The 72,089-nt window shown below is 36.8% G+C and overlaps 1 protein-coding gene and 2 pseudogenes across 1 annotated transcript; 2 read left to right on the top strand and 1 right to left on the bottom strand.

Annotated features, from left to right (window-relative positions):
- The window catches only part of LOC149200962 (receptor-like protein kinase THESEUS 1), a 13,710-nt pseudogene extending 3,572 nt beyond the window's left edge, over nucleotides 1-10,138 (top strand).
- A 1,160-nt stretch (nucleotides 10,139-11,298) lies between these two features.
- Nucleotides 11,299-25,600, top strand: LOC149200963 (receptor-like protein kinase THESEUS 1 pseudogene; annotated as a pseudogene).
- Nucleotides 25,601-46,648: 21,048 nt separating this feature from the next.
- On the bottom strand, nucleotides 46,649-51,790 carry LOC149200964 (uncharacterized). The gene is made up of 5 exons (XM_089401140.1): nucleotides 51,576-51,790; nucleotides 51,272-51,479; nucleotides 48,243-49,231; nucleotides 47,759-48,150; nucleotides 46,649-47,630 (listed from the first exon to the last, which is right to left on the bottom strand). Exons 1-5 carry the CDS (start codon nucleotides 51,723-51,725, stop codon nucleotides 46,649-46,651), a joined length of 2,721 nt encoding a protein of 906 aa, XP_089257266.1. The 5' UTR covers nucleotides 51,726-51,790.
- Nucleotides 51,791-72,089: the final 20,299 nt, after the last annotated feature.

Here is a 72,089-nt window from a genome sequence, read left to right on the forward strand (position 1 = left end):
ATGAATGTCTCCTCGACACAAATTCTTCCTACAGTGCCACACTTCAAAACTCCAGATCAATGTAGCTGGTGTTTCAGTTTTGCATCATGACTTTTAAACTTACCATTTCTCTCCTCGGGTCTATGATTGTCCAGTTTTGTGCCTGAGAAAAATACCTTGCCATCTATGTCTCCCACTCTGCATGTTGTTTGTTGATTAATTTCTGAGTTAGGATTGTCCAATATCTTCAGATATTGTAATGGAAGCTAGCAAAAGCTATTCACAACAAACATATCAACTTTTCCAAGGAGTGTCACATGATTTTCTTTTCCAGTTGGTAAGTATTGTCCAATTATGGTAAGAGACCCTATTTTTTGTCTTTGCTAGTGGGCTTCAGTACAACAACTTTGAGGAAAAAATAACCTAATAGTCACTTTATGCTTGGAAGGTTTCAGAGATGAAGGCAAATTACTTCCCCCCAAAGGAAGATGTCATTTTAATGAATGAAGCACCCACAGATTTTTATGTGTTAGTGTCTGGTGTTGTGGTAGGTATCTTTCTGAATGTTACAGAGTCCAAAATTTCAGAACTTTTAGGTGGTTCACTTTATTTCTTTTGCCGAATGTGTCTTCAAACAAAGAACTGCAACAAAGAGTTGTAAATGTTGATGTGGCGCTAGAATAACATTGAAATTTTGTTTCATTTTGCAGGACATACTAGCAGACAAAGACAAGGGTAAAACAGAGCAGGCAAGCTAATTTTTTTTAAAGGAAAGTGATTATTCATGCTCTTAGTATCTTCTTGTTAGGAGATTCATTACATAATAAGCATGAATATTAGAATGTTTGCATTTCATTTACAAATAAATTTGGAACAACCATTTGTTTCACTATATGTTTTAGTCACATTGGAAAATTTGAAGTACAGAAATGACATGTCTCATTCCAAATGACTTGTTTGTTTTACCCCAGGCATTAGTAGCACATACATTACTTTGAAATCACAAAACTAAGTCAGTTGGTTTCTTTACTGTAAACTTGTCTCCTTCTACATTCCAGACTCTTGGGCAGTCCCAGCATTACAATTCATAATGCTCATAATCAATGTTGCATTCAAAAATAAATGATAAGTCAAAGAGTGTTTCAATTTTATTACGAAGTAGATTTTATGCACATGTTTATTTTCATTAGGATTTATTGAATGAACCATCAAGTTCCAGTGATTTCTACAGGAGCCCTAGGCTGCATCCAGATATTTTTATGGGATAAGGCTGGCTGATCTAAACCTATTGGAGAATTCAATAGTTCAAACTATATTTGATTTTCTTAGGCCAAAGGATTTGACAAATCCCGTCCATCCATAAGGTTGCAATATCCTACACCCCCACAATTCTGCATTTGGAGGATCTACAGAGGTATGAATATCTAAACTAGTTAAAACTAATTTATAAATCCGAGATCCTTGATTGCTTATATATAAGTATGTGCATGGTTATCCAACTTGAGTTTCCAGCTAACAATCTTAACTAGACTCGTAGAGTAGCATGAGGTTTTGTATCAACAGTTTGTTAATGCCTGCACCTTGAGTGTCGCATTGCAATTCATGATCTTAGAAAAAATGAGCAAATTCTACTACATTGCAATTCATGATCTTAGGGAAAATGGGAAAATTCCGCTACACGTATTTAACGAGTATGTATAGAGAAGAGATTCTAGATTTCATGTTAGAGAATAGAGTCCAGAACAGGTGGACTCATATGGATGCATCGGTCTTCTTGGTACTCTTAACATGAATTTTATATGATCACACAAATATCTCAATATAATTGAGCATAGAGTTTTATTTTCCTAATTTATTATAGAAAACTATAACAAAGGGAATGGAGATACTTATCTATGCTCATACGTATTGTGAAAAAATGCAATTAAATTACTTACAATATACATGAAGAATGGTGAGCATTCTCTTTAGCCAATTGAAAGAATTGCAACATATTTTAAAACCATTTTGTAGTCAAGAGGTTATAAAAAATACCCACAGTAAAACAAAACTGAACCACCTATTTCCTCAATCCAATTTCAACATGGTATCAAAGTTATTTATGTGATTGTGATTCTTAGGAATTTGCAACGTAGGGAGAAAGGTATAGAAATCAGAGGAATTCAAATTATTTTTTAGATTTGGGAGTTTGTGCAGACAACCTCAGGTGTGAGGACAGATTGGATGGAGAAAGGAATAGCAATCAGTCTATCAAAAGAAATTCAAACTATTTTTTAGATTAGGGAGTTTGTGCAGCTAGCCTCAGGTGTGAAGACAGATTGGATGGTGCCTCAAATTTATTATGGTGAAAGGTGAGGGTTACATTTGTACTAGAAGAGAATAATCTCAAGGATATTGTGACTCTGGTTATAGATCTATAGCAGTTGACAACTCATGACGAAAGGGAAGTGAAGGCTAAGTGGATGATTATGGATGATGCTATATTGGATCATTGGATCCATTGTATATCCAAGAAAAAGATGGTGAATGAGATATTTGATGGTGTTATCACAAAATCGTGTACTAAGGGCTGCTACTTAGCAAGATCTCATGCAACTATTTCAAACCAGGCTTTAGACTAAGGCTTAGCCTCCTTAGTCAGAGAGGGCTCTCTCACAGATTTTTGATATGCATTAATAACAATAAAAGATGGCTAACTCTTCAAACAGTACACGAAAATAAGCTGGTTGGAACAACAAAGTAACACTTCTACCATTGGGCTCATGGAGTCAAACACCTCTGCAGTAAACTATTAACTACTCAATCATGGAAGCCAAGGCATATAATGTTTAAATACTCAGAACATTTCTCAAAAAGAACCTCAACTCATAAACATACACAGGAAGTCTGAGCACTAGGTGAATTCAGAGTGATTGCATGTCTATTGAGCTGTAAAACAGAAAGGATAAAGACAACACCACATATATTCTGAGCCTTTGAACACAAGATGAATCTTGGGAAGAAAAAGTAATCTTTCTATTACTGTCAAAAGTCTTTTACATAAGCCAATATAAAAACTCTGTTTTTTTTTATAAATCTCCAACCCCATTTACATCAGAGTTTCTCCTATATATAGGAAAACAAAACTAAAACTACCTTGAGTCTCCTCCTCCAGCATGAGGGGAGCTCGATGGTCTATCATTAACTAACTTTATCTATTTTTAAACAAACTTATTAAATACATAAGGTATTGTGTTGTAATTACAAAGAGTCCTAATCACACTAAAATTCTAACTTCATCTCCTCGTATGCCTGATTCCTTTCTTGATCTTTGACAGCTGTCTTTTGTTGGTTAGGCTCAAGATGATTGAGCTACAGATGCAAGGAACACTGACTTTGGATTCCTGTAAGCGCTGATGGATCATTTATCATCAGGATCAAAGCACCTATTTTTAAGGTCCCTGTCTCCTACCATCCTCCGAAAATGTAGCAGCATGTTCCCAACTCTTTAATCACTCAAAGTATGGAACGCTGCTACCAAACACCATGTCTCCAGATGAGCTGTAGGCTGTATTGATGTACAGGTGTCTCTCTTCTAACATTCCCGGTCAAACTGTTTATTCTGCATCGAAAACATCACCTACAGCAGTTTCGTAGCGCGCTACGAAACTGCTGTGTGATTTAAAAAAAACACAGTCTTCCTCTAAACTCCTCACAAAATTGAATAGCTGCTGTTTGGGAAGAGTCAACTCCTTGATGTTGATCAGATACACCCAAGAGCATTTGCAGGCTCTCTCTATTGTACAGTGTTGAAACAGTGCCATCATTTAGACAGGATTCATCTAGAATGCATTGGAAATAGTCTATAACATCCTTTGTCCACAACTCCACAAGTTTGCCTGCGCCTTGTCTTGGCCTCCAAGGGAACTCACAACCCTCCTGAGATTCATATGCTGAAGAATTTTGACCTTCAAGACATAAGTTCGGCCCTCTTCTTAACTGATTCAAACCTTGCTTCTAATGGTGACAAATGGCTTGAGATCAAACTGCCTTTCAGTGCACAAATTATGGTAAATTTGGCTATAAGTGAGTTGCTTTAGGAAAAACCCAACTTGGCCTCTCCAAACTTGGCATAATTACTCTAAATAATTCAGCCTATACCAACTGAAATCAATCGACCTCTGTTACAGGAGTGCAACTAAACCCTCTTTAAATCTGAAACAACAAGTAACACAAGCTTTTTAATTTGCTGACAATAACCTCTGTTTGTTCCGTAGCAAATGAATCTGTAGTTGGTAAATGATTTGCTTGAGAATCTGCAGACAAGTCACAATCCTTGGACTGACCCAGAAATGTGGTAGCAATTGAAAGAAACAACACTGGCCTTGAGAATTCCTGTGTGCTCTTAGCAAGAAGTCTGAATGGAGTCCACCTCTGCAACCAGCTAAAAGGTGGGCATTTAAGCAACCCAAGTCCTTGTATACCCTTCCATACTACTGGAAATTTTGTTTCAGAAGTCCTTCGTACCACCTCTAAAGCTGCAACTTTCAATAGAAAGAAAACAAATTGACCTGTAGTTTCTCTTGTTACTTTGACTTGCTTCAAAGAAATGAAAGGCGCAACCGCATTCTGCAAAAGAGCTTTAGGAAATGATGCAACCAAAAAAAGGTTTTCTGGATGCCAAATTCTTTCCCTTAACATTTCTTAGCTCTGGACTCGTGCATGAGATTGAATTACTAGTTGAGTCATCCATGTTTTCACTTAACTCCTATTTCCAAATCAAGTTACCCTTCATTCTTTGCAACGCAAACAACAACCTAAGCTGTATAAACAATGCTTGTTCCAAACAAAACCGGCATGGATTCTCGATCTCCTTGAAAAGTTTACTCACGCAGTCCTCTTATGCGTTTATCTAGTCTTCAAAGTTCAGAACGAGCCTCCCACTCAAAAATGCCACCCTGCAATGGAATTGGACATAGAGAATGTCCCTTCTGGCTCCAATTATTTTTTGTCTTACATCATATTCCTTTCCTTACAGTCTGAAGACCATTCTTTTAGAATCATAATATTTTAAGTATATGCTTTTCACAAATACAATTGGAAATTGCCTGGCAGTTAAAATCTGTGATTTATTTATGAATCTGAAGATTTAGATGATAGGAACCCAATTCCCCCAAGAAATTTCAAATTCTGTGCTAAAGATCAGCTTGCTAGCCCGGGCACACGAACTCTCTGTACTCGTGAATATCGTCTTGCCCTTTAACCCCGAGTTAAAGACACCAAACTTTGTCTTGTCCAGCTCTCCTGGATGTATAATCAAAATTGGTTTGCTGGCATCATCTTATGAAGGCAGACGGATACGCAGAGACTGTTCTGCATTAAGGACATGAATAAAAAAACTAAGACACACACGTAGTACAGTCATGGCCATAGCCATCGCTTCTTGGCTTCTGCCAACAATATCAATCTCCTATGATTCTGAAATGAATTTAACATTTCTCATATTGCCATGCACTGTGTTACGCGAACCAGGGTGATCGATCGGAAGTCGGCAAAAATAGCCACAAGAATGAAATCTTGTCTCACAATAATGTACATCATCTTCATTAGTTGTATGAACATGCGGTCCTTTATGGCTCCTCTTGAAAGCTGGTACTGGGACACAACAATTCTTTCATATAGCTGAGTAACTGTTTCAACTGTAAAGCCAGAAATGTCATTCCACAAGTCATCAATTGCGCCCTCCGTCCCCAATATAACAGGCATTCAATCATGAAGCCACGCCAACGCCTTAGAGGAACGTGTAGTCGAAAGAGTAAATGTAAAGAATACTCCTCCTTCAGAATCTTGCCATGTGTCATAAAGAGCTGCAAAGACAAGGGGCTTTTTATCTTGAAAATGTATATAGAATAGTTGCTTCTTCGCTTCATCCTTTTTTCACTCGTAAAAACCTTCAATTGACACAAGGCAACGACAACTTGGAATAAGTCGACGAAAAGAAGCCTTCTCATAAACCGATTCTGATCGAGCATTGGTTTCAAAAAGGACCACGATTTTGAGACTTGGGTATGAAACAGAGTTTTGATGGACCTCCGTTGGTGATCATGAGAACCTGCCACAACAGCTGTGAGCGCAAAGTAAAACTACCACTGGAATGTTCCCCTTCAAAGCATATGCAGACAACGGCAAGTCTGCAAGGAATAATACAGGTCCCATGATCTCCTCAGTATGAAGTGACAATATAATCAGAAATCTCATAAGCTATAGCCCCAGCGTTTGCCAGAAACAATGAAGTGACAACAATGAGAATATGCATATTGCAAACGAACCATATCATCCTCTTCCTTCAATGGAGTACAGGCCCACATATAACAGTTTGATAAACCTCGTTTCCTGCAGTGTTTCCATCAATTCACCTTAAATATCTGTCATTTCCCAATTTCGCAGCGCAGCCAGTGCAAGGTCAGTGTTTTCGCTACGAAATCACTAAAACAGATGGCGCTGCGAAACTGCTAACGGATTTATGCGCTGCGAAAACACCCTGTCTTTAAGCTAGGCTAAAAAAAATTTTACAACAGACTTTTCAGTGATAACAGATGGCTTAGTTTTTCTACCCCAAATGGTTTATCCCTCGGAGATTAGGATTTTTTGATAGAACGCCAGGGATTAATTGAACTAGTTGTTGGAGATGTTGCTGGGCACTTGGCTAATTTCATGCCCACAGGCGTATTATTCAGTTCCTCCTGGGTAAGGCTCACTAGGGACACTATCCACCAAAGTGGACAAGCATCCAATAGGTTTCCCTGCAAAGTATTGCTTGGAAAAACAATCCCCGAGGGGTTAGTTCATGCGTATATTTTTATTATTGGTAACACATAAGTTTAGGTTTAAGGGTAGATGGCACAAATTCTATACCCAAATTCGCAAGGGGCTTTGATTGTGAATGCATCTGATATGGATTGATGATTCTCAGGAAAGAAACTCTGAAAACCATGTCAGCTAGGGAAGTCGTGTAATTGCAAACAATATAAAGTGCAGAAAATATGGTAGCTTATTTGCATGATTAAAGAAGAGTCTTGGTTCTTTTCCCCCTGTATTATGTTATTGACAAGTTTGCAACCAGTTCATACAACCATGTCAACTAAGGAAGTCGTGCAATTGCAAGCAGTATAAAGTGCAGTAAATATGGTAGCTTATTTGCCTGACTAAAGAAGATTCTTGGATCTTGCCCCCCTGTACTATATTTTTGACAAGTTTGCAACATGTTCATATTGAAGTTCGCATTTGTTGAACTACATTCTGTTAAGGATATGCTTCAAATACTATCGGATCTAAGTTATGCATTGTGTTCAAAATTTGCATCGACTGGATAGCTTGCTCCCAAGGATGGGTATTTGCTTGCTCCCATCAAATACCTTTGGATTTGAGGTAGATAAAGTGCTTATTTCTTATGATTCTAATGAGTTGTGGCACCTGTGGCAGTGTTCTTAGTAACTTGGAGGGAGGAAGGGGTTATGGTCATATCTTCCATGTTCTGTTGGACTTCAAAGGACCAAATAGTTTTGAACTTGGACTTCAAAGGAATGGGTAGTTTTGAGTGGACAACTATTATTTGTTCTTAATTCAGACATGTTACTATCTTTTCTTGATTCTGCTAAGCAATCTAGTTTGAAAGAAGATTTTGATTTGGAGAAGACACAACAATATAGTTTGAAAGAGGGTTTTCTTTTGAGAAATACACAGGTAGTTTTTTATCGCCTCCAGAATGAGAACAACATTGTTAATTAGGACAAAGAGGAAATGCTATTCATATGAAATTTTAATCATTGGTATCAAATACTTTGACTCTTCCAATACTTGGGAGATTTGAGGCACGAAACTTTCCAAGAAAAAATGCTTCCAACTCAATTATTTCAGTGCCCTGTTCTCAACACTCCAGATCAGTACTCGATTCTCAAGACCAGAGAAGAATATCCGACTCAACTATTTCTGGACATGTTGTTTTAAGCTTGTTTGTGTAAGTTAACACCAATAATTTCATTTTGCAGTTCACTATGCTGGATGCCTTTCATATCTGCTTGCTGCTAGATATCATGATCCAAGTAGGACATGGATTGGTGCTGCATTTCCATATTTTATGAAACAAAGCCTTTGGATTCTCTATATTACTGCAATCTATTTTTCCATTACGATTCTGACCATTTTTGGATATGGAGACCCGCATGCTGAAAATACGAGAGAAATGATATTTGAAATCGTCTACATGTTATATAATTTGGGTTTGACTACATACATGATAGGAAACATGACAAATTTAATTGTACATGGCACAAGCTGGAATAGATTTGTGTATAGAAAAGTTATGCCTACATATTCTTTTTTCAATTGATGGACACTGAATATTAAATATAAGATAAATATATAGGAGTAGCATATTCGTTTTTCAATTGATAGACACTGAATATTAAATATAAGATAAATATATAGGAGTAGCATTGAATATTAAATATAAGATAAATATATAGGAGTAGCATGTGAGTGTCAATTTTATAAAGAAGATTCTTTTTATTATTAATAAAATATAGATAGTTAGTTTCATTTTAAAGGGTTATAAATATGAGTTATAAATACAAGACTTAAAAGGTTGTAAATATTTAAAGTGTTGTAAATATGAGTTATTAATTGTTTTTACTGAAAACCTGATAAATAGCAATTTAACAATTTCTTTTTAATTGAGTGACTCAAATTCATGTTTCTTTAGGTTGAAGGTAAAGCCACTAAAGTGGAAAAAATTGTGATGCCAATAATTAGAGGGATTGTCATCATGGGGTGATAAGAAATTTAATATTCCAAGAAGAGGAGGTAGTAGTAGATTCTAAATAAATTAGCAATGCAACAACATAAATGTTTGCAACAAATTTAGAGAGATCCACCTTGTTGAATAATGCACACACTACAGGGATAATGGATTTCTGCACTTTATGCCTTACGACATTTTCTTTGCAACATCTGGTGCAAATGCTAGTTATTACTTATATATATATATATATATATATATATATATATATATATATATATATATATATATATATAGATATATATATATATATATATATCGCCTCCGAACGGGTTTTACCGGAAATAATTAATACATTAAAAATTAATGTTTTTTTTCTAAATAATATATATATTACAACTTTTGAATGAGTTTTGGTCGAAGTAATAAATACATTAAAATAAATAAATAAATAAAGAAGATGAAAATGACTTTTCTTATTCACGGTTATTTATAGATAGTTGCATTATATGTTGCAAAGAAAATGATGTAAGGCATAAATTTGAGGATTACAAAACGTGAAAATAGAAGTGGTGAACAAGGTATGGCAAAATTTCGGCCTGAAATTGAAATGTCGTCTAAGCTCTGCCATTGTCCTCTAGTTTCTCTTATTGGCTATTGTGAGGACAATTATGAGGTGATTTTGCTTTATGAATACATGGTCAATGGACCTCTTAGGAGCCATTTGTATGGATCATATCTTCCTCCTACGTCATGGAAGCAGAGGTTTGATATATGCATAGGGGCTACCATGGGCCTGCACTATCTTCACACAAGAGTAGAGAAGTGAATCATTCACTATGATGTAAATACAATGAACATTTTGTTGGAAGAGAATTTTGTGGCAAAGGTGGCAAACTTCGAGCTTTCAAAGACTAGACCTGCTCTAGATGAAACCCATGTGAGTACTGCAGTCAAAGGTTGCTTTGGATATATTGACCCTGAGTACTTCAAAAGGCAGTGGTTGACAGAAAAATCTGATGTCTACTCCTTTGGAGAAGTGCTAATGAAGGTGCTATGTGGAAGGTCAACCATCAATCCTTCTCTTCCTAGCGAGAAAGTCAATATAGCAGAGTGGGCAATGCATTGGCAAAGGAGAGGCATGCTTGGCCAAATTATTGATCATCATCTTGTAAATACAATCAATCCTAACTCCCTAAGAAAGCTTGGGGAGACAACTGAAAAGTGTTTGGTTGACCAGGGTATTGACAGGCCAACTATGGGTGATGTGTTGTGGAACTTAGAATATGCCCTTCAACTTCAGGAAACTGCAATGCTAGATGATCAAATGAAAGCAATACTAATCGTCTTTCAGAGATTCCCTTACAATTTTCTGAGGAATAGATTTTTTGTGATAGTACTATTAAGACGGGTAGTGATGTTGTAATTGAAGAAGGCTCAGAAGGTGCAACTGCAAGTGCAATATTTTCACAATTAGTTAATCCTCATGGAAGTTGATCACAGAAATTTTGTGTGTGGTGATTCATCCACAAACTTATGTGAGCTGGCCATTGTGATGCAAATTAATAATCACCTTCAGAAAATCTTAATGTTTCATTGGTCTTCACTCCTAAGACTAAATCTTCAATTTCTTTTTAAAAGCACTTGCTTCCTAGCTCACTGCCATCCAAGGTAAGTCCCATATGGATTAATTTTCCTAGATTTACATCGTTATTTTAAGGTTTGAAATTCTACCTTACAAATATGTACTATTCAATGGCATTTCTTGTGTACTAGAACACTTTGGCTTTTTCAATTATTAGAAGCTTCCATTGGCTTAAGATTAAGATTCTTTTATTAGAGTATACATTGTGCAAGGGGAGATATCACTAGGAACCATCTTGAACTTTTCTTGAAGATATCAACGCCTTTACTGTACTTATCTAGCCAAATGGGTATGAAGTCCTCCTCCCACAAGGACAAAGGACAGGTTGAAATAAATTTGACCATAACCAAGCCAAAATCCATACAGAAAGAAATAATGCATTAGAGAAGATAATTTGTCCATTTAAAGAAAAGAATGCCTCAATCCAAAGAAAAGAACATGTCACCTTCGATCAGTTATCTATGAAGTTAACCTTCTAATTCTATGTAACTTGGGTTTATTCTGGGTGATTAGGAGGAATGATTGGGACCCTCCCCATACAGTTTCAATTCACTAATTTTATGGTTGTCCTATTATAAACTGATTTTGTTGCTGTCACATTAAAATTATACTTCTGAACAACATAGAAGAAACTTGTTGATTATTTGTTACTGCCTTATACACTACATTGCCATAGTGGCTCTAATGTTGATTTCTCATTGTGATGTATTATTTGACAGATTCCTGCAATGATGTTTGCATAGAATATTGTTGCATCAACACCGGTGATGACTCAATTGCGATAAAGAGTGGATAGGATGAGTATGGTATTGCTTTTGGTCGTCCTAGTTTCAACATTATTATCCGCCACATAGATAGTCAACGTCATACAAGTGCGGGACTTGCATTGGGTGGTGAAATGTCTGGAGGGATCACAAATATTTATGTAGAATCTATTCTTGTAATCAACAGAGAAACAACTATCAGTGTAAAGACGTCTACATGCAGAGGAGGTTATGTGAAGGGCATATTTATATCTATCGTGACCATGAACAATGTGAAGTGTGTCATTGGTTTTACTGGGTTTTATGGTGATCATCCTGATGATCGTTATAATCCTGATGCCCTCTTTGTTGTAGGTAGGATCATCTTTAAGGACATTGTGGGTGAGAATATCACTATTGTGGGTGACTTTAATGGGATCCAGAAAAATCCCTTCTGTTGTAGGGAAAAGTATCCGACTCGGATGACCCTATCCCACTCTAAGGGTGATAGTACCTCAGCAACAACTGTAAAGAAAACTACTTAAGGTTTACTTCTTTATGAAAGCAAGAGAGAATGAAGAAATGCACTAACCGTTGCCTTGCGCTTAATGTCGAATCCAAACTCTTCTCTTTGCTTGCTTGCTCCCAGCTCCTTGCTCTTTTGCTGGCCCAGCTACAATGAGATCCTGCAAAATAACAAAGAAGGAAACTACAAGAAGCATGCAATCATAACTGATTCAAGGATTAGCATAAATCAAATATACAATTATCACAACACATCATTGAAACAAGTGCATATAGAAGAACCTCAATAGCTTTTATTAATGGAAGAAGTAAAGTTCTGAGAGTGTTACAACCATTGAAGGCCCCAATCCAGCAACACCTCCCAGCAGAAAGAATTTCTCCTCTTCACCTCCTTCAAGCAATCAACCAATAGCTCTATAGTGAAACCAACAGCATATCATTACTTTGCACAAAATTCCAGCCTCCTGAGCTCATAGGAGAGAGCTCAATATATAGATGAATTGAGAAAGGATGAGTCAGCTTGCAACTGATGTGTAGCTGCCTTGTGTCCTCTCTCTCTTCAGTTGATCTTCAGTTCTTGAGTCCACTTGGAGAACCTTGCTTCCACTTGGAGAAACAGAGCCTCTGACTCATCACAAGGCGAAATTCCTGATCCAAGTGTCATTTTTGGAAGATTCCAGAGCAATGACTCAGTGTGCCACTTGTCCCATCTCGCTCAGCGCAGGTGGCCTTTGTTCTACCTGCTTTGCAACGCAGGTACACCATGGAGGAGTTGAGTTTCAGCGCAGAAGCCTAGTGGAGCACCTGCTTTGATTTCAGGATTGCTTGTTTTTGAGTGTTTTCAGGTGGAGAACTGATCTGAGAGCTGTTGGTTTGCTGACCTTGTTCCTCTAGGGGTAGGAACATCATGTTTAGGGACTTTGGATCCCTTGGATTATTGACAATCCATGCCTGATGCTGCAAGGCACAAAATTGTCTATAACAGATGCCCCCTAAAGTATGAGGTCGTTTATCGGGTGAAATGCTTTATTAGGAGGATCCAAAGTTCATTCAATCTGCTGAGAAGTGTCCTGTAATAAGATACAATACAATACATTATTTTTCATACTTTTTCATGATCTAGCTGAGGCGGGCATTCCCATGCTCAGCTTTATAAATTCATTTTGGTACATAGAACAGACGATCGTCTGATGGTAGACTGATAATTCTCTGCTGAAATTATCATCCTTTGAGAAGGATGATCATCTGCTGCAATGATGTACATATCAAATGTCTTTATATCCTGAATATATATCGCAGCCCGGATGGATGAAACTAGATCCGGGGTCTTCAATCTCTTCCGATCTTCACTCGATGTACAAGTCGATCCATGTGAGAATTTCTTGAAGTCGAACATGGAAATACATCGCTTGATTACCGGTCAATGATGTAAACCGTTAACAAGCGTGAGAGGAATCACCGATAAGGATGATGACCCCCAAGGTACAGCAGTACAATTCACATGGTGGGAATAAAGGACTTGGTGTCGACCACCATGCAAAATCCTCTGGTCGAAGGTCATTGATGTATACCTGTCGCCGGAAGTGAGAAACTTGCCATTGAGGCATGCAAGCTTCAAAGTACTGAAGGGGTTGTTCCTAGATCAACTCCTTGGATAATGAGCTGATGTCGACAAGGAGCGATCCATCAAAGGAGGGCCTTAATGAATCCCACATCATTGACATGGAACGGAGCTAGTGATTGTGATGAGGTGAAAACAAACTGTGATGTATGATTTAGGGTGGCGGTCATGAAATGGATGAAGGACAATGTATGGCAGTGGATGGGACACGGTTGACTCTTTGCAGAACAACATCTCTTGAACATATAACGACACTGATGTGATGGATTGGTAGCATTACCCCAACTGTGGATGGTGTGGCGAGGACCATGGTGATGAGACCGGTGAATGAAACAACCCAACCCGATGTGATACGGAGGACAAAGTGTCATGTTCAAGAGCAACTTGCTACCATTAAAGCTGTGAGGTTCTCCCAATTTTTCCCCAGTCATTGCTGACCAGTACCTCTTTATTTTTGTCAAGCTTGAGGAGGATAACATATGCTTGTTCTATAACCTGCCCTTCGGAGAAGCCCATCGCTATGTTTTAACGAGCCTAGCGATAGGGAAACTCATTCTCGTCTAAAGACAAGTTTGTCGCTATTTAATGAATTTAACGAGTCTAACGACAAGGATAACTCGGTCCTTTTCATTTTTAGAGAGTCTGAAAAGGTACATAAAGTCAACTCCAAAATTCCTTTTTCGTCATCTAATCCCTTAAGTCCGAAAAAGTATAAAACAATACAGAAGGGATGAGTTTTCGGTACTTTTAACGAGCCGAACAAAACAAGCGCTCGATCTTTTTGTGCAATAATCCCTCAGGTCCAAAAAGATTAAAATCTAGAGGAGGGATAGCTCTTCCGGTTGTTTAACGAGCTGGAAGGCCAAAACTCGGCAAACTTTTCATATTTTACGAGTCAGTGAAAAGAGCTCAAAGAAGACTCGTCTTTTGAGGAACGAGTGATGAACAGGGCAGCAGCAGATTCCAGGTACAGGTTGGAATATTCCAATCACGGCAGTGTCACAAGGATGGCTTAGTGAAATCACTCTTCGCAGTTGTTCCTCAAAAATGGGTAAACAAACATATGGAGACGAACAATTGGCCAAATGAACGGATGGAGGTGAGACTGCAAGAACACGACCAATGGCTTTAATATGGCTGTCAAAGGTTACATTTACCAAGGTTATTTACCGGGATGGGTTCGTTTTTTAACGAGCTTGAACACTGCTCAACCTTATGTTTATTTTTTAACGAGCATGAACATTGCTAAAACTGCTCAATTATGGATGCCCCCAGCATAATAATGCAGACGAGGCATATGCCCCCTAAACCTTAAGGGGTAGTTCATTTTTTAACGAGCTTGAATGCGACCAAACCTTTCTCAATTATACCAGTCATAATACAAGAAACGCCTCAGGTGAGATAGCTATTTTTTAAGGAGCTTTATCTCACGAAGCTATGCTCCTATTTGGAAAGTTTTGACTTTTGCCCCACATCCTTTCTTTATGCAAGCTGGAAACAGCTAATCCTACGAGTTTAACGGGTTAGACCTATAGGTTTAAAGGGAGGACCTAAAAATTTAAAAAATAAATAGTCGTCCCGTGCTTGCACTCCAAAAGGTTCGCATGCCCCCAGGTATAAAGTATAATTTCGAGGCGCTGCCTCTTACTTATTATCCGAAAAATGGTTTTATTTGCTGCCGCAAACTAAACTCTCTTTTCGGCGATGTCTAACATTAGGTTACTAAAGATGGCGATCACTTGTTGCAGCAATAGAATCTCTTTCTTTGGAGGCTGCCCCTACTTATCCTTCAAAACATATGTTTTAATGGGTGAGGCTTGTCTTCAAAGATGGTTACTACTTGCTACCGCAAATGGTCCCCTTCCTCGGTATCCTGATTATCTAGACAAGGGGAGTGAGAAGCTGATTATCTCACTCACATAACTTTGACAAAAGAATCTTATTCTAGAACAACCCTCTCTTCCTTCTTTCGGACGGGGTACGGACTAGTCATATTCTTCTGCGGAAATCAACTTTATACCCAAGGTTTCCTCTGCCCAAGGCAGGCCAGGGTGCATGCCCCCTGGGTCCCAGTTCTTTCTTCTGAATCACTCGCATTCATCGGGAAGTAGAACCGGGGGTGGAGGCATTCCTTGAGTGAATAAACCGTTAAGGGATGGTATTTGACTATTTGCGATGCGTGATCCTGGAAATGAAAGTTGGTCTACGAGCTTGACCATTCTTCCTTCGTGCGAAAAACACATAACTCTGAAGAGTGAGGACATTATTGCCTCCATGCAATATATATAGTCTCGTCCAAGGAGTAAGTTATAAACCAAGGGTCCCTGGACGACCATGACGTTCATATGAACTGTCTTCCCCTTCAATGTAATGGGAACATTGGGGAGAATCCCTAACGGGCGACTGGTTCCTTTATCAAAACCTGATAGATTTCTCATCTCAGGTAAGAGCGCTGGGGAACCCAGTGCTTTCCAAGCAATAGAGGAAAGGATACTCATAGATGCCCCTTCATCAATGATAGTTCCAGCCATCACCATTCTGTAGATTTGGATGATGATTCTGAATGGGATACTGGCTGGTAACCGGGGTCTGCCCAGTTGATTCCAATCAAAGGATACAACCAGGTTGCTTGGCGGTGGGACCGAATACACGGCCGGATACGACCCTGATGATGTTCCTTCCTGCGACAAAGGAATGGGCGCATTGCCCTGATGCTCATCAGAGTCTGTGTTGATGAAAAGAATCTGGATGGTGTCATCCTTATTCTCTTCAGTGAGGGTGTCATTTGAAGATGAATCTTCAACGACGGTGTCATTTGAGGATGAAACCTCTGAAGGAAGAACCGGGTCAACTGTCGTTTCGACCTTTAGACTTTCGTCTGGTCTGGATTCAGCAGGTTCATTCTCAATGATGGACACTTCAGCTGACCACTTGAGCGGGCCAGCTGGATTTTCAACTATCGAGGGATTAGGCACGAGTTTTTGGTATCCAGGAGGAAGTCGTAACGGTGATACCGGACGATCTTCCAAAACTCTCTTCGCCTCATCTAAGAATGGACATCGGTGGATGGCGTGATCGCCTTCACACAACATACAGGGTGATCTTGGTCTCCCTTTTCGTCCTTCACTCTCGCTAGTTGATGGACTGCAATGAACATGACTACCAGAGGTTGATGCTACCGGATTGTGCAACCTGGGGGACCAGTCCCTTAGTATCCGGGGAATACAAGGACAATCACGATGGAAGTGGGTCCCTTTGCAAATGACACATGGCGATTTAGGCCCGGTCGGTGCAGTGTGTGGATTTTTGTCAGATGTCTTTTGCTTGCCCCCAGTCGCCTTCGCCATAGGCCCCTTCTGCTTCTTTTCTCTCTTCTTCTTTTCCTTCTTCTCCATGGGAGGCTGACTTTTGCCGGCTCTACCCTGTGAAGATGAAGGATCAGAGGAAGAATTGTAAGAGGTGGAAGGCTGGTGGGTAGCTCTAGACTGGTCTGACTGTTGATTCGACTGCTCAGGATTAGTGGCGATTTGAACTACATTAGTTGAAAAGAGCCATACAGGTAGGCCAATTGTCAATCCTGGAAGTGACAATGTGGCCATATGAGGCGCACCAACATCTCCCCAAGAGGAGAAGGGATTGGGATTTCCGCCAAGGTGATTTCCTTGGTTGGTGGGCTCCATACTTTTCAACTGAAAGATCAACGTGGGAATAACAGGTGATTATGTTCCGATTAAAATAAATTTTATTAACGACGCTTTAGACATAACTTTGCTTTTTCATGTTTTAAGAGTCGAGAAAAAGCTAAAGATGACTCTAGTCTCCTTCGATGTTTTAACGAGCCCGAAGTGACAAATGCTCGGATGGACTTTTTCAGTTATAGAGTTTGAAAAAGGCCAAAAGAAACTGCTCTGGAGTTCTAGGTAGAGGGTGTGCCAAACCTTTCGCAAAACCACGGAATACGTTTTACGGTACGTGTGGTCAATCTTCGTGAATGCTGTGTTCACTGCATTGCGATCAGTAGGGCGGCCGACACGGCTTCCTATGGATAAAGGCTTTGTTCCTATAGGGGTCTCCCAATATATACGCGACGGTACGTGGGAGCACAAGTCCGTATTAGTGCCACCGACTCTCAGGAGGAATCACCCACCTTCGTAGAGATCGACAGTCACTACGTTTAACGACGCCGGAACACGTCTCTACCTAGACCTCTATGTGTTTGCGTTATGTTTCAAAGCGTTGTTATGTAAATTGAATTTATTTTAATGTTGATCTTGCTTAGCAGTTTAACTTTAAGGATCACCACGAGATGTATATGACAAATTCCTGATGCAGTCTAAGATGAGAAGCAAACTTTTCAATCTTTCAACTTTGAAAATCTTAACTACTGAGGGAGAAGAAAGGAAAATCTTTTCACACAGATCATAGAGCACACACTAATGCAAAATTTCCTAAATCGTCATGCAAGCAGTCAAATGCAAAATGCACAATGCATGTATTTTCTTTTCCCTTTCTTAATGTTGATGTGTTACAAAAAGAAAGTTGTTATATAACTTTGATTTCGATTTAAAGCGAAAGTAAACAAGCTAGTCCAAAATCAAAAGACACCTTAAGATTTACTTGTTTAATCACTGGAAATACATGAAATCAAACCATAATGACGAAAGTAAAAAGACTAATCAGCTATGGACAGCAAACAAGCTAACTCTTTAGACCAGCAAAATGCCTAACACAGGTTCAGATCTAAGAGGCCAAAGCAAGACTAGTTCACTTTCGTTATGGGAAATTGTAAATGATGGAAGAAATACAAAAGAACAAGTACAATTTCGTTATATAACAGAGGCGGAATGATGGCAAGTAAGGTTGGTTTCAGAATAGGTGCAAGACTGGTAACTGGCTGCAAAATCTATAGTGAAAACAGGCAAGAAAAAGGGAGGAAACCCCAAATGCACAAGGCAAAATTGGGCCAACGCAGGTGCTGCACAGCCAGTCTGGCTCTCAGCGCAGGTAGCCCCTTCGGGACCTGCGTTGCAAAGCAGGTAGCCTGTGTACTACCTGCTTTGGAAAACGAAAGTTGCGTTTTCACAGTTTCCGGGTCACAATTTTCTCAAAAATTCACAGTTTTTGCTCAAATCAGAAGCTATCAGTCAAGCACACACTAAGGGATGACAAGGAGGATGAAAAGCTATCACTAAGAGCTTACAAGGATCCTTGTAGATCAGCTCTTCAAATCATGAACATGCTCAGGAATGAGCTAGAGTAGCTGCCCTCTACTTCGCTTTTGATATAGTCAAAAGCTTTTCGATTTGGTACTCTTTTGTTCAGGAAATGAATAGCAAAATACTACAAACAATCAAACAGATATGATCCCCAGCGGAGTTTCCAGTTTGTTGTAGGGAAAAGTATCCGACTCGGATGACCCTATCCCTCGGATGACCCTATCCCTCTCTAAGGGTGATAGTACCTCAGCAACAACTGTAAAGAAAACTACTTAAGGTTTACTTCTTTATGAAAGCAAGAGAGAATGAAAAAATGCACTAACCGTTGCCTTGCGCTTAATGTCGAATCCAAACTCTTCTCTTTGCTTGCTTGCTCCCAGCTCCTTGCTCTTTTGATGGCCCAGCTACAATGAGATCCTGCAAAATAACAAAGAAGGAAACTACAAGAAGCATGCAACCATAACTGATTCAAGGATTAGCATAAACCAAACATGCAATCATCACAATATATTATTGAAACAAGAGCACATAGAAGAACCTCAATAGCTTTTATTAATGAAGAAGTAAAGGTTCTGAGAGTATTACAACCATTGAAGGCTCCAACCCAGCAACACCTCCCAGTAGAAAGAATTGCTCTTCTTCACCTCTCTCAAACAATCACCCAATAACTCAATAGTGAAACCAACAGCATATCATTACTTTGCACAAAATTCCCCCCTCTTGAGCTCATAGGAGAGAGCTCAATATATAGATGAATTGAGAAAGGATGAGTCAGCTTGCAACTGATGTGTAGTTGCCTTGTGTCCTCTCTCTCTTCAGTTGATCTTCAGTTCTTGAGTCCACTTGGAGAACCTTGCTTCCACTTGGAGAAACAGAGCCTCTGACTCATCACAAGGCGAAATTCCTGATCCAAGTGTCATTTTTGGAAGATTCCGGAGCAATGACTCAGTGTGCCACTTGTCCCATCTCGCTCAGCGCAGGTGGCCTTTGTTCTACCTGCTTTGCAACGCAGGTACACCATGGAGGAGTTGAGTTTCAGCGCAGAAGCCTAGTGGAGCACCTGCTTTGATTTCAGGATTGCTTGTTTTTGAGTGTTTTCAGGTGGAGAACTGATCTGAGAGCTGTTGGTTTGCTGACCTTGTTCCTCTAGGGGTAGGAACATCATGTTTAGGGACTTTGGATCCCTTGGATTATTGACAATTCATGCCTGATGCTGCAAGGCACAAAATTGTCTATAACACCTTCAATGATATTTGTATGTTAAACATTTTCTTCAATATCACCTTAGAAGCTGCATGGATTTGTTCAAATGTGAAAGGCTTTTCAGAGTTAGTTTATCCTCAGGCTTGTGTAGATCTTCAGCATCGTATCTCCAACGAGTCCTCATTTTGTTCAGTTTCACTTGTGAACAATTCATTCAAAGACCTCTAGGATGAAGCCAATTGTTCAAATTACCTGTTATTGAGTTCAACCTTGGCTATTGCTAGGTTAATGCAAGTTACCATTTTTCAAGCATTTTTTGGAGATTACAGTCTCACAATCCTCGAGATATTGGTTCATGTGAAATTCTTGGTAATGTTAAATGGCTACCTTACTATTCATTGCTTTCCACATTTATTTTTATCCCTGTAGTATTCACCCCCTAAGGCCTGATCCAAATTTTGCAAGATGGTTGGTCCAAACTTTCCCCATTTCTTTTTATCCCTGCAGTATTTCTCCCTCTATGGCCTAATCCAAATTTTATGAGATGGTTGATCCAAACTTTCAACATTTCTTTTTATCCTTGGAATATTCACCTTCGATGGGCTGATCCAAATTTTGCGAGATGGATGGTCCAGTCGAAAGTTGCAACAGAAATACCCCTTACATGCAGTACAAGGACTACTACTGATTGATTTGTAAACCTCAGGGTCTTTCGCTCATTCATTTGTTTATTGCCTATAAGACAGAGTGACAATCTATAATCCAGTTCTAGACATTATTGTTTAGGCATCCCCTTTGCCAACCAAATGTACTCTGCCTTCTATCTATAGGGCCAAAACATGTACAACTCCAGGGAAAATTTTAAGAACCCCCCCTAAATTTATAAATATAATAAATGGGCGAATCTCCATGGTATATAGGAAAAATGGAAGGCGATTTTATCAATAATATAATATGTATATATAATTTTATCAATAATATAATATGTATATATAATTTTTTGGCGAATCTCTCACCAGGCATGGCGAATATTTTACTCAATTATAAAATCTTGTAAGATCTTGGCGAGTCTTTCACTAAATAATAAAACTTTGTAAAGTCCTAGTGAATCTTAGCATAGGCTACATGAAGGTTTAATTCCCCCATTTAAATAGGCTACATTCCAGGTGAATACCATGGGTCAATACCATGTGCCATTTTGGTGAATACCATGGGTCAATACCATGTGCCATTTTTATTTTTATTAATTCTAATATTAGGGTTAATAATGGTTTTTTGCATGGTATTAATAACAATCTAGTCCATGGTATTTGTCCCATAGTATTTTGGCCATAGGTTTCACCTAAATATAAACCATTTTTTTAGTGTTCGTAAATATAAGGTGACTTATGGAGTAAATATAAAAAAATGTTTTATTTGTTTACCATACCTCTCGTTTATTTATATTTTTATTAATTTACCATACCTCTTTTACAAATATGGTATTTGGCCCATAGGATTCACTTAAATAAAACCTTTTTCTTGAGCCTTCATAAATAGAACGAGGGTTATGGACTAAATATAAAAAGAGGTTTTATTTATTTACGACACGTCTAGTTTATTTATATTTTTATTTATTTACCATACCTTTTGAGTAAGTATAAAAATATGTTTTATTTATTTACCATACCTCCACTTTACTTATATTTTTATTTGTTTACACCCTTACATGTATATAAGGTGACTTATGGAGTAAATATAAAAAATGTTTTATTTATTTACCATACCTCTCATTTATTTATATTTTTATTAATTTACCATACCTCTTTTATAAATATGGTATTTGGCCCATAGGATTCACTTAAATAAAACCTATTCTTGAAAATGGGCGAATGGATTCACTTAAATAAAACCTATTCTTGAAAATGGGCGAATGGAAGGTTGTAAGTCCTAATTTCAAGGGCTAAATTTACCGTTTTTACCCTCTCCCTTAAAATAAGGTGGGCTATTTGATGTGACTTGTAAAAATGTACTATGATACAAAATATTCGCCCACTAAAAATTTAAAACCCCTTAATTTCGCCAAAGGGCGAACATTCACCCCTAAAATTATCCTTGTACAACTCTCTTCTCTATTTCAATAATTTTCAAATAATTTTAGAAAAATATGATGTCTACTCCTTTGAAGTAGTGCTAATGAAGGTGCTATGTGGAAGGCCAACCATCAATCCTTCTCTTCCTAGAGAGAAAGTCAACATAGAAGAGTGGGAAATGCATTGACATAGGAGAGGCATGCTTGGCCAAATTATTGATCATCATCTTGTAAATACAATCAATCCTAACTGCCTGATAAAGTTTAGGGAGACAGCTGAAAATTCTTTGGTTGACAAGGGTATTGACATGCCCACTATGGGTGATGTGCTGTGGAGCTTAGAATATTCCATTCAACTTCAGGAAACTACCATGCTAGATGATAAAATGAAATCAGTGCTAATCGCCTTTCAGAGATTCCCTTACGATTTTCTGAGGAAGAGAAGTTTGGTGATAGTACTATTGAGAGGGGTAGTGATGCTGTAAGTGAAGAAGGTTCAGAAGGTGCAATTGCAAGTAAAATATTTTCACAATTAGTTAATCCTCATAAGTTGATCACATAAATTTTGTGTGTGGTGATTCATGCACCAACTTATGTGAGTTGGCCATTATGATACAAATTAATGATCACCTTCAAAAAATATTAATGCTTCATTGGTCTTCACTCCTAAGACTAAATCTTCAGTTTATTTTTAAAAGCACTTGCTTCCTAGCTCACTGCCATCCAAGGTAAGTCCCATATGGATTAATTTTCCTAGATTTCCATCCTTATTTTTAAGGTTTGAAATTCTACCTTACAAATATGTACTATTCAGTGGCATTTCTTGTATACTCGAACACTTTGGCTTTTTCAATTATTAGAATCTTCCCTTGGCTTAAGATTAAGATTCTTTTATTAGATTATACATTGTTTAAGGGGAGATAGCACTAGGAACCATCTTGAAATTTTTCCAGAGATATCAACACCTTTACTGTACTTATCTAGCCAAATGGGTATGAAGTCCTCCTCCCAAAGGGAAAAGCATGGGCTAAAATAAATTTGAAGCATAACCAAGCCAACATCCATACACAAAGAAATAATGCATTAGAGAAGATAATTTTTCCATTTAAAGAAAATAATGCCTCAATCCAAAGAAAAGAATGCATCACCTTAAATCAATTATATATGTAGTTAACCTTCTAATTTTGTGTAACTTGGGTTTATTTTGGGTGATTAGGAGCAATGATTGGGATCCTCCCCACCCAGTTTGAATATTTTATGGTTGCCCCATTATAAACTGATTTTGTGGTTGTCACATTAAAATTATACCTCTGAACAACATAGAAGAAACTTCTTGATTATTTGTTACTGCCTTATACACTACAGTGCCATAATGGCTCTAATGTTGATTTCTCATTGTGATGTATAATTTGACAAATCCCTGCAATGATGTCTGCAGAGAAGATTGTTACATCAACACTAGCGATGATTCAATTGCGATAAAGAGTTCCTTGGATGAGTATGGTATTGCTTTTGGTCATCCTAGTTTCAAGATTATTATCTTCCACATAGTCAGTCAAATCCATACAAGTACAAGAATTGCATTGGGTAGTGAAATGTCTGGAGGGATCACAGATATTCATGTAGAAGATATTCTTGTATTCAACACAGAAACAACTATCAGTGTAAATACATTTGCGGGCAGAGGAGGTTAGGTGAAGTGAATCTTTATATCCAATGTGATCATGAACAATGTGAAGCATGCCATTGGTTTTATCGACTTCTATGGTGGTCATCTTAATGATTACTATAATCCTGATGCCCTCCCTCTTGTAGATAGGATCATATTTAAGGACATTATGGGTGAGAATATCACTATTGCGGGTGACTTTAATGGGATCTAAAAAGCTCCCTTCAGTAATATTTGTATGTCAAACATTTTCTTCAATGTCACCTCAGAAGCTGTATGGAGTTGTTCAAATGGTGAAAGGCTTTTCAAAGTCAGTTTATCCTCAGCCTTATGCAGATCTTCAGCATCATATCTCCAATGAGCCCTCAGTTTTATCAATTTCATCTGTGAGAAATTCATTCAAAGACCTCTAGGATGAAGCTAATTGTTCAAATTACCTGTTATTAAGTTCAACCTTAGCTATTGCTTGGTTAATGCAAGCTCCCATTTTTCATGCATTTTTTTTTAGATTACAGTATCACAATCCTCGAGATGGTTCATGTGCAATTCTCGGTAATGTCAAATGGCTACCTTACTATTCATCACTTTCCACGTTTCTTTTTATCCCTGCAATATTCACCCTCTATTCCCTGATCCAAATTTTGCAAGATGGTTGGTCCAAACTTTCCCCATTTCTTTTTATCCCTGTAATATTCCCCCTCTATGGCCTCATCCAAATTTTGCGAGATGGTTGGTCCAAACTTTCAACATTTCTTTTTTATCCCTGCAATATTTACACTCTATGGTTTGATCCAAATTATGCGAGATGGTTGGTCCAATGGAAGTTGCACCATAAATACCCCTTAAAGAAATACAAGGATTATTGCTAATTGATTTCTAAACCTTAGGGTCGTTTGCTCATTCATTTGTTTATTTCCTTTAAGAGAGAGTGACAGTCTACAATCTAGTTCTGGACATTATTGTTTAGGCAGCCCCTTTGCCAACCAAATGTACTTTTCCTTCTGGGTATAGGGCCAAAGCAAGTACAACTCTCTTCTCTATTCTAATAGTAGTCAAATAATTTTTTATAATGATTTAATTTACGGGCTTTTTAGAGTTCAAGTTTTGGATGGACTTACTGGGTTTGAACTATGTATGCCTTCATCACCATACGATCCTATCATTTTTTCACTATTATACATTGTTACATATGTTTTTATGAGAAAGTATCATCTTTTCTCTGGAATTTAGTCCAAATATTTTAGATGATAATATTTTCCACTATCCTTTGGTTTCTCTTATTGGTCCACTGTCCTCTAGTTTCTCTTATTGGCTATTGCGAGGAGAATTATGAGATGATTTTGGTTTATGAATACATGGCCAATGGACCTCTTAGGAGCCATTTGTATGGATCAGATCTTCCTCCTACCTCATGCAAGCAAAGGCTTGATATATGCATAGGGGTTGCCAGGGGTTTGCACTACCTTCACACAGGAGCAGAGCAGGGAATAATTCACCGTGATGTAAAGACAACAAACATTTTGTTGGATGAAAAATTTGTGGCCAAGGTGGAAGACTTCAATCTTTCAAATATTGGACCTACTCTGGATGAAACCCATGTGAGTACTGCAGTCAAATGTTGCTTTGGATATATTGACCCCGGGTACTTCAAAAGGCAACAGTTGACAAAAAAATCTGATGTCTACTCCTTTGGAGTAGTGCGAATGAAGGTGCTATGTGGAAGGCCAATCATCAATCCTTCTCTTCCGAGAGAGAAAGTCAATATAGCTGAGTGGGAAATGCATTGGGAAAGGAGAGGCATGCTTGGCCAAATTTTTGACCATCATCTTGTAAATAAAATCAATCTTAATTCCCTGAGAAAGTTTGGGGAGAGAGCTGAAAAGTGTCTTGGTGACTAGGGTATTGACCCACTATGGGTGATGTGTTGTGGAACTTAGAATATGCCCTTCAACTTCAGGAAAATTTTGTGCTAGATGATCCAAATGAAAGCAGTGCTAATCGCCTTTCAGAGATTCCCTTACGACTTTCTCAGGAAGAGAATTTTGGTGATAGTAATATTGAGAGGGGTAGTGATGTTGTAAGTGAAGAAGGTTCAGAAGGTGCAACTGCAAGTACAATATTTTCACAATTAGTTAATCCTCATGGAAGGTGATCACATATATTTTGTGTGTGGTGATTCATCCACCAACTTATGTGAGTTGGCCATTGTGATACAAATTAATGATCACCTTTAGAAAATCTTAATGCTTCATTGGACTTCACTCCTAATACTAAATCTTCAGTTTCTTTTTAAAAGCACTTGCTTCACAACTCACTTCCATCCAAGGTAAGTCCCATATGGATTAATTTTCCTAGATTTCCACCCTTAGTTTTAAGGTTTGAAATTCTACCTTACAAAGATGTACTATTCAGTGGCATTTCTTGTCTACTGGAACACTTTGGCTTTTCAATTATTAGAAGCTTCCCTTGGCTTAAGATTAAAATTATTTTATCAAATTATACATTGTGGTTGGGATGCTTCTTTCTTCACACAGTGTATGGTTTTTATTTTAAAGATCGTCTATCTTTATTGGACAGTTAAAAAAAAATTAGTTTCTTACAATTCCATATTTCTTAATGCCTTCAAGATATGAAACAATGATCATGACATGATGAGATGAAATTAACAATGCTTGAAACATGTATATATGAAAACACAAGCTACAACCAATGTAACAAACTAAAATTTCAATATTTCTTGGTGCTTTACTGTGGATCCAGACTACAAATACTTCATTCAATTCAATCCCATATGGATTAATTTTCCTAGATTTTTGTCCTTTTTTTTAAGGTTTGAAATTCTATCTCACAAATATGTATTATTTAGTGGCATTTCTTGTGTACTGGAACACTTTGGCTTTTTCAATTATTAGAAGTTTTCCTTGGCTTAATATTAAGATTATTTTATCGGATTATACATTGTGGTTGGGGTGCTTCTTTCTTCACAAAGTGTATGGTTGTTATTTTAAAGATAATCTATCTTTATTGGAATATTTATAAAAAAAAAAGTGGTTTTGTACAATTCCATATTTTTGAATGCCTTCAAGATATGACATGGTGATATGAAATTAAAATTGCTTGAAACATGTGTATATGAAAACACAGGCTAGAACCAATGTAACAAACCAAAATTTCAATATTTCTTGGTGCTTTACTGTGGATCCAGACTACAAATACTTCATTCGGATGCATTTTTGTGATATTGTGAGTACCGCACTGAATGAGCTATACTTCAATGTATATGTCATCTTTCACTTCATTTCCTTCCCTCGATCTCAAGCAAAGGTCTTCGACAATGACGGGAAAGGAAGCAATTTGACTTATTTCAGTCTCTAACTCTCCTCTTTCTTTCAATCTATACTAATCAGTTCTATTATGATAGCCTTTTTCTTGGCTTGAATTGGAATTTGAATCTGTTTATTCCACCAAGTTCAGAGTTAGTTGAGGATTTCCTTATCCCTTCATATTAAGGTAAAACCGAAGAAAGTTGAAGAATGACCGTACTATGACTAATTCTTAAAATGTAATTATATAAAATTCTTTGAAGAGGAATTGAAAGAGGAGATAAAATACCTGCAACACAATCATGTTGCTGAATTCGGAAGGAATATTGCCTATGACCTTGTTGTAGCAAAGATCAAGGTACTCCAGATTCTCATAATGAGTCCACTCTTTCAGAGCACCACCAAAATACATCCTCGTGAAATCAGAACTCTTTAATGTGGAAACTTGTTGAAGATGCTTCACCCTAATTCCAATGAATTCTAACAGCTCGCTTATGCCTTTGCACGAATTCCCGGTGTTTCAAACAAACATCAGTGTGTTGCGAAACAGTATCCCGTTAAGCGCATGAGCATCCATAGTAGACTGATGTTCAAGTCCATCCATTGTACATTGGTGTAGTTGCATAGCTCTGTGGGGATTTTTTCTTTGATACCATTGTTCACGAGTTGCAGAATGGCCAAACTACTCAACCTGCCAAATTTCCTAGGAATCCTTCTAGTGATCTTGTTGCTCGTCAAAGAAATCCCTTCTAAATTGTTGCAATATGCAAGTTTTTCTGGTATGTCATCTGTTAGAAAATTGTTTTTGAGGATCAGATTCTTGAGTTGGCTAGACCCACCGAGCTCATGAGGGATCTTTCCCTCCAACCCATTGAACCACAACATCAAATGTTTCAGATTCTTCAGATGATTGAGCTCAGGAGGAATCTGTCCTTTCAAAAAATTGAGACTCAGGTTTATGGTTTTCAGCGTGGCGCATTGCGCTAATGTAACAGGGATTTTCTCTATTATGAGGTTATTTGAGAGCCTAAGCTCTTCGAGAGTAGATGCACCTAGGCAAATTATAAGCGGCAATGTCCCAGACATTCTGTTGGAACTCAAGTCTGCAACTCTCAAATTCTTGCAGCTTGAGATTGATGGCGTGAAGGGTCATGTATTCTAGTTATTACTGAGAAGCAATCTTTCAAGGACCTGGAGATTTCCTAGAATCATATTTCGCTTGAAAATAAAAATTGATAGTAATTTTTAAGGATAAAAGCCCAAATCAAATTGTAGTTGTCAACAACTCTAATTGAGTAGGGTTTCAAAACCAAGGTCACAATATGGTATCCATTGGAAGAAGAAACTGTATAAGAACCTGTGGATTCGGAGTCGAGCTTTCTTTTAAATAAATAAAAAAGTATTGATATGAAGTCCTTTCTCTTTATAATTGAGTGCATGAATCTCTCATACCTGCAAGGGAATGGGATAACAAGGTTAGTCGAAAGTGGTTCAGGGTTTACTGTCAATAACGAGTGGTTCAGGGGTTACTGTCAATAATGAGAAAATACAAGAGACCAAGAACTAAGCAGGAAGGATTATCTCTATATATCTATAATAGTTTTTGTGGTGCGGCCATTTTTCCCACCTGTAAGTAGGCACACCAAGAGGATGGTGAGAAAGTGTCCCCTTGTAAGACAACCAGTCATGCCATGCAATCCAGCAATCGCATTAGGGAGTCGGGACTATGACATGTAAAAACCTATTCCAAGTCCATTTGACCATTTGAGCGTGCTTCTCTTCTATCCAACCAAAACTCATCTGATGACAGATTGATTAACTGGTAAATGAGCAACTAACATACCCTAACCAACTCATCCCACGATGCATAACATTTCAATCTTCTAACACAATATCGAAGGGGCTAAATGGTACAAAGTGGCAACTGAGGTAGCTCTTCCTAGAGGGAAATGCCTTACAGTGTAATTAGACATTAGGAGCCTAATGCTATGTTAGAAGTGAAAAATTTCCTCGATATTTTATCGTTTAAAAAAGTAATATTAATTTAAGTAATTAAAAATCAATTCTTAAAATTAAAATAAAAAATTATTTTGTTTGATTTTTAAAAGAGGATTGAGGATTTCTTGTTTGGACAATGTTTACGTGACGATATTGGCTTCTCATTCACGTATATAAAAAAGTCATTTGGTGGATGTTTTTGTTTTTCCATATTGTTTCTAAGTTTATTTTGCAAAAATGACATGGGCTTATGTATGAAAATAAACTATGAGTTATAGTTTCTTTTTTGTAAGCTTCTGCAAATGATTTTCATTAATAAAAATATGGATTACAATGAGTATATATAGTTTTCCACACTCAAAAAATACAATCCTCAAGGATAATATCTTCAACCACCTATAGAAACGCCATTACTAATTATTCAAACTAGGAAACTATGCATTACTGAGACAAAGCACAAAAGGAAGACCAAACCATATCAACCAAGTATATCCATGGCCACTGTCAGTAAATTTTCCAAAGTAAAAGAGGATGACAAGGGGAAAAACATGCTCTTCTGGACTTGCAAACCATTAAGTACATTGGAAAGTGGCATCGGGTGAGGAGTCATCATAATCCATCATTGTGTGAGAAAAAACATGATTCATGCGACGGGAAAGCTTTAAAGAGTTGACCACCGAGATGCCAAAGAGAATACCGAAAACCTCCAAGATTTTCATGCATGCAACTACCTTGGAGCATTGAGGTGTAGAAATGCCACCAATTTAAAGGTTGGAGTCATATTTTTGTTATGAAGAAACAATATGAAAAACATTAACTCTATCCGATACTCTCCAAACTGGAGGAGAAGGACCAAATGATTGTTGTATTGACAGTAGAACAGGAGCTAATGATAAATTGACCAAGGGGAGGAAACAAAGACCCCCCACATCTAGATAATACCATAAATGAGAACTAAGAGTAGCTCGATGAGGAGAGTCCCTCTTCACCACCCCAGGTAACGTTGCAATGTTGCCACCTTGGTTAAAAATCCATGTATCTATAATGGGAGGACAACGTCTCATGACCCAATGCTTGAAGGCATTTACCATAGTATGCCAGGTCTAGGAATGGACATGTGCAAGGCATGGTACACACTTTAAAACCCACATTCCTCCCTTAGATCATGCACTCATCAATGAGATAACAAAATTGTTTGTTAAGGTCGCCCGAGATTAGGGAAAATCGTCATACGAAACTTAAAACAAATCAACTATAGAATGATAAACAAGAATGTGAAACATAGCATCGTACCTCTTCGAAAATTCAACTCCCATCAATAATTTAACATGAAGGGACTAGAGTTGGTGACCCCAACCCTAGGAACGACATTTATGCCACACAACAAAGAGGAATAGATAGGTGTAGGGTGTGGTACACATTTCAAATATTGTCAACCTACGCTCCACTCGTGCCCTTGGCATGTTAATCAATTATAATATGTCATTACAAGAGTCTTTAATGTCACCCCCATCATGGATATTGTCATCCCAAGAAGAATTTTCATACTCCACCCAATGTTGTATACCTAGAACTTCATCCCTCATATAATAAATTGACCATTCTACATCCAAAGTGAGATTTTGATACTGGCACCCCAAATTAGCCAGTGTGTCTGCCACCCTATTACCTTCATGACAAGTATGTTGGACTACAATATAATCAAACTTGGGTAATAGGTCATTAATATTGGAAACCATGTCCTCTAGATGCCAATTATGAACTGTTTTATGAACAGGTTGGCCATTGAACAACTTGTGGATGCATTGAATAATAAGTTGTGAATCGTCGTGAACTTGTGTTAACTGAAAACCTTCTCTAACTACAATATGTAATCCTCTTTTGATTACCAGAAACTCGACTAAATTATTTCTTGTAATCCCACATGAACACACATAGATTCATAATGGTGAGGACATCTCTCCCCGAAAAATTCCTCCTCACCTAGTGACTCTGGGGTTTCCTTTGAAGACCCCATAAAAACTCGATTTAATAAAGGAGCTCGGGAGCGGAGAAAATGATTTTGCTATATACTGACAAGAATCTTGCACCATAGATGAAGAAGAAGTGGACATAGAGGAATCCAAATTAAGGTTCTAAAAAATAGCCCTTTCAGACTTCTCCACCTGACAATTGTCGGTAATCCAAGGAGATGTAAGGATAGTTTCCCAGATATTCAAAAGGATCACCTCTCTTAGGACTGATATCGATTTGATCTTTGTACCAAAAACTCCGAGATTTTTTTCTTTCCATATATTCCAAAGGAAAAAAACTAATGGAAACTGCCAAACATGTGGAATGGTAGGGTTTTTGAATTTCTAACAATAACATTCCAATACAACCTTTAGATCTCCCAAAAATGGTTGACTAAATCTAAAGACTCAAGGAAGAAGTTCCCAAATGCCACCTGCAAAGGGACATGAGACGAAAATATGCTATGCTGACTCTTACGCATGAAAACAAAGGTGACATAAAGATGATCCCTTTTATCCCTTTCTATAATATGGTCCCAACTGAGAAGTCCCCTCCAAGAAATTAACCACAAAAATGATGAAAGTTTGTGCCACCATGAGCCTGCCCAAATTTGGGTCCACAAAACTACCTTCTCCAAGGACGAAAAACCAAAAATTAAAGAGTAGGCTTCTTTAATAGAGAAAAAGCTAGATGATTGTTAACCCCGTGTATAGTTTTAGATGTGTCCATATGGTAAACATTAAATACCATGCAGTGTTTTAATGATTGACTTATTGTTTTTTTAATTAAATACAAATAATATAACACTAGAACGAATCATTTGCCATATAATCATTAATATATATTATTTTGATTTTTCAAATAAATACTTGAAATTATGAATTTCACAAATAAATGAAAGAAATACACAAGAAGTTTCTTAATAATATATTCATAATCAATTTAAAATATTGAGACTTTATTTATTTAATTTATTGTGTTATATATATATATATATATATATAGATATATATATATATATAGATATATATATATATATATATATATATATATATATATATATATATATATATATATATATATTTATATATATATATATATATATATATTACTTTATGAGAGATGAGTTTATTTTTCTTTTTTCTATAAATAAATAAATTTTAATACCAATTTGATTTTTAAAAATATTTAAATAAGATAATTAATTTCTTAATATTATTTTAATTATAATCAAACAAAATTTATTAATTTATTTTATTTTATTAAAATCAATTTAGTAAGTCCCTCGATTGGGGTGCGAACTGGAGGGTGACCCCATCAAGTCAGATTTAATGCCAAGTACGTCGAGGTACACAACCACTGCCCCCCACACGCTCGAGGCAATGGGTGTGGTGGCTCCCTACATGCATAAGCATATCAACACAGTGGAAGGTGGTAGCGTTGTTTTGTTAAGGTTTTGGTGGCAAGTGTTCAGAGAGGTTTGTAGCTTGTTAACGCGCCTAAATGATTATAGTGCAGCGATTCTGGAGGAGGGACTCCGGGAACAGTGAAGTGAAGCGATTCTAGAAGAGACGGTGGACTCTTCAGCTCCACACGAGGGTAATCTAGTATGTAAAATGCTTTTTCTCCCCTCCTTCATGCATTTGAGTGTCTGGTTTTTGGATTGGGTCCTGCATGGGGATAACTTGTCTACAGGTGGGGGTAAATTGGGATGTTGGAAGTATATGGCGTTGGTAGTCTGGTAGTAGTATGTTATCCTCACCGAAATAACCTCAGTGTCAGGTTGCTATGAAATTCTCCTCACTTGAATGGGGTTATTTTGGATCTGGGACAGGGGTGTCAACCTTGGGGAATGTTGTTATCTGGCTTGGTTCAAAGATCAGGGGGTCTGGGATTGCGTTATTGTCAGTTTTACATTTAGGGTCTGCTTTACTGCTTTTTATGGGATTGAATGGAAGCTTGCTTCCCTGCATAACTAGTGGTACCATCATGGTAATGACTTGGTTAGTTGTCTTTATGGGCTTTGCACCTATGGCTTGTGTCGAAGCATCTGTGGGGTTGTTATTGAGGTGTTGCTCACCCTAGGTTTGGGAATTGTTATAATGTTGCTAGAGCTGGCTATGATGGGCTCGTAATTTTTGTTTTTGGTTGTTATGCAAATGGGCCTAAGGATCAAGAGATTGAATGCTTGGGTGGGTTGAAGGACTTAGATTGGCGGCAAGGTCTGCGAGTGGCAGAGAGACAAAGTTTAATTTTAAGTCAATTATGATTTCTTTCTCCCATGGCAGGTGCGCAGAGAGGTAGGCTCTCCTGGGCGTTAAGGGCTTCTGGGCTCGCACCCTCACCTACACAAGGATTTGCCAACACCCATTTCATTACCAAGCATCAAGATTGTGTTGTGATGACAATGGCAGTGAAGTCTAGGGGCCGAGGTAGGAGGCCTCGGGTGGCTGAGCAGGAGGAAGAACCCAATTCCTCGGGCAGGAGACGTGGTAGAAACCAGTCGCCAACCTCATTAATGAAGCATCCATTGCATACCGTGAGGGGACCAATGAAAAGATTAGAAGTTTGATTGAGGAATGGGAAGCCGACCTGAACCACCAGGCGAGCGTGACAGAGATAGAGAAGAAGGATTGGCACATGATGGTGCCGACCCTAGGTATACCTGAGGGCGGGTGCCCAGTTCAAACAAACCTTATACCTATATTGGATTACGAAAAGCCTCTTGAGCAAGGCCCTGGAGCAAATTTCAGTGAGTATGGTGACAACAGTGCAGGACTTCCCTAATTACAAACAGGATTTCCAAAAACTACAATTCCAAATGCAAAAACAGGATGGACGCCTTGGCTGCATCGAGAAACACTTCCCATGTCTTTTCTCACAAATAGTGTTGCCTGGTTCCAATGGCAAGGATCCGGCTCTGGTCGAATCCGCCTCTGCTGAGCAAGATGATTACAATGTTAGCTAGTTTTTAATTTTTGATTAGCACATATGCGGATAGCTTTTACTTTTTATTTTGAAGTCATATATGTTTTTAGGCAAATAGAGTATGGGGAAGGACATGATATACAAACTATTATAGCTTGGGTAGAAAGACTTATCACTTTTTTCTATTGGATGGCTTATCATGAGGTTAGGTGGCCAACAAACTTGGTTTCTTGCTGGGCAAGTTGAGGCCACCTAATCAGTTTTATATGGTTGTAACTTGCTTATATATTAATGAAAATGGAAGGATCTACCAATTTTACAATAAAAAAACAATTTAATAAAGAGAAACAATAATCTTAGTCATCAAAATTTGTATCTTGATAAATAATTTTATAATAAACTTAAAAACAAACATTTAATACATCACATAAAGAAAAACAAAAACAAAAACAACAACAACAACAACAACATATTCCTAAATATTTTTTAAGTTCCTAACGTGTGCCAAGGAAAATGTCATTTTAGTATTCAGTTTTGGTCCAAATGTAATCTCCTCCATATCCTATCTTAATCTTATTCATTGTTTAATTTATTTTGGTTGCATGTTGTGTCAATGATGTCTGCTAATGACCAACCCATTTTATATTCAAATCACATTTTTAGGGTTATCAATACAATTTTGAACAAGCTTAGTAGCAAGTACTTGTCGCCTAGTATAAATATAGCTAAATTAAAGTAAAATACTTTGAAAATTTGTTTTGAACAAGCTACATAGTAGCAAGTACTTGTCGCCTAGTTTAAATGTAGCTAAATTAAGTAAAATACTTTGAAAATTTGTCAAAATGGTAGCCTATATAAGTGCATGCGGAAACTAAAAACCAAAACTAGAAGAAAAATAAGTAAAATTAGAAAACACCATTAAAAAAATACATACAACAGAAGTAACCTGAAAATTCAAATCACACAAGCATCACAAAAAAATAACTTTCAATAACAATTTCCAAGAGTCCACGTACAAGAACGTCATTACAGAATTCATGTGGTGGATCTCAATGTCTCTAATTAAGATTTCAACATTGCTTATTATAATAGTGAGATTTAAACCATGCTTATTATAATAGATGGCTTTGCCTACATTTTTATGCTTTATACATCTCTCTAATAATGCAAAAAAATGTTCTATATCATAAAAATAATTAAAATTATATCATGGAGATGAAGCAAGATGGCATTGACCATCTTTTTGTAATATTCCCACACACATTTTAATAAAAAAATTAAACCTTGAAATCATTGAACATAGTTAGGTTGACGTGGTCTCTCACAGTGCGTGAATAGTGTGATATCATTAAATGCATGTCATCAAAAGCAGTACAAATTCCAAATTCGCAGACAGTAAAAAGGACATTTAAATCATACGATGTAACTATATAATTATTGCAAAATAAGGGGTAAATTATTCCAATGTGAAATAAATATATTAAAATAATATCAAAAAATAATAAAATTCAAATTTTAATTTTAAATTATGGAGAAAAGTGTAATTTTTTTGGTTAAAAAAACTAATTGCTAGTTAAACAAAAAACTGACCACAATATATCCTCATTGCTACAGATATAACAAGGAGATAATTTCTAAACAAATTGTAAGGTAGACAAACTCCACGTCACACATAATTGTAATGCGGACAAACTCCATAACCTACCACACAAAAAGCTCAGCATTTAGCTTTTATTGTTGAATAGACCACACATATTTCAAACAAGAGAGCCCAAGAACACAAATGCCCCATCACCCATGTGGATAAAAAAAAATCAAGATACCTCTCTCGAAACAAAAGAACCATATCATATATTTAATTAACTTACAATCCAAAGAGAAGATCTGAATTTAATACTTTAATATAAAAACACTCATTAATTCATGTGGCTACTGACCTTCTTTTTATCCGTTAGTAATATGTTAATTACTTCTTTGACTTCATGACTTGCATGGTTACATCGTTGGATATCATTGATACATCGGACAATACGATCGATCTTGCCTATTACATCTTTGAAAGACACTAACTTTTTCTTGAAGTTACGGGGAATGTAGAGAGGTTATGACCCAACCAACGATTCTAGAGATGAAATCATTGAGTTTAGGTGCTCCAATGAAATAAGGTCACCCCCTTCCACTTATAGTTATGGTTGGCTTTTTTTTTTTTTCCATTAATAACTGCGAAATTACGCACTCTATCTGAATCAAAGGAACCAATTTCAAATGTTTGTCGACATCAGAAATTAAATGGGTAACAATTGTGCTCCTAGATGACCAAAAAAGGTTTAATTATCAATATGTATCATAGTTTTTTTGGTTTTTGATTAATTATGAATTAGTGCATTGTTATGATGCACTTTGTATTAGATTTTAATAATTAGAGTAGATATATAAATTAAAAAAATAGTAAATATAGATGGGCATCCATTAAAATTTCAAAAAAAGTCATACAAATAAATTAAATTAAATTTTTTCTTTAAATTACTATTATTATTAATAATTGCATAAATTATATATATATATATATATATATATATATATATATATATATATATATATATATATATATACTTTAAAAAAACATGTAACAATTTTTTTTATTTTTTTTCAGAGAAAAAAAACCAACATAGCTTTATATTAAGAGTATATAAAGATCATCAATACATAATTCGAGATACTGATAAGGCATAGAAATGCCCAGTCTCCCTTTCATAAAAAGCATACAGATAATCCATAGAGGCAATATATGCCTATCATCCTTAGCAAAAGATAGATGTCAGATAGACCAGATCTAAACACACATAAAAGAGAGAAGTGACATATACTATACATCTACAAGACCAGATGTTCAAAAAAAGCTTGACAGAGACGTGTCAAAACTTGACGAGGCTGTACCATATACAGATTCATACAAAAACATATAAGAAAGAAGGGGCAGATACGCCCGGCCTTGGAGAAGAGGATCCAACAGACAAGATACTGACGATCTGGAGGGATAAAACCTCTTGCAGGACCACAACCCCGCAGCATCATATGGCAGACATGTTTGGCATAGTGGCATTCTGATGATAGGAATCATAGCAAGCCAATATACGCTGAAGAATAGCCTGGAGAGGTTCCTTAGAGTCTTGGAAAATGTGTGCGTTCCTCCAGTTCCACAGATACCAGCATGTGATAATGAACAACGATCTCCACGATGAGGATTGTCTACTCCACCAAATAAAACCTTCCTGAACATAAGAAAAAATGTTGTGAGGGAAAACAAAATATGTAGACAAATCATACCAGATTATAAGGGACGAGGGGCACTGAAAGAACATATGCAAATTTGTTTTCGAGTCATTGAGGCACATGGAACATCTACTTGGACCCTGCCAGCTTCTCCTTTGAAGAATCTCCCATGTGAGATTTTTGTTCCCAAATAGCAGCCAAGAGAAAATAATCATCTTCAGCGGACATGCAGCTTTGCAAAAACAGAGAGGGAAATGCGGAAGAGGACTTCCAGCAATAACGGAAATCATATCAGCATAAATGTTCTTTACGCTCACAGGTTTATGGAGAGACCATACTAGACGATCGTTTGAACCCATTCGGGTGATCCCCAAACTATCAAGTCTCGCTTTTACCATCATCCAGAGAGGATGCATCAAATGGGGTAAATGCAACTCCTCCCCATCCTTCCAAACCGGAGAAGAGCCAAACCATTCTTTTATCAACTTATCCCACGTAAAAACTCCCAGCCTATGAAGATTGCATAACAGTGGATGGGGGAACGAGAAACCCCGGCCAGGTGAAATAGAATCAAAAGCGATAAAAATATTTGATCCGGAATAAAGGTTCCAGCGAAAGTTTTTTATGAAAAAAGGATGGAATTTTCTCAGGCTTTGCCATATCATCGAGCCGCTTCTGGTGCCAAAAGACCGCCTCCTATACCAAAATTCTATGCTCTTTCCTTTTAGATATTTTGTCTTTACAATCTTGCTCCATGGCCCGTCATCATATATTCCTCTATAGAGAGACTTGCAGAGAAGGGCATTTCCAAAAGTGCGAATGTCTATCAAACCCCATCCACCCATCCTTTTTGGTTTTGAAACAGAGGCCATCTTGAAAAGATGTATTTTGCTCTGATATGCGTGACCTCCCCATAGAAAGTTTGCAACCAGTCTGTTCATCTGTTTTATAATACTGCTGGGAAGAAAGAAAATGTGAGCCCAGTAGACTGAAAGTTGGCATAGGACAGCCTGAACTAAAATAAGTCTGCCAGCTAGAGAGAGAAATTTATATTCCCACCCTGCAATCTTCTTATAAAACCTGTCCAATAGCCATTGCCAATCCCTTTTTGAGTATCCTTTTGCCTTTAAAGTAAAGCCCAGGTATTTGAACCCTTGTTGAATTGAAAAAGGAGCGATGCCCAACAGGTCTGATATCCAATGAACAATCTCCATATTCACATCATTGTGAAACAGAGAAGATTTTTCCTTATTTATAAACAGACCTGTAGCTTTCTGGAATTTTGAAAGGATATCGTTTATGCAAGCCCAGGAGGCCCTGCAGAGCATAGCGAAGATGAGAACATCATCGACAAAAGGATTATGTGAAATGGAGATGTTCTTACAGATCTTAACCGGACGACATCTCTTATCCTTGACTGCTTTGTTTATTTATAGATTAAGAGAGTTCATCACCAGAATGAACAGCAATGGGGAAAGGGGACATCCCTGTCGGAGTCCTCTCTCTGCTTGGAAAAAAGCCGAGGGAATTCCATTCACAATCACCGAATATTTTACATTCTCCACACAAGACATGACCCAATTGACACTTTGGGACTTCAGTCCTATCTTAGCCAACAATACTCTCAAAAAGCCCCAATCTACACAATCATAAGCTTTTTGCAAGTCAATCTTGAGGATAGCCGCATCCATATTCTTTGACAGCATTGTAAAAAGACTTTCTTGTGTCATGGCAACCGCGTCCAATATGAAACGGCCCTTTAAAAATGCATGTTGGTCTCTGGAGATATAGGAATTTAGAATAGGCTTCATTCTCTCCGCAATGATTTTTGAGATTATCTTAAACATGATGTTGCAGAGTGAGATAGGCCGAAAATCCTGAAAGGATTCAGACCTATTCTTTTTTGGAATTAGCGCAATGAAGGTTGAGGTGGTAGCCGAGTGAATGTTTCCAGACATCCGGGATGCTTCAACCATGCGTAGCAGATCTGATTTGAAAAGGTCATAGAAATGAAGGAAAAATTCAATTGGCCAGCCGTCGGGCCCCGGGCTTTTATCCTTTTTGAAGGATTTGATGGCCTTTAGAAGTTCATCTTCAGAGATTGGCTTTAAGAGATTTACTCTTACTTTATTATAGACAATTTAAATTTGTAAATAGACTTTATAAATAAGTTTAAGGTAAAGTGAGATCAATATCTATAGTTAAAAATGTTGTTATATATATATATATATATAATTAATGATAAAAAGAATTGATATTTATTATAAATTAATGTCTCTACATTTACTAGCTATTTAATTTATGACTATGTTATTATTCAAAAATATTTAATAGATTCTTTTTATTACGTTATATAAATTTAAAAACAATTATTAATTAAGAAAATACTTATGATAGGTGAGTCATCAAAATTATTCGTATCACATTTACTAAATTTTTAGGATAATTATAATAATTGAATTAGATCTGAAAAATTAAAACTAAAATTAAAAAAAATCATAATTTTCTACCATTAATTCCAACTCATTTACACTATAAAAACCATTGCTATAAAAATTAGATAATATCATAATGTTTCTCCAAAATTATACCATACTTGTCTAAAGGACAAATGAATTTTGATCATTCTATTGCATATTTAAAGTTCATGTCCAGATTTTCCACATTCATTCTTTAAAACACAAATTTTGTTAAACTAACTATTTAAATTCTGTTTTCTGAAAATGTACTTTGTATTTGATAAAAGATCCTGTGATATATTCTGAAAATATAGTTTCTATTTGATAAAGCTTCTCTGATATATGCCAATATTATGTAGGAACTCTTCCTTTCAAAAACGTGATTAACAAATTGATTGATCAGTAGTGAATTAAATTAATCCATTTTAGTTTCAATTTTTCTTTCCATGGATGTTATTATTAATATTAAGTTTTTTTTAATGAGAATTAACAATAATGATATGTATATCAATCTTATGTAGGAACTTTTCCTTTCAAAAAAGTGATTAACAAATTGATTGATTAGTAATGAATTAAATTAATCCATTTTAGTTTCAATTTTTCTTTCCATCGATGTTATTATTAATATTAAGTTTTTTTTAAATGAGAATTAACAATAATGATATAATAATGATATGATAAAGAATGTTTAAAATATTAATAATAATATTAAAAAAAATAAAATAAAATATTTATTATGAGTATAATATGTCATTGGTAAAAGTTAAGAGGGTGAGGATAAAAACATTCCTCTCAATCACAAATTAAATCCTAACAATAAAATTTACAATATTATTATTTTAATTAAAAAATTTAGTTTTAATTTTATAGCTTAACATATTTATAATGATTTTCATGAAATTTATGACATGTTATTTGTAAGAGTTGAACATGTATGAGGATAAAAATCATTTTTCTCCATCACATGTTAAATGCAATTGGTAAAATTCAAAAATTTAATTTTTTATAAAAAATATAATTTTGATTTTATATATTAATATATTTATAATTACTAAATTCACAATTTAGTAATTAATAAATCCTAGTGAACAATATTATATTGTTTTGTATATAGAAATTGTTCCATATTACTTAGCTATTTAAATTTTTAAATAAAATTGTTTTATAAAAATCTTTAATAAGTTGTTCTAAAAATTGCTTATAAGTAGTAAAATAATTTTATAATTAAAATATTTAGTAATATAAATTTAAAATAAATAAATGAATTCATTCATTTAAAATTAATTTTATAATTAAAATATTTAGTATAACTTGAAAAATCTTTTAAATTTATAAAAGAATTTAAAATAAATAAATGAATTTATTCATTTAAATTTAATGTATTATAAAAATAGGCATTGAATATTTCAAAACCTCTTTTTAAATTTATATATTTTGCAAATTAATAAGACAAAATAGAAGAAAATGATTTTATGAATAATGAATAAAATACCTAAATGGTTTGAGATTACAATTATTATTAAACTTAGGCTTTTGTCAAATCTTCAATAATTTGAGTAGATTTTCTATAGGAAAAATGGAAAACAAAAAAAAAAATTGATGATATGGTTTGTTGCAATCAATATAGTTGTGTAAATGAAGAACAACACTTTAATTAACAGATTTTCCAAAAGAAAGAATTGATGACAATTTACTGATTAAATGCAATCAATGTGAATCTCCATCTCCATATGTTAACAAATTTTAAACTCGAAAAAAAACTCACTCAAATTTAATGTATGATACAAATATGCATTGAATATCTCAAAACACCCTTTTGAATTTTTTCCTTGCACAATTTCATAAGACAAAATAGAAGTAACTAATTTTATTAGTAAATGAAATACCTAAATGGTTTGAGATTACCATTATTGTTAAACCTAAGCTTTTGTCAAATCCTTGATAACTTGAGTCAATTTTTTATAATAAAAAAATGGGAAACAACAAAGACACAATTGATGGCATGGTTGCTGCAATCAATATCGATGTGTAAATGAAGAATATCACTTTAATCAACAGATTTTCCAAAAGGAAGAATTGATGATCATTCATAAAGTGCAGTCAATATGAATCTCAGCTTCCTCATTGCCAATAAAAAGTTAAACAGCTTCCTCATTGCCCATAAGAAGTTAAATGGCTTCCCCATTGTATATAAAAACACTTTCCTAATGTATACAAACATTTAAAAACATGTATTTTGTTTTCAGTTAGTATAGAATGCATTAAGAATTGAGATACTAAAAAAAATTGATAGTTAATGGATCCAAAATTAAATTATTTATATAAATACAAATTTCTCATTTTAAATTTTGAAATTGTTGTTAATTATTTTAATTAAAATTTTAAAAATTATAATAAATTTTAAATATTCTATACTATATTTTATATTAAAAAAATTATTTAGTCAAACTTAAATTTAAAAATTACCTTACTATTAAATTACAACATATCTATTGACCATAACTGAAAAACTTGCACCAAAAAGAACAACAAAAAAGCTAATTCCATCCCTTTATAATATGGAGCATGTGTAAAAAGTAAGATTAAAGTAAAAATCAACATATTAACCTTTTAATTTAAAAAAGTTTAATTGGTCTATAAAAGCATACATATATTGAAATACAAATATTTAAGTTCATTTAAGATCTTCAAGTCTATATTTTACTTAATAGAAGAGAAACCTAATTTGAAACGCCTACCTACCTTCATACCTTCATAGAGGATATAAAGATGCTTGCTAGTGTTCCAATCTATATTGAAGCCCTTCATTTAAGATCTACAAGTCTACCTTCTACCTAATGGAAGAGGAACCTAATTTGAAACACCGACCAATCTTCATAGAGGATATGAAGATGCTTGCTAGTGTTCCAATCTATATCTAAGCCCTAAACCCTTACAAATGGTGGAAAAGGGTTCAACCTTATTGTATTCCTCTCATGATGCAATCCAATGTACAAAGAATGATAATAGTACAAATAAATACATGAGGAAGTTTGTCTCAAGATAGTACTTCTATCTTGGACACTATGGTTGAGAAAATATCTCAACAACACACTAATCTAGGAGCCTAACTAGTTGGAGAGAATCTCTCAACCAACTAAACCTAAACTGACTCCTAACCATGAGGAACAAACTCAATCTAGAAAGGTAAGATTAAATCCAACTGTCTTGATTTTAATTAATTTAATTGTTTTGGACTTATAATTGTGTTCATCACATGAGAGTGAAGCTAACATTTGCGTAGCTCTAGCTACCTTTGTGTCAGTCTCTTCAATCATTGTGCTAACCCTCAGGCACTATCTCTACCTCTCTGCTATGTACTCATTGCCCCTCATTCTTGATCTCCAACTAGCTCCCCAACTTGCTCTATTAGTTTCCCATGTTTCCATTACCTTAGGCCAGCTTCTTAGCACTAGTTTGCCCCACGAAAATCCTTCTGACGTTTCTCCAAGGCCCTGGGTCAGCCCTGCTAGCCTCTGCGTAGTTCTTAAACCCTCCGTGTTAGGCTTTTGCCTCTCTACTTCAACTCTCTGGCCTTTTGCGTCACCCACGCAGGGCCCTTAGCCTCTACGCAATCTCTAGCTGCCTTTGTGTGGCTCCTGCTGCCTCTGCGTAGCTCTAGCTGTCTTTGCGTCAGCCTCTTCAGTCACTGCGTTGACCCTCAAGCACTATCTCTGCCGTTGTGTAGCTCTGATTCCCTTTGTGTAAGCCTCTTTAGTCACTGTGCTGACCCTCAAACACTATCTCTGCCTCTCTGCTATGTACTCATTGCCTCTCGTTGCAACATACCACTTGTTCGAATTTTCTTAGCAAACCCCGCTCCAGAAAATCGAACTGACTGATCAATCTTGGTGTATCTCCAAATGACCCTCAACCACCCTCTTATATTTTTCCTATTGAGTCTTCAACGACCGAAATTAAGTCTCTAATCAACGGCTAAAATTAAATTTCACTTGATCCATGTCATTTAGAACATTCTCACCCAGTTTCATATCAATACTCATTAATATTTTAATTTTTCTAAGCTTAAATTTAAGAGCCCCATTAAAAATATTATTTATTTTAATATCTCTCCAACCAGGTGAAATTTCCCCAAACCATTTCTAGATATTGGAAATTTCATGTGCTTTAGCATCTCCACCAATTTTCATGCCTAGATCACATTTGATGCTACTACAAATCAACACATTTTAGTGTCAATTTTTCCTTCAATAAATGTTATCATTAATATTAAGTTTTTTTAATAAGAATTAACAATAATTATATGATAAATAATGTTTAAAATATCAATAATAGTATAAAATAAACTATTTATTATGAATATAATATATCACTAGTAAGAATTAAAATGGAGAAGATAAAAAACATTCCCCTCAATCACAAATTAAATCCTATCAATAAATTTACAATATTATTATCTTAATTAAAGATTTTAAATTTATTTTTATATGTTAACATATTTATAATGATTTTCATGAAATTTATAACATGAACATGTGCTAGGATAAAAATCATTTTTCTCACTCACAAGTTAAATGCAAGTGGTAAAATTCAAAAATTTAATTTCTTATTAAAAGATTTTAATTTTGATTTTATATATTAATATATTTATGACTAATAAATTCACAATTTAGTAATTAATAAATTTTAGGGAACAATATTATGTTGTTTTGTATATAGAAATTGTTCTATATTCCTAAGTTATTTAAATTTTTAAATAAAATTGTTTTATAAAAATCTTTAATAAGTTTTAAAAATTGCTTACAAGTAGCAAATAATTTTATAATTAGAATATTTAGTATAACTTAAAAATAATTTAAAATGAATTTAAAATAAATAAATGAATTTATTCATTTAAATTTAATGTATTATAAAATATGCCTTGAATATTTCAAAACATCTTTATGAATTTATTTATTTTGCAAATTAATAAGAGAAAATAGAAGAAAACAATTTTATGAATAACGAACAAAATATCAAAATGGTTTGAGATTTCAATTATTATTAAATTTAGGTTTTGTCCAATCCTCAAAAATTTAAGTCAATTTTCTATAGAAAAAATGAAAAACAACAAAAATAAAATTGATGATATGCTCTGTTCCAATCAATCTGGTTGTGTAAACGAAGAATAACACTTTAATTACCAGATTTTCCAAAAGAAAGAATTGATGATAATTCTTTGATTAATGCAATCAAGGTGAATCTCCATCTCCATGTGTAAACAAATTTTAAGCCCACAAAAAAACTCATTCAAATTTAATGTATGATACAAATGTGCATTGAATATCTCAAAACACCCTTTTGAATTTTTCCCTTGGACAATTTCATAAGACAAAATAGAAGTAACGGATTTTATGAATAGTAAATAAAATACTTAAATGGTTTGAGATTACCATTATTGCTAAACCTAAGCTTTTGTCAAATCCTTAATAACTTGAATCAATTTTCTATAATAAAAAAATGGGAAACAACAAAGACAATTGATGGCATGGTTTGTTGCAATCAATATGGATGTGTAAATGAAGAATAGCACTTTAATCAACAGATTTTCCCAAAGGAAGAATTGATGACAATTCATAAAGTGCAGTCAATATGAATCTCAGCTTCCTCATTGCCAATAAGAAGTTAAACCACTTCCATTGCCAATAAGAAGTTAAACCACTTCCATTGCCAATAAGAAGTTAAACAGCTTCCCCATTGTATATAAAAACACTTTCCTATTGTATATAAAAAATTCAACATTTAAAAACGTGTATCTTGTTTTCAGTTAGTATAGAATGTATTAAGAATTGAGATACTAAAAAGAAATTTAATACTGGATCCAAAAAAAAGTTATTTATATATATACAAATTTCTCCATTTTAAATTTTGAAGTTGTAGTTAATTATTTTAATTCAAATTTTAGAAATCATAATATTTTTTTAAATATTTTATACTATATTTTATATTAAAAAAATTATTTAGTTAAACTTAAATTTAAAAATAACTTACTATTAAATTACAACATATCTTTTAACCAGAACTTAAAAACTTGCACCAAAAGGAACAACAAAAAAGCTAATTCCATCCCTTTATAAGATGGGTGAGAAATAGAGTTAAAGTAAAACTCAACCTATTAACCCTTTAATTTAAAAAAGTTTAATCATTCTGTAAGAGCATATATTGAAATACAAATATTTAAGTTCATTTAAGATCTACAAGTCTACCTTCTCCCTCATGGAAGAGAAACCTAATTTGAAAGCATATCTGAAAATGCTTGCTAGTGTTCCAATCTATATCTAAGCCCTAAACCCTTACAAATTTTAACGATATCTATAATACTAAGTAAAAACAACATGAGCCTGCACTCTTTCAGGAACCTGTCTCATTTTACATGTTTTAGCTAGAATAGGAAGACAGAAAGCCCTCATCCTCTATGAACAACTGAAGATTTTTGCTCTGAAGCATGAAATCCACTGCTTCTGAGTTAAAGTCAAAAGCACATCCCAATTTAATCAACTCACATAGTCCTCCAACCAAATCTGGAAATTCTGGTAACATACCTTGTGAGATTACCTCAGCAAAATTAGTGACAAACATCATCTTTGCCTTTTGGTTGTTTCTATCAGGAACCTGTATCAAAAGCCTCTTGGAGCTTTTCTCCCATCTTACCATAGCTGTTGGGTTTACTTTAATATTCTGTCCTGATAATAGAGAATATTCTACAATGAGTGGTTCTACCACTCCAAACACAGGACACTCCATGAGAGACTTGACAAGTTGATGTCTCTTTTGAAAGTGCAAATTGAAAGAAGGCTTCGCTAGATAGGCAACACATACTCTGTATAACCCCATCGCCACTATCCCCTCCCCAAACTTAAGCTTCTGCCAAGAGATCCTCTGTTGCATAGAAATCTCAGTTTTGGTTACAGCTTGAGATATATTACGAACGCCCAGATGGTTATAAATGGAGAACAAAGAGTCCAAAGGTATTTGAGGATCAGAAGGTTTCGGTTGCCAAGTAAAATTTACCATTGGTGAACGTCCTTTGAATAATTCTTTAAGCTGCAAGTCGTCTGGGATATATGCTTGGGTTGCACTACTAACACGGATATCTCCATTATTTGTGCGGACAGGGACTTTACAGCCGCTTTCAAGATATTGTTTCGTGAGAGAGGAGGAACTCGATCACTCATGCACAATATGTTTCCATACCAGACAACACACTGATTCAGTTATTCCATGGTTACCATTTTCTCCCCAATCCCGCCACAGCAAACAGTAGTCTTCAATTTTTGGATAGTTGGGTACGCGAAGAGACTTTGAAAAGAAATTGAGCAATTGTTCATCGTACCAGTTTTCCAGGATCTTCAACCTCGAGTTGAAAAGCCCATTTACGTCATGAATCACACAGGATCCTGTCGGCATCCATTCTTGCTCATTTGGAATCCAAATTGGTAAAACCCCACTTACAGAAGGCTCCCACTTTGAAACCTGGAGACACCTATATAGCCTTTCTATGGTTTTGAAATCTGTATGCATCTGAATATGATGATCAACAATAACATCGCATCCTCCTCCAACCTCAGTGACCACTCCTATCTTTTTAAGAGCATCTTTGAAATCATGAATAGCATACCCATAGAATGCCTCGTCAATACAAGGAACATCATCCTCTTCCAAATGCTGAGCAAACCTGCCTATCCAATCAAACAAAAAGGACTTAGCAGGAGATTCGAAACCCCTACCTGTTTTCAGCCATTTGCATTCTGATACACTCTGTTTAAAAGAGGGAGGTAGCTCCTGGGAACTTATCCAATCCAGCAGAACAAATGCACTCTCCTTATCCAAATAATTAAAAGTAAAATGGGCATTTGGAGGGGTTAACTGTGGAATATCTAATGCACCAAGCTGTTGTTTCACGAATGAAACCAAATCTTTACCCGCTTCTGTCAAACCCCGTGCGCAACGAGGTAATGTAAGATAATATTCTGAGAGTGCAACAAAGTTTTGCCCAGTCCATGGATGACTTCCCATTAACTTGGCCCACTTGCTTATTGATGCAGGAAGTAGGATCTTTACAGAACCACCATGTTCTCTGACAGTACCCCACCCATCCACGATAGGAATAGTCGAGCAAAGATCGAACAAATCTCGCTCTTTGATGTACCTATTTACAGATGAAAATGGAAAAAATTTGCAGCATTGATAACAAGCGTACTATTTTTTGAAGATTTTACAACCTCCTGGAGCTGCTTGGCGAAACTTGAGATTGAAAGCTCTGTAATTTTAGGATACTCTTCCAGCCACTTACGCAGTTTCTCACCTTTGTTACCAGGCAACTCTACTATGGCCTTCTGAATATGTTCAGGCATAAAATAGTGTCGGGCAGCACTTTGAAGCTCTCCAGACCATTGTGCCAGCCACGCTATGTGCGACTGCTGTGAAGAAAAATATATTCTTGTGCCCGGTTGATTATTTGATACCCTTGCCAAAGCTGTGATGTTGGCAGACTTTACATACTTCAGGAAGGGAGTATTTTGTAGGTGACTTGAAAATTCAGACTTCCAATGTTCAGCAATGAAACAAAGAAGTTCCACATATAAGTTTTCCGACAGACCATTCACCCAACCAGATGACTTAATGCAACCAGCATACCAATGATATGAAACATTCTCCACATTCAAGAACTTCAAGATATTAGAAAACTCAGGCTTATCAAGGCAGGAATGGACTGTTTTGTCTTCTCCAGCCACGAAAGCGTCCAGGCTGCTCTGCCAACTTGTTTTCTTGCTTTCTCCAGAAGATTTCTAAATGCTGACAGTACTGTCCGAGTTTCTGTTGGCCTACCGAAATCTTTGTCAACATAGCTGGAATCGCATAAGATTATTTCGTCCATCCTTAACTGGGCCTGAATGCCAGTTCTTACTTGTTCCAGCTGCGGGTAATGAGGGGCTTCAACAGGGATGTATTTATAAAATTGAGATTTTGATGAAGGGGGCGAATCAGAGTGGACGAGAAAATGAAATGCTGAACGAAAAGCTACCGGAATACAGTCTAGTATTCCCTGGTTCCATTTGTTGTCAAAAATAATATTCTCTCTGGAAGAAACCAGTAAGAAATCTGCTTGTATTAAAAACGGAAAACAGGTGACCATTTCTGTGGGAAGAAAAGCATAAATGCTGGGAGCTGCTATGTTTTCTCTTGTAAGGCGTTTATCAAAGGGGAAAGCCAGAGTAATCGCCAATGTTTCCAGGTCTTTCCTCTGCTCAACCTTGTACTTTTCTTTCACAGGAAAACGTTGCCTCCACATGTAATAGCTGGATTCCCCTATGGAATGTTTATTCTCTTCACCTGACAAATGCAGAGTGAAAAATTCACTGTCATCACTCTTAGAACTCTGAAAGTCCGTCTCCCGTGAAACGGAGATTGAATTAATTTTGTTCAGACTGGGATACACGTGAAATTCACGAACTGAAAGCTTCTTTATCTTAGACATGAACAAAATAACTTCAGGATGAATATTGGAGAGCTCTTGCTTCACAGCTTCAACCTTCTCAGGACGCAAAGGTAGAACTATAACAGTATTAGGAAGCCGGCGCCCATAAATTTCTTCAATCTCAGCAAGGCTGGGTTTTCTTTCAATCCATTCTGGGACGATATATCCAATGTTGGCATCACGAGAAGGGACATCGTTGAATCTTATCTTATAGCCATTGCTGAAAATACAGGGCTGGCTTGTGATTAAAAATACGCTCTTAAATCCAATACCTTCAACCAAAAAAAATATAATTAGATAAGTAAAAAATAACATAATTCAATCAGACATTTAGTCCAGTAATGTGTAATATTATGAAGTATTATTTAGAAATTCAAATTCGGATTCAAAGTTTCCAAGTTTAAATTAGGGGTGAATTGAAAAGAAAAAAAAATTAGTATCAGATTGATAAAAAAAAATTGAAATTTTTTTAAATATATTTGAAACCTATACACAATATGTTATTCTACATTACTCTACTATCAGCGTTTTCCAAAAAGATGGGTATTTTTTTAGAGATGGGTGTGGTGATATATGGTGAGCAAAAATATATGTGTATATACGATTCCAAAGGCTTATTCTATAAACTAGTGCGAAAGTAATGTGTAAGTATATCTGTCTCTCTTAAAATAAAATAAAATATTCTCTAAATAGAAAAGTCAACTGTAATAAAAAAGAAAAAAAACATATGGTATGCATATTTAATTTAATTTAATTAGTTGTCCATATGAACTATTGTTTGTAATTTCATGTAAAGTCATTAGTAATTAAAAAATATGAGTAAAATGTTTAGACCATTAGTAATTACAAAAAATATGAGTAAGATGTTTAGACTTTATGTTTTTCAAAAAATATTCTATAAAATGGCTCAATACACATGTTATGTAATCTCTATAACATTCAAAAATACAATTTAAAGGATAAAAAATTAGGCATTTTTTTTGCATTCTAAAATATGTTTGCAGGTAAAGAAATTTGATATCTCGGTTCATGTTAGATCCATGCTTAAGATGGATCTATGTTGGTGGTTAAGAATATGTATTTCCTCCTAAGAAGTCACAGGTTAAAATCCAAAGGGAACTAGAGTATGTACACTTTTACAGACTCTAGAGACAGAACACTAACCTATACATTTTTCTCCAATGCAACCTTCTTCCCTTACCTTCTTTAGAAATGGTGAAATACGGTTCAAAAGTGTATGTGGTAAGGTATATAGTTTGTGTAAGCCTAACAATTAAGAATATGTATTTCTTCCTAAAAAGTTACAGGTTAAAATACATAGGAAACTAGAATATATACCCTTTTATAGGCTCTAAAAAGAGGCAGAACACTAACCCATACTTTTTTCTCCGATGTAATCTCATTCCCTTACAATTTTTAGAGATGGGTGTGTACAGTTTTACAGACTCTAGAGACAGAACACTAACCTATACATTTTTCTCCAATGCAACCTCCTTCCCTTACCTTCTTTAGAAATGGTTGTGGTGAAATACAGTTCAAAAGTGTATGTGGTAAGGTATATAGTTTGTATAAGCCTAACAATTAAGAATATGTATTTCTTCCTAAGAAGTTGCAGTTTAAAATCCATAGGAAACTAGAATATATACACTTTTATAGACTCTAAAAAGAGGCAGAACACTAACCCATACTTTTTTCTTCAATGTAACCTCATTCCCTTACATTTTTTAGAGATGGGTGTGGTGAAATACAGTTACTAGAAGTGTATGTAGTGAGGTATATAGTTTATGTAAGCCTAGTAGTTAAGAATATGTATTTCCTCCTAAAAAATTACGGGTTAAAATCCATAGGAGACTGGAGTATATACACTTCTAGACTCAGACATGAGGCAGAAAACTAACCCATAAGAGTATATGCACTTCTATAGACTCATACATGAGGCAGAAAACTAACCCATAAGAGTATATACACTTCTATAGACTCATACATGAGGCAGAAAACTAACCCATTACTTTTTCTCCAAAGTAACCTCCTTTCCTTGCCTTCTTTAGAGATGGGTGTGGTTAAATTTAGTTACCAGAGTGTAGAGTGTATATGGTGAAATATATGATTTGCCTTCTTTAAAGATGGGTGTGGTGAAATTTAGTTACCAGAGTGTAGAGTGTATATGGTGAAATATATGATTTGTGTACAACTAATAATTAATAATATGTTTTTCCTCCCTAAAAAATCATAGGTTAAAAAAAAACAAAAAAACAAACTAAAATATAGTGACTTTTATAAACTCTAACCAAAAACAGAGCACTGACCCATACCTTTTTCTCCAATGTAACCTCCTTCCCTTTTCTTCTTGGTAGATCTTCCAACGCTACATATAGAATCAATGTTATGTTTTTGAAATCCAATCTCATTGTTAAACACCAAGAGTGTATCAGTAGCACTCACTTCACATATATCCTTACTGGTAATTACAAATTCCAAAGAAGGTTCGACCTCAGATGCATACTTGTTATCCTCTGCATTCTGCAGTAAAACACCATTTTTAAGGTACTGAAAACAAAAATGTAAAAGTACAGTTAAACCTATTAGATAATTTGAAGTAGGTTGCCTAGGAATTACCTGGATGAGTTCCATAAGAAAATGCACATCCTTGCTGTATAATTCAGCAGAGAGATGTTTCACCGCTTGGTGCAAATCTTCTGCAAGGGGATTATCAGGAGAAAACTTGGTCTTCCGAATGTGTTCAATGTGCATTCTCTGTGTCGCCATAACTGCATATGCAGGGAGCTCCAACAACACCACTGTGATAATGCAAACCAAATCCAGTAGCAATATGCCTATCTCACTCAAATCTCGGGGGCAAACTTAAGCCCTTCACTGCATTATATTGATCTCTGCTATCGACGGATGCAAGGGTGGTAGTCTCTGTCGCAGGCAATCTGCTTTACGAGGTATACTACTCCTTTGGGGAGTAGTCTACCTAGGCCTTGCCATCTATAATGGCGAAATACTGTATGAAAATAACTGTCACCCCATTTCCAATAAACTACGAGAATATTATTTATAATTAGTTATTGCAAAATTATACACATATTTACTTTATTTTGTTTTCATGGCAGGTGTTGGGTTTAAAAGCGTGTTTGTAATCACAAGTCAGCCTTGCATTTTTAGCAATGGCTATAATATAAGATTCAGCGACGTTCCTCTTTCTAACGCAAACATAGGGTATATCGTCCCACAGTGGATTGAAAGCAGACCGAGTATTGGTCAGCTTGAAGAAATTTATGGGTCTCAGCTTCCCACTACTGTTATAGTTCTGCCTTTGCGCCCAGAGAAGGTAGAAGCTGTGAAGAAAGAGCTATCCAGTATTCATCCTGAAGTTCTGTTGTTTATGTGTAAGATCAAAAAGCTTTCTGTTCGTGAGGTCCATGAAGATGCTCGTCTTAACAAAACAAATGCAATCTCAGTTTCACAGGAGACCAACTTTCGAAGTTTCGAGAGCGAAGACAGTGAATTTTTCACCCCGCAATTGTCAGGTGAAGAGAATAAACGTTCCATGGGGGAATCCAGCTATTACATGTGGAAGCAACTTTTTCCTGTGAAAAGAGAGTACAAGGTTGAGCAGAGGAAAGACTTAGAAAAATGGGCGATTACACTGGCTTTACCCTTTGATAAACGCATTACAAGAGGAAAAATGGGAGCTCCTGGTATTTATGCTTTTCTTCCAACAGAAATGGTAACTGGTTTTCCATTTGTGATACAAGCAGATTTTTCACTGGTTTCTTCGAGAGAAAGCATCATTTTTGACAACAAATGTAACCAGGGAATACTGGAACCAGGGAATACTCCATTGTATTCCCTTGCCTTTCAGTTCCGCGTTTCATTTTTTTGTCCACTCTGATTCGCCCCTTCATCAAAATCTGTGAAGCCAAATTCACGCAGGATTCTAGATCTTTTACATCAGATCTTTCTAGATCTCGAGGATTCTAGATCTTTCTACACCACCATTCATTTCTAGATCATTCCAGATCTCCATCTGAATCATATACAAGATTCTAGATCCTTCTTCTGCCTCTATAAATTTGCTGGCCAAGGAAAGCAAGCCAAAGCCCAAGCCTGTTATGTAATGCAAAGTGATTTCTGTTCTCCAGTGATTGTTTTATCTATTCCGCTGTTTCTAACTAAGTAATCTTGTTGTTTCTCCATTTGTTTGTCTCCGTGAATTATTCGGTGCTATTGCCGTCTAAGTCTCTGAATATAAATCCGCTGTGATATAAATCCGCTGTGTGTTATGTATGCTCTGGTCTAACACTCATTTTTATAAATATATTCCCCTTGGTCTTTCTTATTACCAGCATCTGGCACAGGTTAGAAATGGCATTCAGGCTCATTTAAGAACGGAGGAAATAATTTTATGCGACTCCAGCTTTGTAAATAAAGATTTCGGTAGGCCAACAGAAACTCGGAAAATACTGCCATGTTTTAGGAGCATTTTGGGCAGAGCGAGACAAGAATGGTCGGGAAAGCGGCATGGATGCTCTCTTGGCCGGTGAAGTCAAAGTAGTCCATGCTTGCCTTGATGAGCCAGAGTTCCTTAAGATCTTGGAGATCTTGGAGTTCTTGAACGTGGTAAATGTGTCATTTGATTGGTATGCTGGTTGCATTCAGTCATTTGGTTGGCTGGAAGGGCTGCCTGAAAATTTATATGTGGAACTTCTTTGTTTTATATCTGAAAACTGGAATCATGGACTTTCAAGGCACCTGCAAAATACTCCGTTCTTGAAGCTTGTAAATATTTCTGCTGATACAGCCGTTTTAAATAATTCTGCCAGCAACACAGCTTTTGCATGTGTACCAAAGGAGGAAGCCAGTATTAGAATATATTTTTCTTCACAGCAGTCACACATAGCGTGGCTGACAGCATGGTCTGGAGGGCTTCAAAATGCTGCCCAACACCATTTCATGCCCGAATCTACTCACAAAGCCATTATGGATTTGGATAGTAACAAAGGTGAGAAACTGCGTCAGTGGCTGGAAAGTGTGCTAAAATTATACAACTTTCTATCCGAAGCTTCGCGAAGCAACTCCAGGAGGTTGTAAAAGCTTCAACAAATAGTAAGCTTGTTATCAATGCTGCACATTTTTTCCATTTTTCATCTGTAAGTGGGTACATCGATGAGCGAGAATTGTTCGATCTTTGCTCGACCATTCCCGTCGTGGATGAGCTTGGTATTATCAGACAGCGTAGATTTGTAAATAATCTCCTCCCTGCATCAATAAGTAATTGGGCCAAGTTAACGGAAAATAATCAGTGTACTTATTCGTGGTCTAGGCAAAAAAAATTTGCACTTTCTGAAGATTATCTTGTAGTACCTCCTTGTGCACGGGGTCTGCCAGGCGCAGTTAAAGATTTGGTTTCATTCATTGAAAAGAAGTTTGGTGCATTAGATATTCCACAGCTAATGCCTCCAGATGTCAATATTACTTTTGGTCCTTTGGCCAAGGAGACTGCATTTCTTCTGCTGGAGTGGTACCAGTATCAGCATAAGTTGTCCACGAACTGGTCGCAGCTTCATTCTTTTAAGCAAAGTGTATCACTAGGAAAATGGCTAAAAACAAGCAGGGGTTTTGAAGCTCCCGCTAAATCTTTTTGGTTTGATTTTAATCGGAGCTAGGCAAGCCAATTAGAAGAGGACGACGTTCCATGTATTGACGAGGCGTTCTATGGAAATGCCATTTATGGATACAAAGATGCTCTTAAACGGGTAGGGGTTGTCACAGAGGTTGGACAAGGATGCCATGTTATTGTTGATCACCATATTCAAATGCACAAAGATTTTAAAACCATAAACAGGTTGTATAAGTATCTTCACGCCTCAAAATGGAAGCCTCATGCAACTATGGTGTTACCAATTTGGATTCCAGATGAGCTAAAATGGATGTTGGCAAAATCCTGTGTAATTCATGACGTAGATAGGCTTTTGAAATCGAGGTTAAAGGTCCTGGAAGGCTGCTACGAAGAAGATTTGCTCAACTTCTTTTCAAATTCTCTTGGTGTGCCGAGCCATCCACGAATTGAAGACTACTGCATGCTCTGGCGGGATCAAACAGGAAATTATCATCATGGAATAAGTGAATCAGAATGTTGTTTGGTTTGGAAACATATTGTAATGTCTTGGAAGCAGTTGTAAAGTCCCAGTTATCACAAATAATGGAGATATCCGTGTTAGTAGCCCAGACCAAGCATATGTCCCGGATGACTTGCAGCTGAAGGATTTATTCCAAGGAGGCTCGTCATTGGTAAATTTTACCTGGCACCCGGACCCTTCTGAAACTCAAATACCTTTGGACTCTTTGTTCTCAATTTATAACGATCTGGGGGTTCGGAATATATCCCGTGCTGTGAAGAAAACTGAAATCTCTATGCCGCAGATGATGTCTTTGCAGAAGCTTCAGCCAGGGGAGGGGATATTGGGGATGGGATTGTACAAAATGCTTATTGCATATCTTGAGACTTGCAAAGCCTTCCTTCAAAATTCCAGCTGATAGGAGACATCAGGTTGTCAAGGCTCTCATAAATTGCCCTGTCTATAGAGTGGCAGAGCCACTCAGGATGGAATACTCTCTATTAGTGGTACAAAACATTAAAGTAAAAACAGAAACTATGGTAAGATGGGAGAAAGACCCCAAGCGGTTCTTGCTACTAAAACCTGATCGAGACGATCAGAAGGCAAAGATGTTGTTTGTCAGTGATTTTGCTGAGGTAATCTCACAGGGTTTGTTAGCAGAATTTCCAGATCTGGTTGGAGGTCTATGTGAGATGATTAAATTAGGATGCGCTTTTGACTTCGACTTGCAACCAGTGAATTGCATGCTGCGGAGCAGAAACCTTCAGTTGTTTACTGAGGACAACCGCTTCCTTTCTTTCTATTCCAGCCATTGGGCTAGTGTTGCAAAGGTCTAGTGTGATCCTAGTTGGGTTGTTGTGCCATTACAGATATAAAATTGCAAGTCACAAGAGATGCCCGAGTGCAAGATATCTTGAGAAATGTTTTGTAAGGAGGGTATTCCCATAATTCTTATTTTCTATTTTGATATATTGCTGTACTATTTAGCATTATAGGTTTAAGGCGTGGCAGCGCCAGCAAGAATATTAGTATGCTCCCTGAAAGCAGGTTAGTCATTCGAATTAGGTATCTTGACTGCTATCGTTGAAGGAACCAGAATAGTTGTAATATTTGCTTTCCATATAATCGAAAACTCTTTTGATATATAACGGTGTAGCATATTATTTACCTCTGCAAAATATTGTACAAAATGGTTTTTCTTTTTTTTCATGTCGATGACATATGGTAGCATTCCCAGCATCTTCATTGAGCTTCGAGTGAAAATTGTGTCATCATATGTAGTCATCGTTTTTTGAATTGATTGTGAAAGAGAGTATGATCCAGTTTTCTTTTTCCATGGAAAAAAGAAAAGGGAAACCATGGATCTTTTATATATATGTTACATTCATGGAAGCGATACTTCAAATTTTTATAACAGTAGTTAAAAAGAGCCATATATGTATGTGTGTGTGGGTAATTTCCGTGTCAATTTCATGTTATTGAATTTGAGCTATCATTAGAACAAGGTGGATAGCTGCGAAGCTGCTATTTCTGCCTCTTTAGATAATTACTAAAAATCTTGCATAATGTGACAAGACTTTACTATTTAGATATTGTGACAAAATATTTTTTAAAATTAAAAATAAGTCCATACTTTTCGGTTGATATGTTCTCCTTTTTGGTTGATCGAGGCAGATGTTCTAAACCTATATCAGTATTGTTCTTGTTCCTTTGTGACAGAATAACAGGGACATTGACTCAATGAAGGCAAGCCGGTGCAATGTAAGCAGAGAACAATCCTGAGAGTAGAGCCAAAACGAATTAGAGCAGGCAAATACTTCAGAGGCTAGTACATGCACGAAAACAATGACTTTGTTAATTTTTTTTTGCAGTCAACAACAAACTAACAAGCTGTCCAGCACAGAGAGGCATAACAAAATGGAAATACTTTACACCCTTTGTGAATGTTGTGGCCTAATTCACAGAGGGCACTAGGAAACAGCAAAAGCATTTTGGAAAAGTATAGTAAAAAAGAGTACACTGGAAAATTGAATTCTTTAAGATTGTAGAAGTTATTGCTCTCTGTTACCGGGTATATTTAACAATAAGATTAGGGCTTTGGTAATGTGGTGTGTGAAGGACGTGTGACTCCAGACGAATAGAACTTGCGAGAGTGCCACTTTAGATTAGAATAAAGGAGCTTGTATAAGAATTTCACTAAGCTACAGAAATAAAAACAAAATAAAATTAGATGAAAATGAATATACATGAACCTAAAATCCAAAATTCGGAGCCTACATGCCTCACTTTGGGATTTGTGAATAAAATTCGACTCAATTGGAAGCAACACCATGGTAACAGCTACACCAGTGGCTCCAAATATGGGATAGGCCTGGAATTGCAAATATCCATCAAATCATAAATTAATTTTATTTGAAAATTGAGAGCTTAGCACTAACCATAAACATATCCAACATAAAGGAATGCTTCATGCCACACTGATATGAAGCGTCAGCTTCAAGACTTCAACAACAAATAAGTTACTTCGAACATCATAAGCAGGGAACATTCTCTTAAAAGATAGCATGGCACAACTGCATATAAACTTTACAAATTTAGTACAAATTCCACAGCAATACCCAAAAAAAACAAAATGCTACTATCATACACAGATTGCTCAGATACAATAACCAGAATCCATAGCCATGAATAAGAGTCTTCTCCTAGAATCGATTTGTTTATGAATTCTTTCCCCCACGTGTGAGCTGCTGACACAAAAAAGATGCAGCTCTAATGGGTGGTTCCACAACTCAAACGAATAACGCTGAGTTAGCTATACAAACTTAAGTCTTGATGTAATAAAATATAATAATTACATACCTCTTTGTTGATATGTTTTTTTTGGTTGTTGTTGATATGCTCTCTTTTTTTGGTTGATTTAGAGGTATGTTCTAAACTTATTATTGGATCAATATTAGTATAGATCTATTTTAATTATAGATGTATCTAATGTTATTATATACAATATTTTTTTAGAATGTAAAATTTGAAAAAATATTTATTTATCAAAAGATTTATTCTAATTTAGTGCTTGACATATGAGATTTTGGTCTTTCTCTATATAGACTATGTGTAATTTTTCATTATTTAAATTGTATTTTTTTTAATAATTTACTATTATTATTATGGTTATTATTTTATATTAGAAATAGAACAAGTTATATATTTTTTAGAAGTAAGTAAATTATTTTACCTTTAATTACTTTTTTCTTTTGAGCATTGAAATATTTTACTAGGGTAAACATTAAGACAACCATAGATATATGTTAACATAGATATTCAAACACTTTATTTAAGTTCTATAGTAAAATATTTGAACAGAAATAAAAGTGTTATGCAAATTTTAATTACTTTATCTTTATAGACTAATATAAAATTTTATTATTTAACATAGACATAGAAATAATTTATTTATAACTGGAAGAGTGAAAGTGTAATATAAAGTAATCAAGTGACCATAACGAGAATGTGATTATCAATGTTTTATAATGCTTTTAATTAAAACTAACCAAATATGTATAATCAGTTATGTTTTTATTATAGCCTACAATTTCTTCATTTGAAATATCTTTTGAAGGACACATGTAAACTCCAAATTGAGTAGGGGGGAATTACAGATCGCTCTCATACTGGATTGTAGAATGAGTCTCTTGGCTCAACAATGATGGATGTGCCTCTCCCTATAAAAAATGTCCATATATACAACAATCACATATCCATTGTAGTATGCAATGACCATTGTTGGAAAACTAAGTTCACTTTTATCTGTCAGTATGACTTGTGAAACATGCTTTAAATCAAAATAATTATTGCATTGCAATCCAAAATAGAGATGAGAGAATATATGTTATAGTGAACATGTGAGGATCATGGTTAATGTTTAGGTTGTATAGTAGCTTGTATTTGCTATACATGGGCACTTTAACATTGATAAAATCACAAGAAATAGATTACAAGAGAAATACTTGCTTGTTTTCCCATATGCAAAGCATGTTGCTTTAGTCCTTTGAAATATTTCCGGAACAATGGGCTCAATAGTCACTCTATACACCTCAAAAACTAGCATATAAGGATGGGAAGTTATTACATATGTTAATGTCAATGCGAACATATTGTAGTCCCCAACTAGCAGTGTATGCAAAATGTATTGAATATAATAAAAGTAGATAACTTGGGGGTGTGAGCTCACCTCATTGTTAGACACTTGGTGTTACAAGTCTATTTGGGCACATCACTCTCAACATTCAGATCAGTACAATTAGGGCTCATCAAACCCTAATTCAGTTGCTACATGCCCTAGACAAGTCATCACATTGAATGCCTTCATTCTTGAAAGTTTCCTGGCTTGAAGCCTTCTTGAAATGCTCATTGGGAGATCAACGCAACTTTTGTTAAGGGTAACTACGCTGCAGAGCATTTAGACCCACTTTGACCTGCGCTGGGCGAGATTGAGTGAAATTTGCATAGGGTTATGAGAATATTCCTCCATTCTAGAAGATTCCCACCTTTTATCCTCTCCTATGAGCTCGAAATTAGATAGGGAATAAATCAATTAACCTCCTATCCTCTCATCCCTTCCTCCATGGAAACTAATTCTAAGTTTGGAAAGCCATTCAATGCCCAATTTATGACAAAACCACCTCCATTCCCTATAAATTGAGCACTCATCATAATGATCAAGGCACTGGACTTTGAAGATTGTAAGGAAATACTGTTGGTTTAAGGTTTGAGATCATAATCAGGTATCGTTATGCTGCTGGATTGGTGTGATGAAGGATAGAACTCAAGTTGGATGAGTGACATGGGATCAGACTTCCTTGGGTGTAACTCTTCCTTATACTTTTAATAAAGTTGTTTACACCTTTTCCCATATTCTTGTCTTTACGTATGATGATTATATGTGTAAATACTTTTGATTCCATTTGCTTATAGTAGATTTTCTTTGATTGGTTTTTGTCCTCTATTTATGATTGCAGGTACTGATCGAGCGGATTTAGTTCAAGGAGTGACGAGAGCAATTCAAAGGAGACAAAGGGAAGCGAAAGATAACAGGTAGGTCCCTTGTCTTATCTATCTATCGTAGGAAAATGTTAAACTCTTTAATTATGTTGTTCTAAGTGTAGCTACCCACTTAGGGAAAATGTTTTTATCTGTAGATACAAATTCCATATAAAAAATTGGCGACTTCACTGGGGAATGACCATCATTCCTAGTAGTTTATCCTCATCATAGTACACCCTAGTAGACTTTACTTGCTTTCATTGATTTTATTTTAGTCTTTTTGAAGTGTTTTTTGTCAAAAATTGTGCTTGAATGTCTCTTGATTGGCCTCTCTGGCACCAACGCAGGCTTGGTCTTGACACAATGCATTGCAGAACACCCTTGGCTTAGGGACAGTGCATTGAAGCGCATTGTCTCCCATTCAGGGTTGCGCTGATCTTCCTTAAGCCAAAAATCCCACCTTTGGCTTGGTTTTTTCCTAACTTCCTTTTGATATCAATGATTGTTGTAGTTCCAAAATCAATTTGTATTTCCTTCTGAATGTGAATCCCATGAGTCTATCCCTGACCCACCATGGGTCGAGGAAATAGTTGACCCGATTTCACCTTCAGTTAATCGTACCTTTCCCGTAGAGAGTGAGTATGATACCACTCAGGGTCTTTTCGTTTCTTTAGATTCCAATGAGCTTAGGGGCAATCCTCCTATTCCATCAAGACAGGAAGAAAATCCTCCCGCTCTCGTAACTCAAGGGGGTAATACACCTGTTTCTACGGTACCCTTGCCAGGTAGTCTAGTCACTTCCTTTGATTGGAATTGACTGGCAATATGTCGTATTATTTCTTATGTGCCTTTCCAGATCATAGTACAGGTTTGTAATATGATGGTACCTGACCCTATTATATATGAAGGTGCATCTGTGAGTATCCTTTCCTCCACTGCTTGGCAAGCACTCAGTTCGCCGCTACTTGTGTCTGTTACCCAAAATTTGTTGTCTTTTAATAGAGGAACCAGTGAACCATTCAAGATCCTTCCTTAGTTGCCTATTACTTTGGGAGGAAAATTTATTTATCTCAATGTGATGGTAGTCCCAGGCCCTTTAGATTACAATTTACTTCTTGGGCACAACTATGTTTATGACATGGGAGCTATTGTTTCAACACTCTTTTGAGTGATGTGTTTCCCACATGAAGGCAAAATTGTCACCATTGACCAACTTTCATTTCCTGGTCCGAATATGGCTTCCAGTCAACCATATTTCCTAAATGGTCCTTTTGTCGCAATGATATCTTCCCAGCTATGGGTCAATTATGTGGCAACCCATTCCATGCCTACATCAATTGACAAACAATTCCGTGATGTTGTGCATTATGTACTGGGGGCATTGGAACTAGAGCTCTCTAACAAGTTCCTTTCTACGAATCCCTTCTAGTGCATTGTTCTCCCATCTGACGAGAACCTTTTGGAGGTCATGATCTCTTATGGGTCGTGATTAAGGACTCTGAGGATAGTTCCTTGTCTTGTGTCAACCTCGTTAAAAAATGAAACAAGGAATATGAGGATAGTTATTTTACTGTGTCAACCTCGTTAAAAAATGAAACAAGTCCTAGAGCATAGTTCCTTTCCTTGTGTCAATCTCGTTAAAAAATGAAACAAGGAATCTGAGCAGAGTTCCTGTCTTATGTCAAGCTCATTAAAAAATGAAATAAGGTCCCCTGGAGCAAAGTTCTAATTCGAGTCTTTGAGTAGATATCATAAAATCCCAGTCGAGTCTTTCACTTGATCTCGTAAATGAACCTTCATTCCATCCACTTGATAGCCATGATTAGTCTATTTAGGTGAATGCAATGAAGTGTTGGGGGCGTGCACGTAGAATCGAGTCATCATGCTGGGGGCATGTAAACTTAATCCAAGCATAGTTTTTCATTTCAAGCTTGTGTAAACATGAAACTGAATCCAAGCATATTTCCATATGGTTCAATCTTGTGTAAAAATGAACCCATTTCCATTTTAACCCTCGTGATTGCCATTCTATCAGCCTCTTCCGTCATATGAGCCTTGGTTTTTCTCCTACCATTGTCACTATCTACTTGGCCGATCATGCGTTTTCACTTGGTGATCCGAATTGGATCCATGTAAATTATCACAGCACCATGACTATATCAAATCAGGACAAAACTTCAAATTCAATAGCACAGAGCGATCAGGGAGACCTCTGAACAATGGCAGTTGGCAGCCAGCGAGGAACGACGAGGACCTTGGTCAAAGTGTGTTGACCGAGGTCCATGGAGACTGCGCAGGAGGTGAAACTGGTACCTGGGAAGCCCGGATCGCGAAAAGGAGGCCATTTCTGATGCGCAATTAGTGTTAAGCGCTTCACGCTAATCACGCATCGCTGGGAAAAACCCCTCGAGAAGGAGAGGCCCTGAGTGCTCGGTCGCATGGAAGCCGGGAAAACCATGGGGAAAAGTGCTAAAGGCTAAAGGCGGGACCCGCGCTCCAAAACCGGCGGTATATCGGGGGTGCCCTTGGGTGGTAAGTGGATTTGGCTAAAACCTAGCAATTCCATTAAGCGCCCAACGCGTGGTAGGCGGAGGAGAGAGAAAACCGCCGCTCATCACACGCTAATGCTTGAGCAAGTCAACCATGCGAAATGAGCAAATGGCGTCGGATCTAGGGGCTCCAAATCTAACGACTGAGAACGCGCTCGATGAAAGAACCAGATTTGACAGGGGATTAAGCCGCGATATATAAGGATTTGAGGTTCGATTTGACCGCTGAGGTGGTAGATGAGTCATTTCCTAACGTAACCGAAGAACCGAACCGACGAGGAAGAGCTGGCGCAGTTCGTAAGAGGACAAGTGGCCACTCCCTATGAGCCATTGATGATGACGCAGAGACAGGGAACTCCAAACGAGCAGCAGCAGGTGATCCGACAGAGGCAGAAGGGGAATCGAACAGTCGTGAGACAAATCAGCTTTAAAGCCATGAACAAAGAAATAGAGAAGACCAGAGAGGACACCAAGAGGAAAAGCCAAAGAGAAGAAGCCAGAGACAGAGAAAAGAAGAGACAGTGAAGCAAAAAGCAGAAAGACAGAGAGTCGAGCTGACCTGCAGCATAAGGCAGCATCGAGCAATCCTTGAAAGGATCTGTCGGGAATTGAGCACCACATTGGGCTCCTCCCCTTAAAGACCAGAGAGGTCAAGAGATGGTAAGGTAAAGAGTCTGTGTACTCTAGTGGCTTGGGAAATCCAAGAACCACCCTGCCAAGCAATTCTGCTTCAGGAGACTCAGATTGAGCTCCTCATTTTAATTCTCTGCTTTAAAGACACAATAAAAGAAGGCCACCATTGAAAGCTGGACCAGAGATGTAGCCCTGGAGGATAGGGTGAACTCTTTATTAATTCGTTGTGTTTTTGTATTTGCTTACTGTGTTTCTCTGCTGTTTTCCATATTTCCAGTGTCTGTGTATTTTGCAATATGATCGATCCATTGCTTAAAATAACAGACACACACCAGCACATGAGTCTGTAATACCTTCATTCAATAATTAATTAATTGAGGTCACTCAAAGGGTGATTTTCAGATCAATTGGTATTAGAGCTCTAGGTTGTTAAGGTTAGACAAGCTTGTGTTGGTTTAGCTGTTGAATGCTCACTAGATCAAAGCTCAAATTAGGAGAAGGATAGTTGTTCGAAACTAATCCTGAAATTGGGAGAGTCTATCCTTGGAAGACAATGTCAGCAGAAGGTTCAATGGGGCTAGACCCTCAATTCATAGAAAGTTTCCTAGCCTTAAAGTCCATGGTAGAAGAAATGTATAGGGACTTTAGAAAACACAAGGATGAAGATTCATCAGGCTCTAAACAAGACAAAGAAGAAGATGAGTCTCACTTCCATGACCACTCCAAAGGAAAAGGGAAAGAGGAAAGCTTTCTCACACCTCCTAACAGCCCTGAACACAAAAAGAAAGCATATTTGATCAAACTAGATGTTAAATTTGATTTACCTATTTATGATGGAGAGCTAAATGCAGAAAAGTTGGACAATTGGATTAGAAAAATTGATGTTTATTGCAGAGTGCAGAATATTGACTCAGACAAGAGCAAGATTCAGTTGGCAAGCCTACACCTTGGAGGCACTGCCTTGGTTTGGTGGGAAGGCAGAACCCAAGCTGATATGAAAAGACATGGTAAGACTATCTCTGCCTGGAGCGAATTTTTTTCTGCAATCAAAAAGTAGTTCTATCCATTGGCCTACATGCAACAAGCCATGATGAGTTGGCAAACTCTTTGGCAGTTGAAAGGGAAAAGTGTGCAAGGGTACATTCAAGAATTTAGAAAGAGAGCATTGATTCTAGGAATCCCATTAGACTCACCTGAAACTCTTTTGAAGTACATTGGTGGTCTACACAGTTACATGAGACATACCATCTTCATGTTTAACCCCACTAGTATAGATAAGGTATCTGTACAAGCTACTCATCTAAAAGCTAGAGGAAAGAACGGAAATCCAGAAGTTGGGGGACCATCCCAAGCCACTACAAGCAAGAGCAAGGAGAAAAGAAAGTAGAAGTGGAAAGCAAGGAAGGCTAACACTGCACAGAAGAACAAAGCTTCATGCACTCACTGTAAAAAGGATGGGCATGATGATGAGCATTGTTGGATTCTGCATCCAGAGCTGAGACCTAAGAAGTTCGAGGAAAAGAAGAAGAACACTGCTACAACTATTCAGAGAGGTTTGGGGTCAGACTCGGGGGGATGAAACAACCATTGCAGCCACAGGTATAAAAGGTAAGAATTCCGAAACATCTACTGGTAATTCTGCACAATCCATTATTGATGAAGAAAATGAGAGAAAAAGACATGAGCTTTTCCATATTCGAGTTATTTCCAAACATCAAAAGATTGATACTTTGTTTGATAGTGGCTCACAAGTAAATTTAATTTTTGAAGCAATTGTAAAGAAGTTGGGATTAGCAACTACACCTCACAAGAAACCATACCCATTAGGATGGTTGAATGATAAAAAACAACTACAAGTGACTAGACAGTGCAAACTCAAGTTTTCTTTTGGGTCAGCATTTGTAGATGAGGTTGAGTTAGACATAATTCCTTTGGATATATGTGGAATTGTTTTAGAAAGTCCTTACTTGTATGATAGGAAAGCTATTTTCTATAGAGCTGAGAACAAGTATATACTTGTTAAAGATGGAATCGAATACTTTGTAAGAGCTCATAAGCTCAAGAATAATTATACTCTCATAAACTCAGGGTAGATGAAAATAATGATAAATTCATGCAAACAATTCTTACTGATGGTTGTAAAGGAAAAGAAACCTAAAAAAATCAATTTATTTGAGGGCTGTAACGTTAAACAACAAGCTGATTTAGAAAAGGTTGTTTTAGAGTATGATATCTTGTTTCAAGAACCTAAAGGTCTGCCACCTAAAAAGGAAATAGTACATGATATTATTTTGCAGCAAGATGCTCCATTGCCTAACATTGGAATGTACAGGGTGTCTGCTTTAGAGAATGATGAAATCAAGAAGCAGGTGCAGGAGTTGCTCGAGAAAGGGTTCATCATGCCTAGCACATCACCATGTGGGTCACCAATCGTTTTGGTGAGAAAGAAAGATGGCTTGTGGAGAATGTGCATTGATTACTGAGCACTGAATAAGATAACGATAAAAAATCGTTATCCCCTTCCTTGCATAGATGATCTTTTAGATCAATTGAAAGAAGTTGTTTATTTATCCAAGCTAGACTTGCATAGTGGATACCATTAGGCCAGAGTTGCAGAACAAGATGCATGGAACACTGCTTTCAAAAAAAAGCAAGGATTGTATGAGTGGCTGGTTATGCCTTTTGGCTTAACTAATGCTCAAGCTACTTTCATGAGATTAATGAATGATGTACTCAGAGCTTTTCTTGATGATTTTGTTATTGTGTATCTGGATGACATTTTGATATTTAGTAAAACGTGGGAAGAACACTTAAAGCATGTTAAGCAGACACTAGATGTTTTGAAAAGAGAAAAACTTCATGTTAAACTCTCAAAATGTGAATTTGGCAAAACATCTCTAAATTATTTGGGTCATATAGTAGGGGGTGGTGAATTGAAAATAGACCCCTCTAAAGTGGCAGTCATTGTGAATTGGCCTAAACCCAAGTCTGCTACAGAAGTGAGAATCTTCTTAGGGGCATTGCAGTATTGGAGGAAGTTTATTTCTAACTTTTCCTCAATTGCAGCTCCCTTACATGCTTTAACAAGATTGAACAAGGTGTTTCAGTGGGGAGGCAAACATCAGAAAGCCTTCGACACCTTGAAAGAAAAGATTAGTATAGGACCTGTACTAGCACTGCCTGATCTGCAAAGACCATTTGAGATCCAAACAGATGCCAGTGACTATGCCATGGGAGCAGTGTTGACACAACATGGAAAACCCATATGTTATCATTCTGAGACTTTTAATCATGCAGTAGTTAACTATCCTACATATGATAAAGAATTGTATGCATTATTTTAGAGTGTAAAAAGGTGGAAACATTACTTAATGGGAAAAGAGACAGTAATACATACTGATCATCAACCACTTCAATATTTACACTTCGAAACTAATTTGCAGCAATCAAGACATTACATATGGATGAGTTTTCTACAACAGTTTCATTTAGTCATCAGATATAGAAAGGGCATACATAATAAAGTTGCAGACATGTTATCTAGACCCAATATAAATGCATCTACTATACTTAAGCATAATTCTGTGCTACATGAAAGCTACATTGAACAATATACTCAAGATATAGACTTTAAAGATGTATATGCAACTTTAAGTCAAGGCAAATGAGTAGAAGAATTGGATTATCATGTAAAGGACTGACTCTTATACCATTGTGGGAAAATCTGCATTCCACAAACTGAGAGAGTAAAGATAATTAGAGAAGCACACACTTCTTTGATATCAAGAACTTTAGGGTAAGTAAAACAGTTGCATAATTGTAAAGATTTTGTTATTGGCCAAAAATGAATGAGACATTTTCTAGATATGTAAGAGGGTGTATTATGTGTGCTCAAATCAAGCCCAACAATAGAAAACTAGGCTTGTACACTCCATTACTAGTTCTTTCTCACCCTTGGGAAAGTGTTTCCATGGATTTTGTTGGAGGACTGACTAAATCTAGGAAAGGTCATGATTATTTGTATGTTGTTGTGGATAGGTTCAGCAAAATGTGTATTTTGATACCTTGTAATAAACAGATTACAGCTGAACAAACTGCAAAATTGTTCTTTGAACATGTATGGGTTCATTTTGGATTACCCACTTCCATTGTATCTGATCAAGACACCCAATTTGTGGGGAAGTTTTGGTCAAGTCTGTGGGAATTGATGGACACCAAACTAAAGAAAAACACAACTTTTCATCCACAAAATGATGGCCAGACAAAAGTAGTTAATAGGACAGTGATCCAGTTACTTAGAGGATATTGTAGCAAACATCCTAAGCTTTGGGATGAACATTTGTGTTATGTGCAACATGCTTACAACAGAGCAAAACATTCTTCTACACAAAGATCTCCTTTTGAGACCTGTTTTGGTTTCACACCAAGGTCTTTTTTGGATTTTTTTCTTTGGTAAAGATACCATAGTTGAGGGACACATTGATGTGGACATGGCAACTAGGTTCATTAAACAAATCTAAGAGATCCACTAGGCAGTATAGGAACAATTAGAAAAGAGCCAAGCCAAATACAAGGCAAGGCATGACAAGCATCAGATGGAGCATAGTTTCCAAGTTGATGACCAAGTGTGGCTGTATATCAACAAAGATAGGATGCAAGGTGAAGGTAAAAAGCTAAAGCCTATTAGGAATGGACCTTTCAAAATACTTGAGAAGATTGGTGAAAGTGCTTTTTGCCTTGATCTACCAGCGTACATGCACATCTACTCAGTGATAAATGCAGATTGCTTGAGATTGTTTGAACCCTCACTGATTGAGGATCTCGAAGAGTAGAGTCAATTGCCTTCTATTGATGACCTGCTACCTGAATATCTTAGTGAATTGCAGGAAGACATAGTTTTAGACAGGAAGGTGAGGACAACGCGTAGGGGAGATGTTGAGTACCTCAAAATTGGACTCAAGGGTTCAAAGCCGAGCAGTGCAAAGTAGATAGAGATTGGACAAGTGAGACAATTGTACCCTCACTTAGTCGATGCTTGAAAACCAACTTTTGGTGGTCCAAAATCTTTTTCAGTGGGAAGGTTGTTATCTGAATTGGATCCATGTAAATTATCATAGCACAATGACAATATCAAATCAGGATAAAACTTCGAATTCAAGAGCACAGAGCAATCAGGAAGACATATGAACAGTGGCAGTTGGCAGCCAGCGAGGAACAACGAGGACCTCGGTCAAAGTGCGCTGACCGAGGCCCATGGAGACTATGCAGGAGGTGAAACTGGCACCTGGGAAGCCCGGATCGGGAAAAGGAGGCCATTTCTGATGTGCGATTAGCGAGAAAAACCCATCGAGAAGGAGAGGCCTTGAGCGCTCGGTCACATGGAAGCCAAGAAAACCATGGGGAAAAGCACTAAAGGCTAAAGGCGGGACCCATGCTCCAAAACTGGCGGTATATAGGAGGAACCCTTGGGTAGTAAGCGGATTTGGCTAAAACCTAGCGATTTTATTCAGCGCCCGACGCGTGGTAGGCAGAGGAGAGGGAAAAGCACTGCTCATTGCATGCTAACAGTCGAGCAAGTCAACCACACGAAATGAGTGAATGGCATCAGATCTGGGGGTTCCAGATCTAACAGCTGAGAACTCATCTGATGAAAGAACACGATTTCACAGGGGATTAAGCCGTGATTTATAAGGGTTTGAGGTCCGATTTGACCACTAAGGTGGCAGATGAGTCATTTCCCGATGTAACTGAAGAACCAAACCGATGAAAAAGAGCTGGCGCAGTTCGTAAGAGGACAAGTGGCCACTCCCAGTGAGCCATTGATGATGTCGCAGAGACAAAGAACTCCAAACTAGCAGCAGCAGGTGATCTGACGGAGGCAGAAGGGAAATTAAACAGTCGTGAGACAAATCGGCTTTAAAGCCATGAACAGAGAATAGAAAAGACTAGAGAGGACACTGAGAGGAAGAACAAGAGAGAAGAAGATGGAGACAGAGAAAATAAGAGACAATGAAGCAAAGAGCAGAAAGACGGAGAGTCGAGCTGACCTGCAGCATAAGGCAGCATCGAGCAATCCCTGAGAGGATCTATTGGGAATTGAGCACCACATTGGGCTCCTCCACTTAAAGACCAGAGAGGTCAAGCGCTGGTAAGGTAAAGATTCTGTGTACTCTAGTGGCTTGGGGAATCCAAGAAACACCCTGCTAAGCAATTCTTCTGTCACGCGGAATCAGTCAATAGTGCGGACACAACCGAACTTCCTAGAAGTCTAAGACTTTCTAATGACAAACAAGACAAAAGAGAACAATCCTTCTCTAAATATGCATTACAATATGAGAAATCAAGTGTTTAGCTCTTACCTTTAACCAAACGCTGTTGTAGTAGTCCAGCTTCATTGATCCAGATGAGCTCCTCCTTCTCTTCGAAACCTGCATCCACCAACAGTCAAACCATTAAATAGCACCTGATTATAACATAAAACAAAGCATATTCAACATATAGACCAAGGAGTATATGAAGAAACTCATAAATAACAAGTTATTGAGAAGAATGGACTAATTTGTATTAAAGGTAACAAAAGGAACCATTACAACCTGAGCCTTGGTGTTGTGCAAGCTCCTTCCAGGGTCCACAAGAGTCCTCCTTTACTCTGATCAGCTCACCCACCTCCCAATGGAAACAAGTAAAGATGGTAATCTCTCCTCACAAGCTCTCACAAGGAAGTCCTAATTCTAGCAGCATCTACCCTTAGGAATGTTCAGCTTTCAACCTCCCTCCCTCTGGCCCAATGCTTGTATTTATAGTGTTCTAGAGGAAGTTAATTAGCTCCACCATGGATGGGATAAGCCCCTCTTTCAATGGGATAGGCTCCCCTCTTCATGGGATAAGTCCCTCTTTCTTTGGGTACATGAACCATCTGGAGGCGCTTCATACACGTCAAACAAGCTTCTAGAATGCTCTAGAAATGACCACAAGTAACTATTTTAAGATGAAACTTGCGCCTTTTGACCTTTACAGGAGTATGCACCCATCCCTTTACATACAGAGCGTACTTGTACGCAGGCATTGTGAACTGGGGCTGCGTACCCGCAGGTAAGGCTAAGAGAAACTGCGTACCAGAGATAATTGACTTTAAATGACTTTTCTCTTCTTTCTGGAGTTTGACATGCAGAGCAGAGGCATGAGACTTGCCAAGGAGGATAGTATGACAGTGGATGGAGCCATACTAACTGCAAATAGTCATGGTGACATTTTTTAGTGTAACAGATTGCCCCCTAAAGTGCGAAGCCTGTAGTAGATTAGGGTTTCATATGATCTAGGAAGGGTGAAGTACTTTATCATTTCAAGGAGTATCTTGCGGAGAGCCTGGTCAGAACCTGCAATTATTCAACACAAAAGACATATATAAAATGATATCATCACTGAGGTAGGCATTCCCATACTCAGATTGAAAACTTTAACTAACAATCTAACTACTGCTCTGATACAAGAATGATTTTGCAGTACATCACAATCATAGACTTCTGTAGACACAGTATGGACGCAGCCATCTGTTTATAATAAGTCTACTATATAATGAATACAAAACTCCTCGCAGCCTGGATGGCGGAAACTAGATCCAGGGTCTTCATCTCTACCTCTCGTATTGGTACGATCCTAACCATGCGAATAAATGAGTTGATGTCGAGCATGGTAGAAACCACTTGATTACCGGTCGATGATGTAAACCGTTAACAAGTGTGAGAGAGACCACCAGTGATGTCAATGGTTCTCAAAGTACCCATTACAATCCATGAAATGCGAATGAATGAGTTGATGTCGAACATGTCACGGAATCCCTTGATCGAAAGTCAATGATGTAAACCGTCGTCAAAGGCGAGAAACCTGCCATTGATGCATGCAGACTTCAAAGTACTGACGATTTCTAGGTCATCTTTCTAGATAATGTGCTGATGTTGATAGAAAGCGACCCGTTGCAGGCAAGCCTACAACACGAAATCATTGTTCAAGTTGAAGAAATGTTGCTGTAAGGACTGACTCAGGGATGGTCAAATGGATGACATGTGTTTTGCGTATGAATGGTTTATTTGCAGAGACCTCTTGAACACATAATGACACGACAGATGGCTTGGTGACGATTGACCCAAAGTTAATACCCAAAACGGTTGAAGACTTTCAAAGAGGTTTAATCAACTTTTAGGGCAAAGGATTTCCCAACCCAGGTGAATGAAAAGTGTCGTGTTCAAGAGCGGTGATAAGGTTCTTCTGTAGCAAAGGATAACAAATAGGTTCATTCTTCTCTCTTTTCCCCCACCATTTCTGGCAAGTACCTCTTTATTTTTTACAAGCTTGAGGAGGATAACATATGCTTGATTATAAGCTCATCCTTCGGATGAGTCCAACTTAGTTTAGATTCGGACCCTAAGAAGGAGTGGTCCGTTCCTGTTTGTAATCGAACATGCCCTTTACTGTGAAATTTTAACGAGTCCAGTATAGGAGAAACTCGGTGTTTTTCAATTTTAGAGAGTCTGAAAAAACTAAAGGAGACTCCAAGGTGAACTTTTTCATAAGTTTGTGTCTCTCAAGCCCGAAAAAGTATAAAATCATACCTGAGAGAACCGCTTGATCTTGCGACCAAGGAGTACTTTCATGTTTAGTGTTGTTGACCTGAAAAGTAAAAAGCGATCAAAAACATGTCGTTTTATTTCCAATATCGAGTTTGAAACGACAAAAACCCGACAATCTTTTCGCGTTTTTACGGTCGGAAAAGAGCTATAAGAAGA

This window comes from Pinus tabuliformis, chromosome 2_1 (genome assembly GCF_031772625.1).
Source record: "Pinus tabuliformis cultivar Carrire ecotype Pingquan chromosome 2_1, CPIR1, whole genome shotgun sequence".
NCBI lineage: Eukaryota > Viridiplantae > Streptophyta > Pinopsida > Pinales > Pinaceae > Pinus > Pinus tabuliformis.

Bases quoted from the DNA above. Each gene is read 5' to 3' on its own strand.
- LOC149200964 (XM_089401140.1), bottom strand. From the start codon at position 51,725: ATGGCGACACAGAGAATGCACATTGAACACATTCGGAAGACCAAGTTT. The intron at 49,232-51,271 runs GTATGGGTCAGT...TTTTGGTTGAAG, and splicing joins AGGTTACATTGGAGAAAAAG to GTATTGGATTTAAGAGCGTA. The intron at 48,151-48,242 runs GTTGGCAGAGCA...AATATCTTGAAG, and splicing joins TGGAGAAAGCAAGAAAACAA to TTCTTGAATGTGGAGAATGT.